The following is a 72,089-nucleotide window of genomic DNA, read 5'->3' as shown; positions in this document are numbered from 1 at the left end:
AAGGGTGTTCGGTTGTCTTGCCTACGTGCATGTGGCTAACAAGGGCACATTAACACTATTTTTAGATATAGCGTCGAGTCGGCTTCGACCGATTCGATTATTAGCTTAATTGATTCGGATTCAATTTTTGTCCACGACCGAATTGAGCAATGGGTTTGATTTTTCGGCCTCGGCCGAGTTTATCTCAACTGATTCGGTCCTTTCTTCGACTTGCGATCCTCTTCCCATCTAGAGGGACCTGTTTCTCAACAATAAAGGAAGGAACCCGATGGACCCAAATACATATAAGACCTTATGATTGGTCTTATGCTCACGAAACTATATGTTGCAGTTATGGAAGCACCCAAATAGGTTGGGGATAGACGAGCCTTCTCTACTGTTGACCATATCTTCACGCATAGATGGTTAATTGACTAGATCAAGGCTCACAAGAGAAAATTATATTGTGGTTTTATGGACTTTTGCAAAGCCTTTGACACAGTCCCTAGAGAGCAGTTGTTTGATATGTTAGGAATTGATGTTTCCCAACATGATAGGCTTAAAAGCTTGAAGATACTAGATGACATGATTTGGGGCATCTATGCTTTATATGAGCAAGTCTTTGGACGTGTACGATGTTCGAGAAAATATATAGAAACATTAAGTTTTCGAGCACCCAAACAGGTCAGGTTTAGACAAGTCTTCTCTATTATTTACCATATTTTCACACTTAGAAGAGGAAATTATATTGTTGTTTTGTGGACTTTCACAAAGCATTTGACACAATTCCTTGAGAATGGTTGTTTGATCGTCTTAAAAGCTTGGAGATACCAGATACCATGATTTGGGTAATTTATGCGTTATATGAGCAAGTCTCTAGGTGCATATAATGTCTAGGTGGCCTATTCAATTGCTTTACTAGCACCATTGGTGTAAAACAAGGGTTTCCCCTTTCATTGACACTTTTCGGGATTTACATTGATGATATTACTGATTTTATTGCTCATAAGGGAGGCAACGGAGTAGACCTAGGGTAGGGGGTACATAAGCCAAAGGACATAGTTTTACTTTCTAGGTCTGAACATGACCAACAAAGGCACCTTAATGCCTTAAATGACTTTTGCATACAAAGAGATTTGGTAGTGAATCTAAGGAAAACTAAACTTAAGTCCTTATCTTCCACACATATGCTCATGTTAGTTCCTAAATGTCTCATAACAGTCTTTCATAGACCATTTGAGGTAGTTGGATCATATATATATCTTGGAGTCACTTTCCGTGCTCACTCAAGTAAATTTTCAATGACACAAGCAACCAAAGATAGCCTAACAAGAGGATATGCATTCCTCTCACTCTTAGAGAGACAATGCCACCAAGCATACTTTCAAAAGCCATGAACTAGGGGGTGGCTTTTCAACTCATTAGTGACCCCTTCCCTCATGTATACTTTTCTCGATTTTATGACTTCGATCCTATTGGATAAACCAATGCCCAAAGACATGGATGTTTTTAATTAAGAGGATATGTATAAGCAATAGAGACGTGAGAAAATTAGGTTTTGAACCCAAGAGCTAAGGCTAGTAGTATAAGAACATACCACTGAGGCATCTTGGTAAACAAAAATAATTATATATCTTACCCAAAATGTCTGTGGATTTATTGGCCCAATTACTGAATAGTTACAAAAACAAAATTCCACTGATTATGAACCAGAGTAATAAAAAGGTGAGAAAATTAGGTTTTGAAATCAAGACCTAGTGCTAATAGTGTTATAACTTATCACTATGGTGAGAGGGAACTAACTATATAAAAATAGTGAATTGACTATGAATTTGAAAATCTAGATAATAATTCAATTTAATCCTCTACTATCAAATATGATATACGAGATACCAAAGACAATCTTTTTTTATGGTGTGTGGAGCTTCTTAAATAAGAATTGAAAATTTGAATACATTGAAAAGAGGTATAGATAGCGATATATCATGATGGATAAAAATGTGGGGAAATGAAGTTCTAGTGTTATAATTGGGGCTTCCCAACTTGGTCCAATATGTATCTTGAATCCATCTTGACCTCACATTTGTGTTGGTGAATTAGATAGATATTTATTAAATGTTGTGAATTAGAATGTGATCGTGGCATGAAAAACTAGATGTATGCTTTAGTGCTTGAGATATTTCCATCCTTCCTTTGGATGATAGAATAAACTGTAGTGGCCATTCCACAACATCTTAACAATACAGAGAAATCTTTTGATTAAGTGTACCTTGTCAACACACTTAAAATTTTTATAGCACATCAACGAGCCTTTACTTGAGTTTCCTTTCTCCATTGTATGGTTGCAAAGCATATATAGAACACCCTCTTGAGTTTTGTTCTCGAGACCATGATTGTAAAGTTAAGCATTCTTTCTAGAGAGACGAGTTATAAAGGTATGTCAAATCTTGTTTTCATTACTTGGAAGTTATAAAAGTCCTTTTGGTGTCGATCTATAGACTCCATAACATCACTTAGTATTTCTAAGGTATCACAGCTGCGTGTACAAATTTGGTATTTGAACAAATTTCAAGTCAATGTATAGACTCCATTACATGACCGAGAATTTCTAAGGTATCACACCCCCATGTACAAATTGGGTATTAGTACAAATTGTATATATTACACGGTACAAATCTTGAATCTCTGTCGATCCGAACTGTTACTATGACCCAACAATCCTGAGAGCTACCATTATTTGTGTGTACATTGCAACATATAGCCATGTGGGAAGACTCTTTGTTGGTCCATCTAAATGAGTGATACGTCCATGCTGTGTTAAGTGTACAGTACATGATGTAACACATGGAGAAAAGTCCCTCTTCCGATCCAAACCTGAGATTCGTTGATGTTGATATTATGTCCCGGAACATGGAAAAAGATTCACCCCAAGATCTAAGCTGCTACTCCTAGCCGGCAAACCGAAGAAGATCTGTTCACATCGGATGTAGCCAAAATGTCCTTGGAATGTGTTATGGACGGGGAATATGAAGCCACGTCGTGGCGACAAATCGGGCATGTGGAATGACCTAGGAACCATGAGTCGATACACTCGGCATGGAAGGCATGTCGGCAAAGCGGCAATTCTCGGACATTGGCATGGGAATCGAATGCATCGAGACACACTACGCACGTGCGTTGATCCATCCCGCAAGCACGGTTACGGTGCTCGTGGTAAGGCACGCAAGGGATGGCGCGAACGAGCTCAGGATCGAGGGGTCGAGGGCTGGATGGGTTGTGCCATGTGAGCGGGCCGCCACGGCCGTATACCTCGTCCTCGTCCTCGTCGAACTCTTCTTCTGGGCATTCTGTTTGTAGGGCGCACGAGACGATGGCGGCCGCTCCTAAGCAAGCTACGGGGAGCCATGCCGTCAATGCCAGCCAAGTGGCGGGCACGAGGAGTGCCACGAGGGCTGCCAGGGTGCCAAGTCAGCAGCAAGATGAAGAAGGTAGGGAGAAAGCAGCAAGGGGTTATTCACACCCAATTTTGGGGTTAGGGTTGGGGGTGTGGAGGGGGGGGTTGGTTGTTGATCAAAGGCTCCTCCTCTTCTTCCTCCAAGGCAAAAGAGCTTCTTACTTAAGTCATACAAAAGTCTCTCTCTCTCTCTCTCTCTTTCTCTTTATACATACATACGTATATATATATATATGTGTGTCCATTTGTCTCGACACTTTATTTATTGGGTTTTTACATGCATGTGTTTGTTTTGCTTTGAATGTGCACAACTTGCACAACAAATTAGGTGGGTCAACTTATCATGTGTGTGTGTGTGTGTGTGTGTGTATACGTGTACGTGTACATCTAGATCTACGCATGTGTGTACGTCGAGCTTCGAGGTGACTCATTCATCTTTGACATTTTCTTCCCCCTACACACATTTTCTTTTCCTTCTAGTTTAGCTGGTACAAGAAACATCAGTGCGTGTTGCACACGGAGCCCTTTGGATCATCGATTACTATAAACACCCATTTGTATTGCATGTGGATGACATATATTCCGTGGAAAGAGAACTCTTTCCACGCAAGGCCAATTGCTAATCATAATGTTTTAAGTGTTGTATTATTGTCCCTTTTTAGTAGGCATATAATTTTTGCCTTATATAAAAGCTACAAACTAAGTCGCTCTCATCTCTCACTGTCTCTCAAGTTAAAAATAAATCCATTTATTTCTGTCAACATGCACCCACTCCTTGAATGTCACACAACACACAATATTGATTGATACACTTCTAATTACATGGAATAATTTCATATCCAATCACCATCCCATACTTCTCTCTAGGCCTCACATATTTCTAACAAATTCAAGTGAAATTTCCTTCCATGCTCTTAATAATTCTACTTTTCAAAAGGTTTTCAATAATAAACCATGATTCTATCACATAGATATTTTTTCAATGAAATGGCAAATTATGTCACCATTATTTGAAGTTCGACATGCATAAAGTTCAATACAAATGCTTTACATGCTATGTAGAAAGAAACATGGAGTCTTATCATCTCAAATCTTTTCTTGTTTTTTAGTAAAATGACACATAAAAAATCAAGTTGAAATCTACACTCAATTTATCATGCGTATACAATTTGTTGCTCTTTGAATGCGCCAGTTTCAGGCTTCGTCATATTATAAAGTCAATGGAAACATTTTCAACAAATGCATGCATAAACGTGCATGTTCTATTTCAAATAATAGGAACTTAAATGAGTTTTGAATTCTTATCAATATGAGCATTCCAATATCCTTCTATGAGAATTGGAAGGCATTTCATCATTTTATGTAATTGTTCATATGATTGTGGTATTTATGCATTGTAAACTTCGAAATTGAAAAGTAGACAAATTGGACACTTGCTCTCACTTTCCTTTTTGTGGATTAGTGTAGAATCAATGTTAAAGTACTTCAATTTTCAATCATAGTATGCATAGGTGTTTTTGTAGGTGATCTTGACTCTCATGTGTTCTTGTATTGGTCAATCATTCATTTTGTCAAAGGAGCATTGAAGGTCTAAAAGTTTTAGTTTGATCACAAGACAACAATGATTTAGTTTCCATTTCCATCTATTAGGTCCCCAATTTCATATACGCCATTTGATTGCAAACATAAAGTAGGACTTGTTGAATTTTACATTGACTAACTAGTGGGGGATCTACTTGGTGATAGCTTAGTTGCTATTCGTTGATGCTCTATTTTGAGTGGTGAAGATTGCTTGAGAAAAAAATGAGCTTAATCACAATTGTCCAACTCGAAATACAACGGCGTATAAAGTTGGGATAATGAAACCTAATATAGGAGCTAACTGACAAACTAATATGTATAACTTGGTGTGGTGTGTATACATCATCTACCTAACTTTGTGATAGCTTAGTTGCTATTTGTTGATTCTCTATTTTGAGTGGTGAAGATTGCTTGAGAAAAAAATGAGCTTAATCACAATTGTCCAACTCGAAATACAATGGCATATAAAGTTGGGATAATGAAACCTAATATAGGAGCTAACTAACAAACTAATATGTATAAGTTGGTGTGGTGTGTATACATCATCTACCTAAGTGAAACATCATCATGTTTGTCTATGCTCTCAACATGATCCCTCCACTTTGCTAATAGAAACCTATAAAGCTCCCCATCTTAGAGCATACTCATGAATTCTAGTATGCTTATACTACAAGAAGAAGCTTATGTGTTTAATTTGCCAATTCCCATTTCGACTTGCATCAACTATGTTCTTGTTGATGTAAATAAAAAAAAGGAGAAAAATGAATGGGTGAAAGATTAAGAAAAAGGTGGAGAGAGAGAAGGTTGGAAGAGGAGAAGGTTCCAACTTCTCACCCAGTGGTCGGAATCACTATCTAAAAATTTGGCACAAACCTTGAAACAAATTCTTCCTCGTGGTAGTGTGACTCGGAGTTCTAAACCGAATAGTTTGGCATGCTCCTTGTTCTATTATGATTAGTTTTAGATGAAAGATTTACAAGAAATAATAGAATATAAATTTATCAAAATTACAAATTGTGCTAAAGTTCATGAATTGAGTAGATACAAGCGAGATTATCTCAACTTTGTTTTATGGACTAGTTTGAAAGTTAGGTGGATAAAGAAGATAGTAATATAAGTTTGTGGGTAGAGGCTTCAAAGGGAGATCTTCGAGATTCGGTACAATGTCCCAATAGATGACAACTTCGTTGTATCTTGACATTGTCGTTCTTAAATGCTCCTTGATCCGCAATTTTGAGGCTATTCGAAATTCTAACAACTCTTTCGCCTTTGATCCAAACTTCCATCGCAACTCTGAGGTTGTTTGAAATTTCATCAACTCTTTCGCCTTGATCTATAATTCCACTAGCAACTGTCTTTTTTAGCATGCTCCTCGCTTTTTCACCTTGCATTCCTTGCTGTCAAGCACATGGTGTGAACATAAATGTCATATCCATAACCATCCATTTGCATTCCCCTATTAATCTTAAGGACATCTGTTTGACCTCTCATATTATAGACAAGACTCAAACCTTAACCTTCTACTCCTCGTGAAAGCTTTGATGATTGAATTGTACATCTTTGTTGTGTTTTGTATTACTTAATACAAAGTGTGGCAAAACAATTATATTAAGCTTATCAATATAGACGTAGATGATAACCCATGTTTTCACAAAGAGATGAACATTACATAGGTTTGTTAGACAAGTGATGGGCATTGAATGTGAGAATCTCTAGGTACTCTAATGAATTTATACTAGTAATTGTACATATACAAATTTTATTCCCCTTTTAAAAGCCATTTTTAATTAAATGAGAGATTGTTTGGGGTAAAGGACAATGGCATGTTTACTATGGTGTTGTGAGTAGAATGGACCAATCACCACACATATATATATATGTATGGCTAATACATTACGTGCACCCCAACCAGTGTTGGGCAAAGTCTCTAGCCCATACCGGAAATTTTCCTATTGTTCATAAACCTAACTGGAATTTTAAAATTTCAGCTGGCCATGTTCCTACCAGCGACAATGTCAACCGGAACATGTTAATTTTATTTTTTTGGCCATATACCAAATCAAAAGAAAAAATCTAGTGCAATACCAAATCAAATCAATCACAAAAATTTGGATCCCAAAAACTAAAGATATATATTTACCAAAAAAACATTCTAACTTTTTAAACAAATTTCACTTTTCAAAACTTTGTAAACTAGCATTAACAACATATTAGATCTAGTATATAGAAAGTTCCAAAACAAAATTGATCAAATTTATAAAGTTTCAATCTATATCTTCTATGAAGTCCTCGATGTCATCATCATGCTCATGAGAAGTTCCTGTAAAAATATGACGATATGCCTTGCTTTCTCACCACGACAAAATGCTAGCACTAAAGTCATGTTCTTCTAGTTCAGGTCCTTCAATAGAGATTCGTATTAATGCATCAACGACATTGCTTTTTAACCTATTTCTAAACTTATTTTTACTAGATTTAGGCAACTAAAGCCTCTCTCACATGCTGTCGTAGAAGAACATTGAATTAATCCTATCAATGAAAGCTCAAGGGTTCATACACATCGCATACCCTCATGATAGCACCATGCCGACTAAGCCATCGTGTCTTCACAATCCCAAGAATATGCAAATGTGTGTATTCTAATGCATCTTGCATCTTAGTTAATTCACCTTGGCGCATTGAGCTCCTCGAGAAATGTGTAGCCACCCGATTCACAAGGGCATCTAATTGCTTGCATGTTTCTTTGACTTCAATGTTAAGAGGGAATCTAGAAGTGCTAAGACATGTACTGGAGGGGTACTTTTAGTACTAACTGTTACTTGGGCTACGAACACGTTGCTAACTTGCTTAGAGGGAATGGAACCACTAATGGGCTGCACAGATCTAGGGTTGTCCAACCAAACGACTCCTACTTTGGCTGGACTTAGTCGTATTCCTCCTACCGGATCCCTAGCTCCCTGATGAAGTCCTTCATCCAGAGTATCGCCTTGCCGGTTTCCATAGCTACCATGTACTCCGCTTCCGTTGTCGACAGTGCAACGAACTTCTGCAGCCTTGACTGCCATGATACAGCTCTGCCTGCATAAGTCATGACATATCTTGATGGAGACCGGTTGGTATCCACATCAGCCGACATATCCGAATCCGTGAACCCGTCAAGTTGGGGTTTACCGGAGCCAAACCGGAGGCACATACTCGAGGTGCCTTTCAGATACCGGAGTATCCACTTGACTGCGTTCTAGTGCTCTCTTCGTGGGTTGCTCATGAGCCGGCTGATTACACTGACAACATATGCAATATTCGGTCGGGTGCACACCATTGCATACATTAAGCTTCCGATGGCAGAGGCAAATGGTATCTTCGTCATATCCGACTTCTCTGCCTTTGTCTTCGGGCTCTGCTTTCCGGACAACTTGCAGTTTGCCGGAAGTGTCGATCGGATCGGTTTTGCCTCCGACATGTTGAACCTTTGAAGCACCTTTGTCTCGTACTTCTCCTATAACAACCACAACAGCTTCTCTGACTGGTTCCGGATTATGTGCATCCCTAATATCTGTTTTGCCGGACCCAAATCTTTCATTGAGAAAGTCTGGTTTAGGGCTTTCTTCAACATTTGTATCTTGACTTGGTCTCAAATCCTTCCGGTTGATGCATGTAGATCTCTTCTTCGAGGTCATCATGTAGGAATGTTGTCAGGAATAGTACTGAGATAGAGAAGAAATTAGTACTAAGAGAGGAATATTAGTACTAAGAGGAATAGAGGGTGTAGAACACTCGGGAGAGAGAGAGAGTGAGTGAGTGAGAGATCGAGGGAGAGAAAATGATGATGACAACGATATATTATGTGAGAAGAATATACAAGGAAGGTTAGGAGGCTTAAGACTGGCGTTGAACCGATTTGGTTCGAAATAATGCCTTGTGCCTCCTTTTATAGTGTACCCAGGAGTAGTCTTGAAGCTTCTAGAATGTTCCAGAGAAATCTGGAATATACCTTAATTTTCTATAGTAAAACTTAAATAAAAATAATATATAATATATTACAATTGATAGTGTAATGGTCAAGAAATTGACCCATGTAACATAAGGTCATGGGTTCGAGTCTTGCCATATCATGACACTATCCCCCTTTTAAATGACGAGTGTCACGAGTCGTTTTGGATTGAGGACCCGGTTTATCTGGATATTGACAATGGAAGTCTTCAGGAAGAGCACGAGCATTGGTCACATTTTCTATTGGTTCCCAAGTACGCTCGCTGGGACTATATCCTAGCCAATCGACTAAATAGTAGAGCTTGTTGCGAACATTCTTGGAATCGAGGATGGCGGCAACCTTGTACTCAGGTCCATCTTCAAGTTCGATCGGGGATGGAGGTTGTGGAATACGTCTTGAGATGGTGGTCTTGATAGGGTTCGAGGAGAGAACTATGAAACACCGAATGTATGCGAAGTTGCGGGGGTAGATCGCGACAAAAAGCGACATCATTAATCTTTCCGATAATACAGAAAGGACCTAATCGCCGATAATCCAACTTCTCGCATGGGCAAGTAGTCGTGATGTGTCGTCGTAGTAGCCATACCCGATGTCCAATGTTAAAATTGTATGGAAGCCAATGACGATCCACGTAAACCTTGTGTGTTTGTTGAGCTTGTTGTAGATGAGTAGATAAATTTGCTTGTATATTGCGTAACCGCTCCAAATGATCCTCTGCGTAAGGATTTGTGGGTAAGTATGGGGTTTCAAATACACACCACCGGGGGTGACAACCCGTATAAGCATAAAATCGCGTAACTTTAGTTGATGAGTGGACAGAGTTATAATAGGAAAATTCGGCGAAGTGGAGAATATTCGCCTAGTCATCCTGATGATAGCTTAGAAAGCACCAAAGATACTACTCTAGCGTTTGATTTGTTCGTTCTGCTTCGCCATCGGTTTGCGGGTGGTAGCCGGAGGAGAGGTTACAAGTGACCTTGAGCATTTTAAAAAGGTGCTTCTAGAATTTCGAGACGAACTGGGGTCCACGATCGCTGATGATATTATTAGGAAGGCCATGATGCCGACATACTTCATGCATGACAATTTCGGTTGTTTCTTCACTAGAGAGATTTCCTTAGTACATGGCAAGAAATGAGCCATCTTCGTATATTGATCTACTACTGTTAAAATCGCATTGAATCCCTTAGAGACTGGAAAATCTGTGATGAAATCTAGAGCAATGGATTGCCACAGCTTGCTTAGAATTGGTAATGGTTCTAATAAACCATATGGATGATGCCTTAGCATTTTTGCTCTGCAACATGTATCACAAGTCCGGACAAAATCTTCGACAAATTGTCACATATGGGGCCACCAGAATGATTGTTGTACTAAATCTAATGTCTTAGTACTACCAAAATGCCCAACTGTATATGTGTCATGACAGTTTTGGACTACTCGAAGGCGGCAAGAACAATTAGGAACATACAAGAGTTTCTTAAAGAATAGTAATCCATCATGACATTCGAATTGTCGATAGTCCGTACCTGGTTGTTGTAGCCGTGAACAAGATGTTCGAGAGGGATCAATTTGTGCTAGAATGGCTTGGGCGAAAGCATCTGTCTTCAAGTCCTCACGTATGGTATCGATAACGTGGGAATCCAAGGGCATGCCGAAGACCTGTGTTGCTTGCAGTTGTGCCGTTCCAAGATTACTTGCTTTTGGTTATTGAAAGATGGTTTGCCGGGACGCAGTGCTAGATACGAACGTCATGATAATGCATATGCCTTCCCTTGGCGCTTCCTCGGACGATATGTAATTTTGAAGTCGAAACACGTGAGGAATTGGGCCCACCGAGCTTGACGTCGATTTAACACACGAGCACTTTGAAAGTAGGCAAGGTTTTTGTGATCACTGAATACGGTGACTTGATGAGAGGATCCCTCTAGAAAATTCCTCCATTGCGTAAAAGAGTCCACTATTGCTAATAGCTCCTTATCATGAATTTCATAGTTTATTTCGACGGTGTTACACTTGCGTGAGTGGAAAGCCACAGGATGTAGCTTTTCATCATTACCTTGTTGTAACAGAATGCTACCAAATGTGAAATCGGACACGTCCGCTTCCATGATGAATGGTTTTTCCGGATCAACGTGAGCTAGAATAGGAGCTGATGTAAATTCCTCCTTAAGATTCTCAAAAGCCATGTCCGCTTCTTCAGACCAAATGAACGATTGTCCCTTCTTAGTAAGTTGTGTGAGAGGCCAAACAAGCTTTGAGCAATCCTATATAAACTTGCGGTAGAAATTGGCAAAGCCCAAAAAACATTGCACATCTCGCAACGAACGCGGATCCATGGAGATACCTTCCGAGGAGATGACATAGGCCAGAAATTCCACCTGGTTGCACCCGAACTACATTTTTGCAACTTTGCATAAAGACCATGTTCTCGAAATCGTTTTAGTACTAACAGTACATGAGAATCATGAGAATAGATGGAGGCAAGATACACCCACACAACAAGAAACATCAACATTCTATATTAAGAGTTCACAAACAAAATTACAACCAAGACCGCATAGGCCGCACCCAAAACGACTACAAGAAAACCCTAACCGGATAAATAAGCAAAGAAGCATAGAAACCCTAAAAGAAACGCAAGAAGAAAACCCTAGAAGAAACCCTAAAACCGAATAGAACCCCTCGACCTAAGTGGTATACCTCTCTCACCCAAAATAGACAAACCCCAAATGAACCCCCCTCGACCTCCTTTTATAGGAAAAAAGGAAGGGGGGGTCGCCAATTTTGTCTTTAATGCAAAAAAGGAATAAAATTCCTTAAATCACGCTACACTATAAGACTAGATTTAAACCATGCACCTCTAGCTAGAAGTCAATGTGACTATCCACTAGCCCATTAACTCTCTCTTATATAATGATTCTATCTCTGTAAATTCTTAGCTTGTCTCCCCTCTACTTTTTACCTCTCCTCTCTCTTACTTTTTTTACACGAGCTCACTACTCATTCTACTCTACAAAGTGCACATCACATTATTCCTCTATGAACTTCGTGGTGCACCTTTAGCACCTTAGATTATTACCCTTCCCACTACATTTTGTTTACTTATTCTTATTACACAAATTTACAAGTGCATGTGCAATGTTGCACATCTCCATTTTATTTGTCCCTCCCGGTTTTCTCACCGTAGCCGGAAATCTTCACGACATCTGCCCCCACCAAACCGCACATCCACTGGTACGTGCCAAGAGGGAAAAGGTGAGAGATTTTGGCGATGATGATAAACCGGTTTAGGGTTTAGGGTCCTCCGCCGTCCCGGCACCCGACCGCCTTGCCGGCTGCTTCCAATCCCGATCTGTCGGCTCCATCTGATCCACCAGGTCCACTGCTTGTCCCCGAACCACCGAATCCATCCGATCCACCATATTCGATGTTCGCGCCTTCTCTTCCTCGATCCGGCCACTCCGACTTTGTCCGCCATGTATGCCCTTCAATTGGGCCCCCGGTCACATCGGTTGTACGCCGGATTCCACGCCTTGTGTGCCGCGTATGCCCCTCCGTCGGTTCGATCGTGTCCGCGCCCCGAACACCTCCGCATGCCAACTCTCTCCGCTCCAAGCTCGCCTTTCGTAGGCTCTTCCCATGTGTTGTTATCGTTCCCCGAATGCACGCTCGTTCTTCGGTTTGCATCCTCCTCTTCGTTTCGGTCACCCGCCTTGCCGCCGCCACCGTCCGTCACTCTAGGTCTCATACCGGCTCTCGGGCCGGATGCCGGAGTCTCTAGAACCGTAGCCACCTCCATCCGGACGTCGTTGTCCGTGGCTACACCGTCTTCGATCGTAGAAGCCTCGATTACGCTTGCCGCCTCCTCTTCCTCGATCTCCTTGCCGTCGTCTTGGTTGCCCGCCTTGCCGCCGCCACCGTTAGTCACTCTAGGTCTCACACCGACTCTCGGGCGGGACACTGGAGTCTCTAGAATCGGTGTGGGTAAGGTCCTGGCACCACCGCTCATCTCCTCCCCGCTTGATGTTTCGGGCCACCGTGTCCCGAATCCTCCGCCCACTCTCGAAGTGGCGCTCCCTGCTTCGTAGTCACCGGCCTCATCCATGGCCGTCCCTTTTCCACAGGATGAGAGGGTCTCTTGCTCCGCACCCTCTCCCTCGTCGTCATTGTTGCACGCTCTTCCGGCCTATGCATCGACCCCATCGTCCACGCGTAGGGAGGCTTCTTCCTCCGCATCCTCCGATCGTCTCTGGCCCGACTCCATAATAAGCCCTTCTTTGGCTTCGAACTTCGCCTTCATGCTCTCGCACGCTTCCCATACCAACGCCTCTAGGTCGTACTCCTCCGGTTGATCGTACATCGAGCTCTCTTCTTGCGGTAGTGCATAGCCACTCACCGCCCTCTCTTCTCTGCCACTCATAGACCACATTGTTGTCGACCGCTCCCCATCGGGTTGCCGGCATACCCACTCCAGTTTCGCGTATCCATATGCCTCCAATAGAGCTCCCTCAAAGGAATCCCATGACTCGTGAGCTTCTTGAAGCTCCTTGACCTCTTTGTGCACTAATACGGCTACCACTCGACGAAAATTTTCTAGCCGCATCGCTTCGTCCACGCCCCTCTTCGTCATCTCGACATTGTACGCTTTCAAGAACCTCGGGACATTGTCCTCGTTGAATCGGCCAACTCGATCGACCACCCTCTCGACGACTTGTTGAGTCGCATCTTGCCTCGCCTTCTTCCGTCGGGCATCCATCACAATCTTCGCCATCATCTCCGCAAAGTCGAAGTCTTTGTCTTCCATCTTCGTCCTCGCTGCCTCTTCACGTCGGGTTCACCAATTTGATGTCGTGTTGTTACGCACTCGCGTATGAAGTACGGCGGGACCGCAGGGACCCTGAACCGAGGAGCGTGAGAGAGAAGAGGGAGAGAGACTCGCAGAAACACAGAGAGACAGAAACAAACGAATCAATTCCAATAACAGTATAGATTACCGAGCTTGCAATGTTACAACCGACAAGCTGGTGACATGAACACATGCACTGAAATACGCAGTGGAGCCTCTACCGAAAGCACACGGGTTTTCATGCAATAGAGGCAACCAACCTAACCCAAATCCCTGCAAAAGGAACAACGATAGTGGAGGAGAGAGCTCGGTTCCCAATCCGACAACACTTCCCTCTCAAAAATGCATGGTCCTTGTATCAGTCTTCTCCCCTCCCTTTTATCCTCGGTTACATACATTTATCCTCTGTCCCATCGGACAGAGATACACTTGGATTCCCTAGACAATTAATGTGTACTACCTAGTATATTTACATCAGCTAAATCAGATCTGGTTATGTACACCTTAATAAATAGTCTGGCCACGCGTAAGGGTCGGTTCCTGCGTCTTTTCCCCCGTTTTCTCCTATGGCCAGTTTTCTCCACGACAACGTTATTTTCCATTCATCTCTCGGATCCGTACGAGGTTATATGCTCCCCCCCGTAAGTCGATCTTCGTGAAGAACCTTGCACCATTGATCCATTCTAAAGGACTTGAGATAAGAGGAAGTGCATACCTATTTCTGATGGTGACCTTATTCAAGCAACGATAATCTACTACGAGACGAAGTGATCCATCCTTTTTCTTGACACAGAAAATGGGTGCGTCGGCTGGAGATTTCGAATGCCAAATGAAACCATTTTCCAAATTCTCCTCCATATAGGCTCAAAGGACTTCTAGCTCGGTTGTTGACAAATTGTAGATCGGTCCCCACGGTGGCTCTTTTCCCGGTTGTAAATCGATGGGGCAATCATACGGTCGATGGTGAGGAAGCGTATTAGCTTGTACTTTATCGAACACATCGGCATAATGATGATACTTCTTTGGAAGTTGAACAGTGGACTCCTCTTTAGTGGTGTCAGAGGGTTTTACTGATATTGCGAAGAGAAACATTTCTTCCTTGTGTCTTTCTTCCCGCAATTGATGTAGTGAAATGGTTGCAATCTTATGAGTAGATCCTCTAGCTTATCGATACCAGATTTCTCTTGTTCTCCAATCTATGTCTGGGTTATGTAATTCGAACCATGGTAATCCTAAAACAATGGGATGTTCTGGGATACTAGTTATATTAAATGATACTACACACGCTAGATTATCTAGGACAATATTAACGGGCTCTGACTCTTCTATGATATTTTCGGAAGCAATGGGATGACCATCAATGGCTACTACAGAGGCTGGACGCGGGAGTTTTCTGAGAGATATTTGATGAGCTTGGGCAAAATTCCTATCCATGAAGCAAGAATTAGAGATATCTAGAAGTGCTAAGAGTCACAAGTACTGGAGGGGTACTTTTAGTACTAACTGTTACTTGGGCTACGAACACATTGCTAACTTGCTTAGAGGGAATGGAACCACTAATGGGCTGCACAGATCTAGGGTTGTCCAACCAAACAATTCCTATTTTAGCTAGACTTATTCATTTAACTCTTCTTCTAACTGACTAAGTACATCAAATTTGTTCGCTAGATTTGGGCTATTAGTACTATTAGGACTATCAGATATTCCTACTGAAATAGACTCGGGTTTAGTACAATTAGAACTAGCAACTATTTGGTTTACCTGTCTTCTTGGCCTATGGGGACAATTTACTGCAATATGCCCTGGTCCATTGCAATAAAGACATAGTCGATTTGCTCGACGTCGTTGCTTTTCTTCTTCCGATAATGGTCCGCAATGACGTGTATTGTCAATCTCCATCAGAGTCGGAGTATTCACTGGAGACGCATTATATGACTCCCTCGAGGAAGGTCAAGAGTACATCCTTGACATCGTTGCGTAAACCATAACGAAATTCCTCCATCAATGCTTGATCATCCCAAGGGATATCGGATGCGAGGAGGCGGAAATCTATAGCGTATGCGGAAGCTGGACAATCACCTTGGCGTAGTCGTCGGATTTTGTTGATTGTTGTCCTTATGTTGTCAGTATCTCCAAAATAGGTTTTAAACTAACTTATAAATTCTTCAAAATTGTTTAGTAATGGAGATTCCTTTTCTAACAACGGAGCGAACCATGCCAATGTTGAGCCACTAAGTAGAGTGCCTACTAGTCCCACTCGTGATGCGTCAGTGGGATATCGAGAAGGATGCATTTGAATCATTGAACATACCTGATTCAGAAACCTCTAAATTGTGATCAGGTCCCATCAAATTTTGTAGGAAGACCGATCAAACTGTTATGTAAGAAGATAAAATGAAGAGGAGGAAAGGAGAAGACGGAAGGAGAAAAATCAGTTCAAACTGTCAGGAATAGTACCGAGATAGAGAAGAAATTAGTACTAAGAGAGGAATATTAGTACTAAGAGGAATAGAGGGTGTAGAACACTCGAGAGAAGGAGAGATAGATAGATAGATAGATAGATTATATTATCGTCTTCGGAGGTCAAATATGACCTATGAGGCCAGAAATATTACATTTCACGTGATACATGTCAAAGTGAGTAGTGACTCTAGATGTTCAAGAACTTTACCAATGAATGTTGCAATCGAGAGTACAGATTGTGGTTGTGAGAGGAATTCATGCAAAGATTGGGCTCGGTCGAAGAGATGTGGAAAGCATGGTCGAATATGATCAAAGGTAGAGCATTGTATCAAAGTGTGATACTCAGACTCGCGAACTTGTTTAGGGCAAAGTGTGCATTGCCGACCACTCTCATCACTTGTGCCCCAACGCCCTGTTTCACATCGCAATGCATGTGAGCTAAGTCGCATGGAAGCAATGGTTCGAATGGAAAATAACGGTATGGGCTCTAGCATGTATCAATGTGTACAATTTCCCTGTTTCGCAAAGAATATGGTTTTGTAGTTAGGTGCAACATGTGTAGTATAATGTGTGAAGCGCGAGCCTCCACATTTGTCCCATGTCATGATACATTGGCGTTGCAAAAAGGCTTGATTTACAGAGGAATCGAGGTAGAGAAAATGATAATGACAACGATATATTATGTGAGAAGAATATACAAGGAAGGCTAGGAGGCTTAAGACTGGCGTTGAACCGATTTGGTTTGAAATAATGCCTTGTGTCTCCTTTTATAGTGTTCTCGGGAGTAGTCCTGAAGTTTCTAGAATGTTCCAGAGAAATCTGGAATATACATTAATTTTCTATAGTAAAACTTGAATAAAAATAATATATTATGTATTACAATAGATAGTGTAATGGTGAAGAGCTCGAGCCATGTAACATAAGTTCATGGGTTCGAGTCTTGCCATATTATGACAAATGCCGTCTTGACATCCAGTTGCTCTACCTCGAGGTCCATGCTTGCGGTCCGGATGGATGTCATTTTTACTACCGGGACGAAGATCTCGTCGAAATCCACTCCTTTCTTCTGCTAGAACCCCTTCACCACGATTCGGGCTTTGTACCTTGGTGGATTTTTGGCATCTCTTGGTTTCAGCCCACTTGTTCTGGATATCTCCGTCCTTGGTTTCTGACCACCAGTTCCTCCATTTGTTCCGAATCCGAATCCAAATCCGAATCCGATTCAGCATCTTGTCCAGTTCCGGTGTCTTCTTCTTCATCATCATTTTCGGTCGGTTCGGTTTCTTGTCCATATCCGGCCAGTTCGTCGAGTGTCATCAAGTTGCCGGCCAACATCCGGTTTTCAACCGGGTAAGTCCTTGTGTCCTCAAGCCGGTTTTCATTGGATGATCCGGAGTTCATCACTTTCTTCTCCGACTCCAAGTTGGAAATGGTCTTGTCCTCCATGAAGACTATGTCCTGACTCCGGAACACCTTCTTGTCGACTAGATCCCACACCCGGTAACCGAACTCATCATCACCGTATTCGAGGAATATGCATGGCCTGGCTTTTGGATCTAGTTTTGCTCTCTTGTCGTTTGCAACATGCATATATGTCAGACACCCGAACACCTTTAGATGCCGATAAGACACGTCTTTAACGGTCCATGCTCTCTATGGTGTGTCTCCTTCCAAGGGTGCCGGGGTGACCTGTTAATCACGTACGTTGCCATCATCAGTGCCTCAGCCCAAAATGTCTTGGGCAGTGTTGCATGTGCCAACATGCTCTAGACTCTCTCCATCACGGTCTGGTTCATCCATTCGGCCAACCCGTTTAGTTCTGGCGTTTTCGGCACGGTGAATTCGAGCTAGATTCCCTTCGATCGACAATACTCTTCGAACTGCCCCCAATACTCTCCTCCATTACCTACTCGAACCGCTTTCAGCTTCCAACCAGTTTCTCTTTCCACTCTTGCGTGGAGTTCCTTGAAGACAGACAACACCTGATCCTTCGTCTTCAATGGTGAGACCCACAACTTCTGACTGTGGTCATCCTTAAACGTCACAAAGTACTGCAATCCCGCATGTGACTTCATGTCCACGTGCACACATTGGTATGTAGTAGCTCCAGTGGTGCATTCCATCTCATCAGTGTTTTTGACTGGAAGGATGTTCGGTTTTGCTTGCCGGCTAAGCAATTGGTGCATTTCTCAAGATGCACGTCTTTCATCTTCGGAATGAGGTTGTCTTTGGCAAGTCTTCTCATCCCCTTTTGGCTCATGTGACATAGTCTCTTGTGTCATAGCTCACCGGCAGTGTTGGATGCTACGTTCACTTCTTCCAAGCATATCCATGCATGCATCATGTACAACGTGTTGATCTTCCAGACTTGAGCCACGATAAAGCTTCCCTTGCTGAACTTCATGACTCTGTTCTGGATGTTACCCGTGTAGCCTTCATCATCTAGCCAACCGGCTGATATCAGGTTCAACCAAACCTCCAGAACGTGTCAAACTTCTTTCAACAACAATTTGTATCCGGTTGATGTCGTCAACAACACATCTCCTATGCCGACAATTTGGCATGTACCTTCATTCCCCATCCGGACACAACCATGATCTCTGGCTATGTAGGATGAGAAGCATTTTCGGTCCGGTGTCAAATGGAACGATGCTCCGGAATTGACAACCCACGTTGTCTCATCGCCGACAAGGTTTAACTCATTCTCCTCAATAATGAGCATAAGTTCTTCTTCACTTGTTGCGATCGCCGACGTTCCCTTCTGATTCGACCCTTTCCGGTCCGAATCGTTCCGGTGTCGAGGAAATCCTCGCGTGTTCGCGAAACTAAGCGGGATCACTGGGGTCCTAGACCGGAAGGATTCGATGTTTTTAGCAGCGTAAGCGAGAAAGTATTGAAGATAGATAGATGGATTGAGAGAGAGAGAGAGAGATGGAGATAGAGATTGAACCCTTGGCTTTAGTTTTTCGAGACAAGATACATCACCATTAGGATAACTCAAATCTTTGATTAAAAGTTTCTTTTTTACTTACATCACTTCCCCCCTTACACAAGCCCAACTATAGGCTTTTATAGGTCTCTCCATGGGCTAAACCCACGGGCTAAACCCACGGGCTAAAACCATGGGCTAAAACCACGAGCTCAAACCATGGGCTAAAACCATGGTTTTGTGCCCACGGTTTCTATATGTTTGCTTCCTACAAATTACTGAATATGAAAAGAAAATATACAAATTCTAAAGCACTCAGTAGTGGCTTTAGTGGTAAGTTAATTTATCCCGGGGACTCCACTATATATAAGATGGTTGTATCACGTGCATTCATGACATCATTTATAAACCCCTTATACGTTGTCGTGCCTTTCGGCGTCAGATCGTTACGTGAGTTGGGTGGGAACCGCTGGGTTTTGGACTAGGGGAAAGTATTGCAAGAAAGAGATATATTTGAAGGAAGATATGAAACTCATGAATCCCACGAGTATAGTGTATTAATTGATACTTAGAATGTAAGAGAGAAATAGATGGCAAAATCATGAATCCCACGAATAGTTTTATCTTATTCCAACCTTATACAAATCAACAACACCTATACATCTTTCTCTCTTCCTTATATAGTGTTGGAAGAGTCTAAGTTTATCACATGCAAGCATCATGCTTTTCCTAACTTTAGTTTTCATGCACACTGCATGTGCATGATTAGCTTCCTATCCCAACTTTTCTTTTAACTCGAGTGTGTATGCATGAATAATTTTTTGTACCATGCATATCTAGAATATTTACATGGGATAAAGTTTAGTATAACTTTACAATTCATAATATGCTAATATAGTGGTAAGGCTTAAAAATCGTTCACATGGAGGTACAGGGTTCGAATCTTGCCCTATGCATGTAACAATCTTTTCTTCTATTTACAAATTTGTCTCTTCATCTTGTGAGAGACTCTCACCGGCCTTCTTTATCCGGCTCTTGCAGGTTCTGCTTGATCCGGTTCTTACCAGGTCTCCTTATCGGTTCCTACTTGCCGATTCCATCCTTCATCCGGTTCTCATCGGTTCCATCCAGAGGGACAAAAATGTGATTTTCACGTAGTGTGCGAATTACACTACGACAACGTATGGTTTTTACTATTTTAGTGACCCTTTTGTAGAAAAAAGATTAATAAAAATACCCCTTAATACCAATATATTTTTTGATAACCACCCATTTTAAATACCCTTACATATAAAATATATATGCATACATAGTTTCCAATCCTAGAAGTGATCAATAACTGCCTTTACAATTAATGAGTCGCAAAATTATGAACTTCATATGCAATTCCTAGAAATGCTTCATCAAGTGCCACATAGATTGAAAACACAATGTGTAAAGTACAAAGTAATGCACACATAATTAGGAAACATTACCCAAAAACACTAGAGGTATAACATATATAAGCCTTATATAATGAAGGTCATTGAGCTACCTTTGGAGTGGAGATGTGCTGCCCAAGCCTTATATAGGAATGGCTCGAGTAAGGTGTTGATTGCAGGGAGGAAAGGAGCTCGAATCTTTCTAACTCGATCCATCAGGCAGGGTTGTCCTCTTGCCCCCTTTCTTTTCCTTTTTATTACTAAAGCAATGTTTGCCCTTTTTAATAGTCAAGGGGCAAATCTTCATGGTCTTTCGATCCCTAATTCAAGGAAGTCCCTGCTGGACTCGGAGTTCGCGGACGATACGATGCTATACCTCCAAGGAAATGAAGCGAATCTTGAGAGGGCACAGAGTGCTATTGAGCTCTTTTGCAAGGCATCGGGAGCGTCCATCAATTGGAAGAAGTCCAAGGGTTTTTGGATCAGCTTGGAGTCCGAGCCTGTTTGGAAGCCAAATGCTAAATTCAAATGGATTGCAAACGGGGACACCACTAGGTATCTGGGCACGTGGATTGGGGTAGACATCGACAAAGGAATTCAGTTGCAACAAATTCAAAGCAAAATCTGTGACAAAATTCGCAACTGGTCAGGGATGAACTTATCATTGGCTGGCAGGATCATAGTAGCTAACCATGTGCTCTTGTGTATGTTATGGCATGCAGTTTCAGTGTGGATGTTTGACAAGCAAGCTATTCATAATGTTAAAACGTGTATTAGGGGATTCCTTTGGGCTGGGATGAGGAAAGACAATGCGACAGCCAAAGTATCATGGTCTACGTTGGTTCTTCCCAAGAGTAAGGGGGGTTTAGGATTGATTGACCCTGGATTGCAGAGTCAAGCATTGTTATGTAAGGTATTGGTAAGGAGCTTGCTACCTGGTAATGAGTTATGGAAAACATTGATGCATAATAGGAGCATTGTCTGGAGTTCAAGACTGGGTGGACATTGGAAGTCACACAAAGCGTGGCCTTTTTGTATGGCCTTAAAGTTGAGGAAATCTAACCGGTTGGCTGATTGTACTTGTATGTCAGTGATGTAGGCGTGGAGTATGCTCTGTGGGCATCTAAGTCGGAATCGTCCAAGTACTAGTGCTGAATGGATGCGCCAACCCCTACTGTGGAACGAGATCGTACAATCGCCAGAAGGAATGATGCTTGGACAAAGCAAGCACATGCCGTGGGCTACATTGTATTGTCTAGGGATACACTCGGTGGCTGATTGGATGCGGCTATCCGGCAATAATGGTGATCAACTATATGAAGACTTGGGAAAGGTCAGAAATGGTAGAAAGATGCTTGACGTAGTCAATACAGTTGTCTCCTCGCTTCCTATTGGTAATGAGGAAGAGGGTGAATGGTCCGAACAATGTGATGATACCGGAAAAATTATCAATGTTAGGGGTCTAGGAAAGAATGGGAAGACCATCTAGATTGGATTATTAGATGGAAGTGTAGGCTGGTACCCGATTAGAATTATGGCAAGAGCCGGAAAGAAATGGAAGGTGAATCCACCAGTCGAAGAGGTTGAGGAGGATTGGCTCTTGTACGTGGTTGAAGGCAAGCCTCTCGAGCGCGTAGAATGGGATCTTGTTGAATATACGTGGAAGGGAGAACAAGATAAATCATTAGGTTTCTTCAAATACTCGACGCGGTTGGGGAGAAAGTTAGGTTCGTATCGTGAGAAGTGTGCCAACAAGTGGTCCCATGCAGCTATCGATTCAGCCTTCGTGGATAGAACAAGGAGCAGCATATGGAACTCATCCCTTCTCGAGCAGATCAAAGTGTTTTTCTGGTTAATCACCCATCAAGCTGTTCCAACGGGAGAGTGGCTTGGGAATAAAGGCGGCATGAGTGGTTGCAAGGCCTGTAGTGTGAGCTTGGAGGACATCGCTCATTGTTTGTGGTGCTACCCTCGAGTGCAAGAAATTTGGTTGAGGAGCTTAAGAATCTTGGCTCGGTTCGGTGTTGAGGTTCATGTATCGAGCGCAACAATCACTTGGTTGGCCATTGAATCGGCCTCGTGGTTTCAAGGGTGGAATGGAAACAGTCATTCTTTAAAGGTGATGCAAGGATCTGTGCAACCAGCGCAAGGAGCTTTATTCTTCTTATAGGAACGCTGCGTGGACATATGGGTATTAGTGGTTGGCCTTACAGTCTGGCAAGTGTGGGTATCTAGGTGCAAGGAGACCTTTGCAGGTAAATGAACCCCACCGGTTGAGAATCTAATGATGATCTGGTTCAATCTTATTTCTATGTTGCGAGGTGAGTTTGAAAGTCTTCAAGGGCCATCTGACGCAAGTGAAAAAGCGAGAGCTCGTTTCTTGCTGAAATGGAGCGGTTCGTCGATGCTACAGATAATGGATGGTAAAGTGAAGTGGAATTATCAACCACCACAGTGGTTGTTCCCTCCAAGTGTACCTAACATCTAGATGGGTGCTGCCATGAGGAGCGAATGGAGGACATCTATGCTGAATTTTGCTAGTATGAGGCTCATGTGGAGAATATGTGTTCGAGTAATGCTATACACATCGAATGATGTGGTGCTTTGGAGTTGTTTTTTTTGTTGTTTCATCTACACATATTGTTTTCCTTTGACATGCAAGATGTCTTATAAGATATGAGTTGTAAATTATCCTTTGTACATTGCTTAACTAACGGAAGTAGTTTTTTTTGGAAAAAAAAAACATATATAAGCTACATATAAGTTTTTATTTTATTTTATTGAGACATATGAAGAATATAGAGTGATAAAAAAACAATGTAATTTACAATAAAACAATCTTGAACTTTATATATATATCTCAAAAAGCACACGTGGAACAATCCAAAATGCATATCAATAATGAAATTACTAACAAATTAACTATTATGTTTAGTTTCATGGATAGACTCATATGAAGCCATAACCTTATTTTTTCTCTTCTTGTTTCCCATTCAAAATATTAAAATATACCATCCTCAATTATTTCCACTCGGATCTTTGCATATGTAAGAGTTCCTCACACACTTACAATGCCCAAAGGTTTATCTTCATCATCCCTCTCATGCTCAAACACTTCAATAATAGATTATTTATCCATTATCTACAAATAGAATGACCCACCCATCACTTTTCATATAAGCATACATCATATATATGTGTGTATGTGTGCATTGTGAATGTGGTATTCATGTGTGATTTGTGTGTATGTATGTTCCATACATCATATATGTTTGTATGTGGTATGCAAGTCTGTTGTTTGTTTTGTTTGTGTGTGCGTATGTATGTTTGTATGTGGTATGCATGTTTGTTGTGTGTTATGTTTGTTTGTTTGTTTGTGTGTGTGTGTGTATGTGTATGTGTATATAGGTATTGTATGGATTGAATTGCATGTGTATATAGGTATGTGTGTATGTATGTACATATTATATTGTATTGTATTTAATTGCATTTATTGTATGTATAACACGTGTGATGTGTGTTATGTTTGTGTGTGTGTATGTATCGTCTACACAGACACACACACGTGTGTGTGTACATATTGTATTGTATGTATGTGTATGTATGTAAGTGTATATAGGTATGTGTGTATGTATGTACATATTGTATTGTATTGTATTGATTTCGTTTATTGTATATATTTTATGTATGGCATGTGTGTATGATTGTATATGTTATGTGAGTGTGAGTGTGTGTGTGTGTGTGTGTGTGTGTGTGTGTTTATGTATGTATGTATGTATGTCTGTGAATGTGTGTATGTCTAATAATTTATGTGTTGGTTTATGTATGATGTTTGTACTTATGTGTACCTCTAAAATATTTGTAGAGTAGTGGTGGCAGCCCCGACAGAGAATAATGGTGAGCAAAAGCGGCACGACAAGGCAAGTGGTGGCGGCAGCGGCATCGGAAGCAAAACGAGAACAGAGGTAGCAAAACGAGAATAGAGGCGGCAAAACGAGGACAAAAGCAACAAGGGGAGAAGAGGCGACGATAGCAATGAGGAGAGAAGAGGTGGTAGAGCAAAGGAGGAGGCAAAAATCTAAATTTAAAAAAGAACATGAATGTTTGAATCTTATGTTTAGTATGAATGTATGTATGTATGTGCATGTAATGTATGCATGTATGCATGTATATATATATATATATATAATGTATGCATAAAATATGCATGCTTGCATGAATAAATTGACGGGAACTGATCGTTCCTTATGCGCAATGCTCGGCCACAACCGAGCTTGTAATGATACACAGAAAATGAGAAATAAAACAGGACAAGAAGAAGAGAAAGATACTCAGGAGGTTTACGTGGAAAACCCCAAACTAAGGGAAAAACCACAGCAGCCCACAGGCTGCAAACTGTCACTATGTAAGAATATACAACAGTGAATTCACTGAGGCACCGACCTCGTTCTCACAGATCTTTGCCACAGGCGGCGGTTACAACAGAGGCAACGACCTCTTTTTCTCTTTCTCTCTCTCTATGTACAGTTACACACACTGATCTCGTGCAAAACAGAAATGACAACAACCATAACTAAAAGTTTGCCCTAAGTCATATTTATACTAATATGACTTTTCGGCTATTTACAAATATAGCCTCGATGGACTATCAGAAACATATTTACGAATATGTCTCATCATCCGGCTCTCCGTAGCCGGGTACTCCTCATCCGGTTCATACCGGGTCTGCACAATCCGGCCCTCCGTAGCCAGGTACTCCTCATCAGGTCTTCACCGGGTCTGCATCATCCGGCTCTCCGTAGCTGGGTACTCCTCATCCGGTTCATACCGGGTCTGTATCATCCGGCTCTCCGTAGCCGAGTACTCCTCATCCGGTTCAAACCGGGTCTGTACCCTCCGGCTCTCCGTAGCCAGGTCCACCTCATACGGTTTCGGCCTCGGCCGAGTTTGTTCATTGGCACTGTTCTTCTCCCTTCCCATCCGGAGGGACCTGTCTCCCAACATAAACATGAATGAATGAATATATGAATGTACATATGTGTATATATGTAATATGTAATATGTAATGTATGTATATTTGTATGTGTATGCATATATGTGTGTGTGGATGTTTGTTTGTCATATGTATGTATGTGTATGTACTACGTATAATATATATTGTTCGTAAGCATGAGACTTCATTTAGTAGCGATGCATTCCATTTTATATCTCTTTATCTCTCTTGTAATTCATATGTCCAAGATGGCACATGGTAGCCGGGATTTTGTATTTCATTTTTATTCATGTTGTATCTCCAAACCTACACTCTATCGCATAACAGGGTGTTATATTTGTCACCGGCTTATGTACTCAACCCTTGTAAAAATCTTTATATTCTAAGCCCTACCCTTCCCCAACTTTCTCCTATTTTCAGCCCTACCCCTCCTCTACTTTCTCCTATTTCTAGCCCTACCCCTTACCCATTTTTTCCTATTCTCACTCATACCCCTCTCCCACATTTTTTTAAATTTTTTCTTTAGAATGTTTTCACTTTTATAATTTAACTTAAACATTCATACCCCTCACATATATATTTTACATACACATACATACATATTACAAACAAAGATCCACACACATATATGCATACACATACATTACATATTACATATATACACATATGTACATTCATATATCCATTCATTCATGTTTATTCATGCAAGCATACATATTTTATGCATACATTACATATATATATTCATTCATTCATACATGCATACATTACATGCACATACATACATACATACATACATACATACATACATACATACATACATACATACTAAACATAACATTCAAACATTCATGTACGAATGTACATATGTGTATGCATATATGCATATGTCATGTATGTGTATGTATGTCCATGTATGAATGTACATATGTGTATGTGTGTATGTGTGTGTGTATGCATATGTGTTAAGCGTTGGGATAACAACACAACCAGTCATGAATAAGAGTGCATCAACAAGGACGTAGTACGAAGAGGAAACAACAAGAGGAAAAGAAAGCAAAGTGACGTCCAAGTGTGAAAGGCCCATAGCCTAAACGTGAAAGCTATATAAACCACATAGTAGTGGTTTTGTGGGGGTTCTCCCATTTGTAAAGATCTCCTATTGATTAGAGCTAGAGCTTCCTCTCCTCCTTCTTGTAACCTTTGAGCTTAAGAGAGATTAGTGAGGTGTTTAGTTAGAGAACACTAATCTCTCTCCTTGTTGGTGCTAGACCACTTAGCAAAGAGGGTTAATAAACATACTCTTCCTTCTTATTGTCTATATCTATTAACCTATTGTTTATGAGTGAAAGCTTGAGAGAGTGAGAGAGATATCGTGCTTAATCATTTACTAATCGTTAAGTTTTTCCTCATTATTTCATAGTTCAATTAAGTTGATTTTCTGTTTTTCCTCACTATTTCATAGTTTAATTAAGTCGATTTTCTGTTTTTTCTCACTATTTCATAGTTTAATTAAGTCGATTTTTTGTTTATTCGTTCGGTTAACACTAAACATTGTGGAGATTGAGCCGTTACAGGGCAAGCGTAACCACTGCGAGTCTCGCGGCTTAGGATCATCCCAGGGGTCACGAAACGACCGTTGGCGCCAAAAACTTTGAATTTCCCACACAACGTTCGTCGAAAGAACATCCTTCGATGAAGATTCAACCTTCGACAAAGATTCTTCCTTTGATGAAGATTCAAACTTTGACGAAGATTCATCCTTTGACAAAGATTCAACCTTTGACGAAGATTCATCCTTCGACGAAGATTCAACCTTCGATGAAGATTCATCCTTCGACGAACCTATAAAAGCTTGACTGGAAAACATGGCCGAATCCTCATGGATAGAGATGTTCAAAACCCGCCCCGCACGCCAGGAGGAGTCCACCCAAACCAACCAAACCCACGATGCCATCCCATCTAACCCGACTCGGTACCACGGAGGGTGGCTAACTCGAGGGATGCTACCAAACATGTACCTCCCATTGAGCCCAGGAACTAAAGCACCTCTCAACACACCCCCACTACAGGAGATCTCAATGGCAGACCCACTCAGTGTAGAGCAACACATACGAGACGCAGAGCAAGAGTTACGGGTGATAGAACACGAAATAAATCTATGGACGGTACAACTTGCGAAAGGAGGACAACCGGAAAGCATCACTCGAGATATCGAAGCCGCTTTGGCAGAAAGGAAGGTTAGATTCACACGAGTGCAACAAAAACTTCACCTCCTAGAAACATCATCGCACATGCCCCGCCGAGGTCAAGAGTATAGCCCCGTAACACATTTGAGCACAACGGGCGACAGCCCGAACGAAGGCCACACACGACACCCGACACCACCACGCATGGGCACAACCCCACACCTGACCAAGCTACCCCTACACCTCCAAACGCCGAACTCGCACTAGCGCTACAATCCATCCAAACTCTTGTAGCATTGATGGAAAAAGAGCGATCACGCACAAACCATCTGAGAAACCTCATAAATGACAGTGAGAAGAGTGCTACCATTTCTAAACTAGTACCCCGTTTCCTCGGTTTCGGCGATGCCTATGTTCATGTCGAGAGGTTCAAACAGATTTGTCGCGCTTATGAACCCCTCATCAAGATCACCAAGGTAGCCGCGTTTGGACTTACACTTGATGACCAAGCCGGAATTTAGTTTCAAACCTTGAATGAAGACATCGCTGCCGATTTCGAGTATGTCATCGAAGATTTCTTGATAAACTTTGCTCGCCGAGGGAATAAATGGAACCCAATTGACCAACTTTTCACCCTCAGGCAAGAAGCGAACGAAACGGTCAGGGACTAGGTATGTTGCACGAAAAGCCTACATCATCGTTGGACCCCGAGCGACAAGATGTCGGATGACAAGTTGACGAGCCGTTTCATTAACGGGTTGTTCGATCCGACACTCCAAAATTTCTTGATTGCCAGGATGTGTCGATCGTTCGTTGAAGCCTGCACAATATTGATGACCTTTGAAGATTCAATGAGCGGGTTACAGATACCCACTCAAGCACCTACGAACAACCACGAGAAATCTTCAGAACCCACCCCTACTGTACCCACACCACCGCGAACACCCCATATAGAAAGACCCCAAGCATACGCCCAACAAAAAAATGTAAGGTGCACGGAATGCCACAGCCACCACACAGGACATGAGTGTCCCCTCCTCCATCAACGACGACCGCAATATTGTAAGTGGTGCAAAGCTTTTGTGATGCATATGCAAGAGAACTGCTGGCAAGCCCCCACTGGAAGGTACGGCCAAACGCCAATGGTGGAACACCAACGCTCACCTCCACCACTTAGCCGCCCACCACTGCCAACGATACTCCCTCAACAACCCCAACTACCGCGCATCGGCGCTTGCCTGGCCGAACTGGAATATACCACAAATAACCAAACCCAGGTCGGGGCGAGCACCCCCGAATATGAAAACTCGTACCGGGAGTATGGCATTGAAGAAGAGGTGTTGTCCCACTTCATGGACTTCGAAGGTGACCAAATACAAGTGTACGTCCTGAGAGGGGAACAACGTGGACCCTCAATGGGATACCGCAACAACAATGGTCTAAGAAGGTCAGAATTGAAATGTTTCAACTGCCAAGGCCCACATATGGTTAGTGAGTGCCCAACCAAACATGAATACTACAATCAGATGGCCCAACAACCACGACGCCTCCCACTCGACACGCACCCACAACCACCAGCGCAAGGTCTCACCCAACAGTCGCAGGACCTTATTGAATGGTTCCAAAGAGAAACATCATGCCTAGGGTGCGGTAAAGAACACTTACTACCTGATTGCCCGGAAAAGAAGAAAAGGATCGGCACAAATCTGTTGTCCATTGTACCATCCACGATCGGTGCCAATGTCATCAGACGGGCCCAATGAGTAGCGCACAATTTAAACTACCAAGATCAAGGTTTCCCCGCGACCACACGTAAGAGATGAAAATATAGAAAGAATAATTCCACGCAGACCTCAAAACAAGATCAAGAACCGGAGGGAGACATAGAAACATTACTTGTCAATCCGAATCAAGAACTACCGGCACACCTTGCGGCATACCTAGTAGCTGAGAAACAATTGGTAGAAGAATACATCAAGCTCATACGACACGAACAGTTCGAAAAATCACTTAGACTCCCAAGCTTAAACTTCGACCAACTAGAAGAATGGTTAAACCCCTCACCTCCCCACGTCGTCACACACACCGACACCCCCACTTGCCATCCTACCCTGATCAAAGAGGTGAACACAACCCTACTCCAAAAAATCTTAAATTTAAGATTGCGACTCACATTACGCGAAGTGCAGAGCTACACTGGCACCTTCGTCGCGGACAACCCCCTACTACGACCTCTACTCGCCAAGGAAATAGAGTTCACGCTCGAAGAACTACTCAAACTCGACATTCAACCATGGCATGACATCCTCCGACGCCTCAATGGTGGCCTATCGGCAGGGTATGGCAAAAGGATACACACCCACACTCCTCATACGTCCACAGTCCTCAAACAACCCGAAGGACTGCCAGTCGATGTCCACGAAGCTCACTTCGAGAGTGACGATACTAGTTTCACCTTACCAGTTTGCGTCAATGGTAAGACGTGTGACGCAATCATTGACACCAGAGCAGGGGTAAGTATCGTCAGTTACGAATGTTGGTGTAACTGGGGGAGCCCAAAAATGCTTCCTTCAGATGTCAAACTACAAATGGCAGATGGGTCCATCCAAAGGCTAGAAGGCATGATCCCTGAACATCACTTCACTATCCACGGAGTGGAGTTCAATCTCACCTTCGTCGTCACAAGATCATCCAACCATGTGGCCTACGAGTGCTTACTAGGAAGACCATTCCTACGTATAAGCCTCCTAGTAATGGATTTCGGGAATGATATAATCTATATGCGTAAAGACAACAAAACCTTCCGCATCAAAGCATACACACAAAAAGTGCATGAACAAGAAGGCAGCCCTCTCGTAAATGATTGGTCAGAAACAACCAAGTTCGAGACCAACCTCCTAGCGTGCAACCCCACAAAGACAGTTCAACTCTTGACCAGAGGCCAACCATTCCCCCAAAGACTCGCCACTTCCAAAGAGGGGAACGTACGTGAGAGAGACGGCCAATCCGTCGCTTCCGAGACGTCAGAGATGAATTGGGCACACGGTCTCGTCACTACCAACGCAATGTACCCTATCGGTACAAAGTGTTGCGGAGAGGACGGAGACACAATATCTTTCTTCAACATCACCACCCTCGGACCCCGGCAGAAAGAAGTAGACATAAAGGACGAAGAACTGGTACAACGAGTCACACGTCCAGGTGATGCCACGACCACTTAGAAGACTTCGACGGAAGTGGACTTCCCAGAGAATTTCAAACTCTATGAACAAGAGAATAGGGTCGTGGCTTGTAAAAGACCACAACGCAACCCCCCAAGGCCTAGGAGAAATCTATGATGGACCGGCAAGGGTGAAAGAAGTCAACCTCGGGAAAGGGACAGACTCCAAATCGGTATTCATAGCCGCAGATATCGAGTCCGACGAGGAGACGTCCTTGATCACTCTCCTCACGGAATTTAGCGACATGTTTGCATGGTCGTACATCGACATGAAGGGAGTCCCAGCCGAGGTCATCACCCATAGTATCCCCATGCGAGCCGATGCCCGCCCAATTCAGCAAAGGCCACGCCCAATGAACCCTAACTACGCCCAACAAGTAAAGCTGAAATCAACAAAATGTTGGCTGCAGGCATTATCTATCAGATCGAACGAACTACTTGGTTCTCCCCAATTGTAGTCGTCCTGAAGGAAAACGGCCAAATCCGCATATGTGTCGACTACCGCCAAGTTAACGAATCCACTATCAAGGACAACTGCCTAGTACCCTACATCGAGCATCTACTCGAAAGAATCACGGGAACAGAATCTTATAGCTTCATCGACGGGTTCTCCGGGTACAACCAAATCTCTGTGGTCCCTGAGGATCAACATAAGACAACCTTCACCACCGAATTTGGTACGTTCGCATATAAACAGATGCCTTCTAGACTCACGGAGTGCCTTGAGCACCTACCAAAGAGCGGCAGACCATATCTTCGCAGCAAGGTTACGACAAGGGGTGGAGTCTTATGTTGATGACTTATGCTGCCATTCAAAATGGCATGACCACCTGACACTACTCTGTTTGACATTCGAAAAATGTAGGACCTATCAACTCTCTCTCAACCCACTCAAGTGTCAATTCTAGGTCAAGCACGGATTAATATTAGAGCACGTCGTGTCCCGGCATGGGATCTCGACCGATGAGGCAAAGGTAAAACTCATCCTCGACATGCCACCCCCCACGAATGAGAAACAATTGCAAGGGTTCATAGGATACGCAGGTTACTATAGACGCTTTATTAAGAAGTTCGCAGACAAGGCTAGACTGCTCTACACCCTATTAAAGTAGTTCGCGTGGACAGAAGAATGCACACACTCCTTCAAGCTCTTGAAAGAGTGCCTAACTAAGGCCCCCATCCTCCGACCCCCAGATTGGACCAAAAAATTCCACATTCACACCGACGCTTCCGTCTTCGCGATTGGTGCAGTGGTAGCTCAACCTGGTGAAGGGGCACTCGACCTACCGGTCACCTTCGCTAGTCGCAAACTGAATGCGGCGGAACGAAATTACTCCATGACGGAACGTGAGGCTTTGGCCATGGTTTACAACGTAAAGAAATTCTGCCACTACCTTTTGGCGTCCTGGTTCTCGTTTTTTGTAGATCATCAAGCCCTACTCTACTTAGTAAACAAAACTCATGCCACCAGACGCATCTCACGATGGATCATAACGTTACTCGAGTTCGACTTCAAGGTAATGGTGAGAAAAGGAAAAGACCATGTTCAAGGTATGTACGCCGTTGTGACGAGTGCCAACGTTTCAAACACCCACTAAAAGCGGATTTCAATACGTTAAGCTCGGTGGTGGCATGGCAACCATTCGAGAAATGGGGTATCGACTTTATCGGCCCAATCAGCCCAGCTTCCAACCTCAACCGATACATAATAACCACCACCGACTACGCCACCAACTACGCTACCAAGTGGGTCGAAGCTAAAGCTTGTGTTAACGCCGACGCGCGTAGTACCACCAAATTCCTATATGGTTTGGATGTCCGCTCGAAATCATTAGTGACCAAGGCTCACATTTCCTCAATGAAGTGATAGCACATTTACTAGGAGAATTTATGGTGACACACCGCAAAATTCTCCTTATTACCCTCGATGCAACGGACAAGCGGAAAGCACGAATAAGGTGTTATGTGTAGTGCTCACAAAGATAATCACCACCTCACGGTCTGATTAGAGCACCAAACTCCAAGCAGCATTATGGGCTTTCCGTACTTCCTACAAAATCGCAACTCGCCACACACCATTCAAACTAGTGCACGGGCAAGAAGCAACATTACCCATCGAGTTCCTGGTTCCCAGCCTCAGGATTGCCGTACAAGAACGATGGGACAGGGACCCCCTCCCGTCACGTCTAGAGAGCCTAGAACGGCTGACAGAAACTCGCCTTCTCGCATTCCAGGCACTCTTGGCAGAGAAAGCCAATAGAAAGGTGTGGCACGACAATAAAGTCAAGAACAAAGACCTCGTTGAAGGCGACATGGCCCTCAAGTTCTCCTCTCAACGACACAAAAAGAAGCTTAAGTTACAGGGTGAAGGCCCGTATGTGGTTTCAGAGATTACCAAGACAAGAGCATGTCGCCTATGCACGCTCGAAGGTTTTGACATCCCCGGATTCATCAATGGGAGCAAGCTCAAACGTTACTATGGACCCCTCACACTCGAGGTTTTACTCACGGCTCCGCAACGAGAGGTAGAAGCCAAACTTAAGGCCTCCGAAGGCCGAATGGCCCGGCTCGAAACCGACCTGCGCAATACGCAAGAGAAATTGAAGGGACAAGGACACACCCATCCAATAGCCATGGCTAAGGCGGCCAAGTCTAATGACGGAACAATACAACTACGATGCTGCGTCGACGACATACCTTTGACAGCGGTAATCGACACAGGAGCATCACTAACCCTTTTCTCCATCGAAACATGGAGACGTCTAGGTTGCCCAGACCTTGAAGTGAGCAATGATAACGTCCGTGGCTTCGATGGGTCCACATCATGTTGCCTAGGAGCTTTCGTGTGTAGCATCAAGACAGAATACAACGCGCACTCAATCCTAGTTCGGGTACTCCCGCCCAAAGTGATGTACACACAATGCCTCCTTGGTTTAGATTGGTGTCGCATAAGCGAATGTCTCCTGTCACCCAACAATCACATCCTCTCCTTCCAAATAGGAGATGGACTGAAGTCTGAGGACCTCATCGCAATAACACTAGAATCACATCCCGCTAACCTTGATGATCCCCAAAGCGTGGAGTTGCCCAAACAAACAGTGTCATGATATGGCAAGACTTGAACCCATGACCTTAGGTTATATGGGTCGAGCTCTTGACCATTATTTCATCTATTGTAATACGTAAGATATTATTTTCATTTACATTTTATTATAGGAAATTAATGTATATTCCAGATTTCTCTGGAACATTCTAGAAGCTTGAGGATTACTCTTGAGAACACTATAAAAGAGGGCACTAGGCATTATGTTGAACCAAATTGGTTCAACGCCAGTCTTTAGCCTCATAGCCCTTTTTGTACTTACTCTTCTTATAATATATAATCTGTTATCATCATCTCTCGTCCTCGCTATCTCTCTCTCTCTCTCCTCTTCTCTCTTCCTCTCTCGGGAGTCTTACGTAGTCCCGTCCCCTTAGTTCTAATAGTACTTCCCTTCTCTAGTACTAATTCTCTCTCTGTTTAGTACTAATCCTATCTCTGTTTAGTACTATTCCTGATAGTTTGAACCAATTTTCCCTTCTGTCTCTCTCCCTTCATACTAATCTCTTATTTCTCTTTTCTTTTCATCCCATGGCCACAGTTAGCGCTTAGGAATATCAATCTGTTAGCTCGGAGTTTCAATGCTTGAAAGAGAAGTTCCTTGCTTTGGAACAAGAAAATCAACGGTTGCTGGGGGATCTTCAACAAATCTCATTAGAAAAGCAGCAAATGCAACAACAACATGGGGAACTTGCATTACGCATGCAACAACTCGAAGCAACCATCGTAGCGATGCAACAACAAGGGCCCGGAACACAAGGGATTCATAAGGAACCCAAGATTGGCTTTCCCATGAAGTTCGATGGAACACAATTGCAGTTTAGAGGGTTCCTTAATCAGGTATGATTAGTTATTCAAATGCATCCTTCCCGATATCCTACCGATGCATCACGAGTGGGTTTAGTAGGGACGCTGTTAAGTGGCTCAGCGTTGGCATGGTTCGCTCCACTATTGGAAAAGGAGTCTCCATTACTCAACAACTTTGAAGAGTTTATAGGTGAGTTTAAAGCATGCTTTGCGGATACTGACAGCATAAGGACCGCAATCAACAAAATCTGGCGATTACGCCAAGGAGACCGTCCAGCCTCTGCATACGCTGCAGATTTCCGTCTACTCGCCGCAGACATCCCTTGGGATGATCAAGCATTGATGGAGCAATTTCGTTATGGTTTACGTAATGATGTCAAGGATTTACTCTTGACTTTCCTTGAAGAGCCAAAGTCCTTAACAGAAGCAATCAGTCACGCGGTAAGATGTGATAACCGCCTCTTTGAGCGACGTTCAAAACGACAGCTACAGATGCCGAGGGCAAGATCAGAGCCCACCTACGCCTCAATGGTAGCAAAACCTTTACCCAAGGAGTACTATAATGTGCCTCAAGTGAATACTCTGACTCTGATGGAGATTGACACTACACGTCGTCGAGGACCATTATCCGAAGAAGAAAAGCAGCGTCGCCGAACAAATCGACTATGTCTCTACTGCGGTGGACCAGGACACATTGCAATAAATTGTCCCCATAGGCCAAGAAGGCAGGTAAACCAAATAGTTGCTAGTTCTAATTGTACTAAACCCGAGCCTATTACAGTAGGGATATTTGATAGTACTAATAGTACTAATAGCCTAGATCTAGCGAACAAATTTGATGTCCTTAGTCAGTTAGAAGAAGAGTTAAACGACTAAGTCTAGCCAAAATAGGAGCTGTTTGGTTGGACAGCCCTAGATCTGTGCAGCCCATTAGTGGTTCCATTCCCTCTAAGCAAGTTAGCAATGTGTTCGTAGCCCAAGTAATAGTTAGTACTAAAAGTACCCCTCCACTACACGTCTTAGCACTTCTAGACTCCGGAGCAAATTCTTGCTTTATGGATAGGAATTTTGCCCAAGCTCATCAGATATCTCTTAGAAAACTTCCATGTCCAACCTCTGTAGTTGTCATTGATGGTCGTCCTATTGCTTCCGGAAATATCATAGAAGAATCAGAACCCATTAATATTGTCCTAGATAACTTAGCATGTGTAGTATCATCTAACATTATTAGTATCCCAGAACATTCCACCGTTTTGGGATTACCATGGTTCGAGTTACATAACCCAGACACAGATTGGAGAACAAGAGAAAACCAGTGTCGACAAACCCGAGGATCTGCTCAGAAGATTGCCACCATTTCACTACATCAGTTGCGGGAAGAAGGACACAAGGAAGAAATGTTTCTCTTCGCAATATCACTAAAACCCTCCGACACCATTAAAGAGGAGTCCCCTGTTCAGCTTCCAAAGAAGTATCATCATTATGCCGATGTATTCGATAAAGTACGAGCCAATACACTTCCTCACCATCGACCATATGATTGCCCCATCGATTTACAATCGGGGAAAGAGCCACCATGGGAACTGATCTACAATTTGTCACCAACCGAGTTAGAAGTCCTTCGAGCTTATATAGAGGAGAATTTGGAGAATGGATTCATTCGACATTCGAAATCTCTAGCCGGCGCACCCATTTTCTTCGTCAAGAAAAAGGATGGCTCACTTCGTCTGGTGGTAGATTACCGTGGCTTGAATAAAGTTACAATCCCCAATAGGTATGCACTTCCCCTTATCTCAAGTCTTTTAGAACGGATCAATGGTGCCAGGTTCTTCACAAAGATCGACCTACGGGGGGCCTATAACCTCGTACGGATCCGACTAGGAGATGAATGGCAGACCGCGTTCCGCAGTAGATATGGGCACTTCGAGTATACGGTCATTGTCGTTCGGCCTCACTAATGCACCAGCTGTCTTCCAGCACATGGCAAATGATATATTTCGAGATCTCTTGGATGTGTGTCTGATCATCTACTTGGATGATCTACTGCTTTATTCAAAGACCGAAGAAGAGCATGATTCTCATGTATTGTTAGTACTAAAACGACTTCGAGAACATGGTCTTTATGCAAAGCTAGAAAAATGTAGTTTCGGGTGCAACCAGGTGGAATTTCTCGGCTACGTCATTTCATCAGAAGGCATCTCCATGAACCTAGCTAAGGTCATGACGGTGGTAGAATGGCAGGCACCGCGCTCGGTGTGGGATGTGCAATGCTTTTTAGGCTTTGCCAATTTTTAACGGTGTCGTGTGAATCTTCACACACTATGTAAAAAAATAATGAAATAATTATTATAGATTAGATTAGTAGCTTACTATAGAAAGATGTATATACTCAAGAGCTTCAAAATGTATTTTACTATATACAAAATGGAGAAATACATATCAAGTTATGTGAAAATAAAGTTTAAGCAGATAGGGAAATTAGAACTATCCCACATAGATAGGAAAGATAAGGCCCTGGCTATATAAGCACCTTGAGCTCCCTCACTTTTCATTTGTGCTAAGAGCACTTTGGCCACTTTGTCTTAATGGATGATGGTGGCCTAATTCCCTAAAACTGGAAACTGCCGGTAAACAAATCCGGAAACCGGCTAGTAAGCAAATTCGGAAACCGATTCAGTAAGCAAATCCGGAAATCAGCTGGTATACAAACCGGAAACTGGCCGGTAAGCAAAACCGGGATTGGAACCGGCACCGGAACCGGTCGGCAAGCAAACCGGAACCGGAAACTGGCCGGTAAGCAAAACCGGAACCGGAACCGGCAAGCAAACTAGAACCAGAACCGGCCGGCAAACAAAATCGGAACCGGAACCGGCATGCAAACCGGAAACCGGCTGATAAGCAAAACCGGAACCGGCATGCAAACCAGAACTGGAACCGGAACCTACTCGCAAGCAAAACTGGAACCGGAACCGGCCAACAAGCAAAATTGGAACCGGAACAGGCCGGCAAGCAAAATGGAACCGGCTACCGGATCAGATTGGACGCGGACGGACGAAAGATTGGATCATGCAACAAACTAAAGTAAAGTGAAGAGAACTAAAGTAAAGGAGATGTGGACGCAAGCAACTAAAGTTGGAGTGCATGCAAAAAGTAAAGGTCATGTGGACGGTCACATGCAACTAAAAGAAAAAGGCATGCAACTAAAAATAGATGCAACTAAAAGAAAAAGCTAGGCAACTAAAAGTAGAGGCCATGCAACAAAAAGTGGAAAGGCTATGATCAAGGGAGAACTCTATATATATTCCATTTTTCTTCTTACACTCATACTCTCCATATTATCTTAAGTTTTTTCCTTTTCTTTGGGAGCTCTCTTATCTTTGTTAACTCTTCGGGCCGGACAATAGCCTAACACAGGGTGTCTACGGGAGACACTTCACCAAAGGGTGTTACGGCAACCGGATTAGACTTCAACGCTTAATTCGACTTAATTAAGTTACTTATTAGGATCGTCTTTCATAACACGCGTAAGATATAACAATTAAGACAGAACGGCAATTAACACAGAGAGATAACAACGCTTAAGCTTTCATTAATTAACCGCTAACTATTACATTGTATCCGGGCCTTTAAATAGGTTTCCGGTCTGTATTACAAAACGGTGCCATCCGCACCTGTTCGGGATCGGTCCGGATCCGGAACGGCATACCGTTTCCGGTCCGTCCGTCCACACTCATAGCTTAATTACAACCACATTCCTACTACTTAATTAGCTCTCCGTTTCCCACTCTGGACTCCTTTGCTGGCTGGTAACACATGGCACGCCCGTGGGACAGTACCTTGTACATCGAATCCACAACCGACCCTTGCTATTCTTCGTCCAAAATATCCAGAATGCTTTGTTCGAGAGGCTCCAATGGTTCATCTGGAAGTGGTTGTTGTTGTTGTTGCTGTTGCTGTCTGTTGCGGCGTGTCTGTTGGTGGTTGGTGCGGCTGCTCCTCCGTTTGTGGCTCTGACACCGGCGTCTCCGTCGTTGCTCCCTGCGTCGTAGTGGTCTCCGGCTGGCCCTCAGCCGGCGACGGTTCCTCATTGCTCGTAGCTTTCAAACTGCATTTGAGCGTCCAACCTATCATCGTCCAACTGGGATACGAGCTGCCTGACCTGCGCCAGCTGTTCATCTGCCAGGACTTGGAAGTCGTCGGCTAGCTTGTCCCGTATGGCAGTGAAGTCCTCAGAAGTCAACGTATAACAATCATCTCCTTCCTTCCGCCGGTTTGCCACATCCGCCCGTAGCAACTGGACTTCCGCCGCGTTTTGTGCCCACTTTGTCCATTTTACGGAGCTTTCATCAATCAAGTGTTTTGTCTGATTCAGCCATGCCCGGAGGATGGACTGAGTCCGGCTCCTTCCTAATTGCGATTTGGTTTCCGCCGCTTGCCGTTCCTCCTTCAGTTGTTTGATGATTTTGACGTTGTCTTCCGCTTGCGCCTTGTAATGCGTCAATTGCCTTTGATATGTGCTTTGTAATTTCTGCAATACTGTTGACGCTCTCTCTTTGTCTTCCTGCTGCTGCCTCTAGAGCTCCATCCGGACCTTCTCCGCCTCGTCCAAGCGTCTTGTATTTTCTGCCCGTTCGTCGGCAATTGCCGTCGCGGCCCGATCAACTGCCTGTTGGAGCTCGGCCATCCGTTCTTTATGCTCCGTTTCCAGCCGTTTGTAGTCCCGGTGCAGGTGCTCAAAATCATCCGTCTTTTGCTTGAGTCGTGCGTTGATCTGAGGACGGGCCCGGTCCTCGCGGTCCTTCTGCTGGCGGAGCTCTTCCTTTAGCCGTTCAATCTCTGTTTCCGCCGTTTTCCGCAGCTTGTCCTTTTCTTGCAACACTTTGTCTTTCTCCTCCTTTAGCCGGTCGTACGCTTGATGGCCTTTCCGGAGGCTCTCCTCTGCCCGGCGGAGGTTCTCAGCAATCTTCTTTAATTCGGCTTCGGCCCCCGTCTTCAATTCTCGTTCACGCCTCCTTAGCGCTTCTTGTGCGGCAAGTTCCTCTCTCAATTCCGCAAGCTCTTGAGCTTGCGCCGCATCTCTCGCCGGAACGGTTTCCGTTGCCGGGGTCTTATTGCTATGTACAGGTCGTTCCGTTTCTTTATTCTGTACACTTACCGGAGTCACCGGTGATTGGATCCGTATTTTGGCCATCTCTGTCGTATTTTCAAGGCACCGGATTCTGGACCGGGCCGTCTCTAGTTGTTCGGTTGTGACGAGCAACCGTTCGCTTTGCGCTCTTTCTTCCGCCTCAATATACCCCACTGCTCCGGCTATCTGTTCACCTATCCACTGGAGCCACAGGCTACCGGTGCCTTGTTGTGCTTGCACGGAGGTTTGACAGATGGGCTCACTTGTAGAGGGGTGGTCCCGCTTGGTCGCACCGAGTTGCAGTTCCGTTTCTGCCCGTGGACCATCCTGCTGGCCTGGTTCCCCTTGCGCTTCTTCTTGGCTGACCGAGGGAGGCTGCAGTGACCTTTCCGGCTCTGGCGGGATGGGACTTGCCGGTGTTGCCGGTGGAGCCGGGGCTTCTGTTTCCGGTGCCATCTGCACCGGTTCCGGTTCCTTCCTTGGCGTGGGAGTCTTAGTATGGGGAGCCGGTGTTCCCTCCGTCTGAGGGTCCGAACATTTCCCGGCTGTCTCAACGGTCCTTGCCGACGATCGTCGTTGGAGGTGCTCCATAGGCTCCTCCTCTATTTCCTCCTCCTGAGCTCCGACATTGAGTTTTGCCGCCAAGGGGTCCGTTTCTCGATTCACCGGTCAGCGGAGTGTGACCTTTACAGGCCGTGCCAGTGGTTCCTCATGCGCCTCCGTTGGGCGCTTCCGGCTGCCGCTTCCTACTACCGCCTGTTCTGCATCCGCCGCCTTTCCCTTAGTGGCCTTAGAGGCCAACAACTGTTGTCGTTTGGAAGCCGTCCTTGGGGTGCCATCCGGCACTCTTCCTCGCTTCTTGGGCTGGACGGTATGAACGGGTGGCACCAGCAAGGTGAGCCACTGCGTTACAGCGTGTCATATCCTTCGTCTGTCTCGGCCTTCTTTGCCGTCTTTGCCTCTAACGATCTCGATCGCCGCACACAACCCGTCTGCGATCAATACCGGCCAATCCACCTTGATCCCTTCATAGGTGGCGATGATCATCCCTGCCCGGTTCTGCGGCATGACAGGGGGTCTAGGGTACACGTGGCCGTATTCCTGGAGCACACGAGCAAATTCGCGGAACAACATATCTCCGCCGCCCTGTGTCCGGTAGCCCTTGCTGGCTAGAGAGTACTCACCAAAATACCTGATGAGTTGCTCCGGGGTTGGATTGTCGATCGTGAGTATGCCTCCCTCCGGAAGGCCTGTTAACGCTCGAATCGCCTCTGCCGTTATGACCTCTGTATCGATTTCCTTGATCACTTTGTCGGCTTCTTTGTGTGGCGGTACTTCCATCATCATCAAGAAGCCCTCGAGCCCGTGTTGCTTCAGCCATGTCTTGGCGGCTTCCGATAGCGTCTGTGGGTCCATGTCTGTGTCGAGGTCGGATGGCGGTGGCGAGGTTGGAGGGTGAGGAGAGCGAGGTTGAGACAGAGAGAGTTCAGAAGGCGGGGGTTCTCTGTGCGCAGGTTCTCGTCTGATGATCTTGCAGCGTCTTGGTGCTTCTGTGCTCCTGGGTTCGCGAAAGTAGAGAGTATCTACGCGCAGTGGTTTTTGTCTGTGCATTCTGGCGCCTTTTTCGTGTGTGCATGTCGCGTACTTAAAATAGCATTATGTCCTGTGGTGGCGCTTTAAATGCCCACTACGTACCTTTTCGCTCCTCGCTCTTTCATCCATTCATTCCTCGCTTTTGCATGATTGTTTTTTTTTTTTTTTCGTTATTATTATTATTAGTGTGACGTCACTTGTTCGTTGGTCCTCTCGGACCCTTACCGGCCTAATTCTCTCCGGTTCCCGGCTTGCCGTCTCTGCCGTCTTGGTGGTTGCCGTCGGTCCTTTGCTCAAACGGGTTCTTAGGCATCGATCCTCTATATGCCTTTAACCGGAATCCGTTGACCCATTTGCCTAGCACTTCGCCGGCAAGTGTCCCTAACTGGTAGGACCCATTATACTCCCGTGTTAGCCAATACGGTCCGGTCCATCGAAACCTTAGTTTACCCGGCATCTTGCCCATCCGGGTTTGGAATACTAACACCGGTTTGCCGATTGCGAACATTTTTTCGTTACCTTTCCTGTGCCGGTCGACGAATGCTTTCCGTCGCCGTTGCTGCAATTCTAAATGTAGGATGCTGGCCAACCGTTGTTCCTCGAGCTCACACAGCGTTGTCAACCTTATTGTCTCCGACTCCTTCTCATTCAGCCGTTCTCGTAGCCGGATCCGTAAGCTAGGTACTTGGAATTCTACCGGCATGACCGCCTTGAGTCCGAACGCCAACCGGAACAGTGTTGTTCAAATGCTCGTTTTGTATGCCGTCCGGTATGCCCAAAGCGCGCTATGTAGCTTTGTGTCCCAATCCATCCGGTTCTCGTTGACGATCTTCCGAAGGATATTCTGGAGCGTCTTGTTTGTTGATTCCGCTAATCTGTTCGCCTGTGGATAGTAAGGTGTGCTTCGTTTGTGGACCACGGCATAGAAGGTCGTTAGGCTTTCCACTACTTGAAAGGTCCTACAAAGTCCAGCACCCACTTTTGGAATGGCTCGAGTGGTAGTACCGGCTGGTGTGGCATACGAGCCTGCTCCGTTGGTTGGCCCATTCTCTGGCACAGGTCACATTCTTTTGCGTACCGTACCGCATCTCTTAATGTCGTTGGCCACCATAGGCCACTTTGCCATATTTTTCTGGCCGTCGCATCTCCGGCATAGTGACCTCCGGCAACTCCGCAGTGGGCTTCCCTCAGTATCAGTTCCTTTTCATCGCTGCGCACCGCCCGTCTCCATATGCCATCCACGCCCTTGTGGTACAGTGTGTCTTGCAGTAAACAGAAATGTCGGCTTTGCACCGCCAGGCGTTTCCGTTCGTCCCGGTTCAGCTCTTCCGGAGGCGGTCCTGTGCTCAGAAATTGGTGCATATTTGTGAGCCACTTGTCTTCCTGGGCCACTGTCTCATCTGCTGCCGTTTCCGTAGTGACTCGAAACAGCTCCGCATCCGGAAACTCATCCGGTACTCCTTCACCTGTCTCTCCGGACTCCAATCGGCTTAAGTAATCCGCTACGGCATGCTGTATACCGGGTCGGTGGAATATTTTAAACTCGAACTCCTGTAACAATAAGGTCCACCGGGCCAATTTGCCGGTGAGTGACGCCTTGGACACCAGGTAAAGGATTGCCGAATGATCTACATGGAAGGAAAACTTCCTTCCCAATAAATAGTGCCGAAACTTTGTCACACTGTAGATCATTCCTAGAGCTTCCCGTTCCGTAGTAGAGTAGTTCCTTTCTGCTTGGGATAGCTTCCGGCTGACATAGTACACTGGCCGGTACCACTTTGGTTCCGTAAGCTGCATCAGTACGTTTCCGATTGCGATGTCGGAGGCGTCCACGAACACGTGAAATTCTTTACTCCAATCCGGAGGTTGTACTACCGGTGCCTGCGACAATAGTACCTTGAGGGCCTTATACGCCCTATCCTCAGTGTCAGTCCACTGGAATGGTGTCCGATGTACGGCGGCATGCAACGGTGTAGCCAGGTCGGCCAAGTATTAGAGCATCCGGCTGTGCCACCGGATCTGGCCTAAGAACCGGCTTAATGTCTTTGCCGTTGCCGGCGCTGGTGCTTCTAATATGGCTTTCACTTTGTCCGAGTCGACTGCAATACCTTCTTGGCTCACGATATGTCCTAATAAAGTTCCACTGGACACGCCAAATACACACTTTGCCGGATTCAAGCTTAGCCGGTACGCTCTACACTTTTCTAGACAAAGACGGAGGTGCTGAAAATGGTCCTCCTCCTTTTGAAAAAAATGCAAGAATTTAGCTTTTAAATCTACAAAGGTGTTGATGGTAGACGGGTCCTGCGTCTGGCGCCATCTTGCTGCCGGTCCCTCCAATGTGACGCCAAACTCTGCTATCTTAGAGCGTTCTTCTTCCTTCGGTGTCAATCGCTGGGACACATGGTTGGCTTCCCATGTCTGTTCAAAGGCGTGCACATGAGCTTCCGCGTCCGGATCATCTCTATACTTGGAGTACTGGAACGGCATGTCGTCGTCCGGTATCGGTGCGCGGGCTGGTAGTGTTGGTGCTCGTTCCGGAATTTTCTCCGGTGTCGGTGGTCTTTCCCGATTTGATTCCGGTGTCGGTTGTTTCTCTTCCTTTGGTGACGGAGGCCTCTCCTCTTCGACTTCCGGTGTCGGAGGTCGTTCTTCCTCTGCTGGTTCCGGGGGTTCCAGTATTAGCACTTCCGGTGTCGGTAAGGTATTCGATCCTTCGTCCTCCGGTCCGCCCGGGGTTTCGTTGCTGCTACGGTAGTTCGTGTGCACGCTGTATTCCCCTTCGGAGTCCGATTCATATGCTGAAAAGGCCTCTGCTTCGCCTTCTCCATCTGCCAACGCGTGGAGAAGGGATTCGGTTTCCCGGAGGCTGCTTAGGCTGCTGTCGTCGTCCGGGTGCGATGTTTGCTGTAACCAGAGGGAGTCCTCCGCTACTCTCCGGATTACGTTGGAAAACGAGCGATCCGCTCTAATTTCCTGCGCCGCTTGCTGGAAAGCCTCGCGTCTCCTTTGCCTTTCGGCAAGGCGTCGAGTTCGATCTGTAACCAGGTCGTGCGTTGATCTAGACATCCATCCGTGTCGTCGTTCGCTGCAAAAACCGGAATCGTGGTTGCCAAAAACTGTGTTAACTCTTCGGGCCGGACAATGGCCTAACACAGGGTGTCTATGAGAGACACTTCACCAAAGGGTGTTACGGCAACCGGATTAGACTTCAACGCTTAATCCGACTTAATTAAGTTACTTATTAGGATCGTCTTTCATAACACGCGTAAGATATAACAATTAAGATAGAACGGTAATTAACACACAGAGATAACAACGCTTAAGCTTTCATTAATTAACCGCTAACTATTACATTGTATCCGGGCCTTTAAATAGGTTTCCGTTCTGTATTACAAAACGGTGCCATCCGCACCTGTTCGGGATCGGTCCGAATCCGGAACAGCATACCGTTTCCGGTTCGTCCGTCCACACTCATAGCTTAATTACAACCACATTCCTACTACTTAATTAGCTCTCCGTTTCCCACTCTGGACTCCTTTGCCGGCCGGTAACAATCTTATCAAAGCCAAAAACCCTAATCTTCCTTACGGAAGCTATCTCTCAAGTAAACCATAATTTCCATACGGAAGCAATCTCTCAAAATCCAAAATTCCTTATCAAAGCCATATCACTCAAGAATCATAATCTCTTATTTCCTCTAATATATTATTCTAGTAATCTCCTTAAGATAAAACTTTTGTAATCCCAATCTTGGGATTAATTGTAATTTTTCTTTCTACTTGTTAATGAAATTTGTTAATCTTTCTCATTTCGGTTAATTCTTAGTACATAAATACACGAATTTGATATCCTCTAGTCAAAGGCCCCAGGGTCTTGCCTCAACGTTCACGTATCCTCGTCGTATTTTTGCGACACCGGAAGTTTATACAAGATTACTCAAAGCTCGTCCAGCCTCTCACACAGCTTACCAGGAAGGACAATCGTTTGTTTGGTCTGAAGAAGCAGATATGGCTTTCGAGAGTCTTAAAAAGGCATTTACATCGGCTCCAAATGTCGATCCGGAACTACCATTCATTATCGAAGCTGACGCATCGGATTTCGCATTGGGGAGCATTCTGTCACAACGGGGTCATGATGAGAAGCTTCATCCTGTGGCTTTTCACTCATGCAAGTTTGATGCCACCGAAATCAATTACGAAATTCATGATAAGGAGCTATTGGCAATAGTGGACTCGTTTATGCAATGGAGGCATTTTTTAGAGGGATCCTCTCATCAAGTGACCGTATTCAGTGACCATAAAAACCTTGCCTACTTTCAAGATGCTCGTGTGTTAAATCGACGTCAAGCTCGGTGGGCCCACTTCCTCACGCATTTCGACTTCAAAATTACATATCGTCCGGGGAAGCACCAAGGGAAGGCAGATGCATTATCACGGCGTTCGTATCTAACACCGCGTCACGGCGAGCCGACTTTCGATAACCAAAAGCAAGTAATCTTCGAACCGGCACGACTGCAAGCAACACAGGTTTTTGGCATGCCCAATGGATTCCCACGTTATCGATATCATACGTGTGGACCTGAAGACAGATGCTTTCGGCCAAGCAATACTAGCACAAATTGATCCCTCTCGAGCGTCGTGTTCACAGTCACAACCACCAGGTACGGACTATTGACAATTCAAATATCATGATGGATTACTCTTCCTTAAAGAACTTTTGTATGTTCCTAATGGTTCTTGCCGCCTTCGAGTAGTACAAAATTGTCATGACACATATACAACTGGGCATTTTGGTAGTACTAAAACATTAGATTTAGTACAACGATCATTCTGATGGCCCCGTACGCGACAATTTGTCGAAGATTTTGTTCGGACTTGTGATACATACTGCAGAGCGAAAATGCCAAGGCATCATCCCTATGGTTTATTAGAACCATTACCAATTCCAAGCAAGCCATGACAATCCATCGCTCTCGACTTCATCATAGATCTTCCAGTCTCTAAGGGGTTCACTGCGATTCTAATAGTGGTAGATCGATATACGAAGATGGCTCATTTCTTGCCATGTACTAAGGAAATCTCCAGTGAAGACACCGCTGAAATTGTCATGCGTGAAGTATGTCGGCATCATGGACTTCCCGATAGTATCATTAGCGACCGTGGACCCCAGTTCGTGTCAAAATTCTGGAAGCACCTTTTTAAAATGCTCAGGGTCACTTGTAACCTCTTGATAGGGTGTATAAGATAATAGATAGTTATACACTATATGAGGGCTTGACCAAACCGATTAGATGGAGTTGAAAATCATAATATATTATATAGCTCTAGGTAATTATGATTAGAGAGTATAACTCAAGAAACTAAGAAAAAAGATAGAGAAAGCGAGCAAGAAATAAGAATGTTCTGATATTCCAACATCAAGAGAATACAAAGGAGACAAACTCCACATTGAACTAAAACCAAAGACCTTCCTCTTCTAAGACACTTCTTCCTAACACTCCTCATCCACTCTTTTCCTTTACTCTTCCCCCCCTTCTCACTAATATTACTTCTTCTTTTATAACCTTCCTCTTCTTATCCACGTTCATGCTATTTTTAGAAGCTTTTTATCTCCCTATTTTTAGCTATGACACATCAACCTTCTAATCGTCATATCTCCCTCATCCGATATCCAAATTAAGCGATTTAAAAAGCTATAGAAAGCTCTTTTTACAAGCTTTCTAAACCATATTTAAACGTGATATTTGGATAAACAACGAGGGAGTTATGACCATTCTATTTTTACTGTTTTTTATAGTCTGCGTTTTCTCTTTTTACTTTTCTCTTGGTCTCGTACTTTTACTTTTGACTTCTTCCCTAAGGTCTTAGTTCGTGTTCTTATCCTCAAAAGGTGAATTATCTATACTTTATATTCTCCTAATGTTCAATGGCTTAGATTCTAAAAACACTTTCACACCTCTCATCCGGCTACCACCCACAAACCGACGGCCAAGCCGAACGAACAAATCAAACGTTGGAGCAATATCTGCGGTGCTTTCTCAGGTATCATCAGGATAACTGGGTAGATATTCTCCACTTCGCCGAATTTTCCTATAATAACTGTATCCACGCATCGACTAAAGTTTCGCCATTTTATGCTTATACGGGATGTCACCCTCGGTGGAGTGTACTTGAAACCCCAGAGGTGTCCACAAATCCTTGTGCGGAGGATCGTTTAGAGCAGTTACGCAAGATACAAGCAGATTTATCTACTCATCTCCAGCAAGCTCAACAAACACACAAGGTCTACGCAGATCGTCATCGGCTTCCATCTAGTTTTAACATTGGAGATCGGATGTGGCTGCTACGACGACACATCAAGACTACTCGCCCATGTGAGAAGTTGGATTATCGGCGATTAGGTCCTTTCCGTATTAGCGGGAAGATTAATGATGTCGCTTTTTGTCTCGATCTACGTCCTCAACTTCGGATACATCCGGTGTTTCATAGTTCTCTCCTCGAACCCTATCATGAGAGCACCATCCCAGGGCGTATTATACAACCTCCACCCCCGATCGAGCTTGAAGATGGACCGGAGTATGAGGTTGCTGCCATCCTTGATTCCAAGATTGTTCACAACAAGCTCTACTATCTAGCTGATTGGCTAGGCTATAGTCCCAGCGAACGTAATTGGGAACCGATCGAGAATTTGACCAATGCTTGTGCGCTTCTTGAAGACTTCCATCGGCAATATCCACACAAACCGGGTCCTCCATCCAAAACGACTCGTGACACTCGTCGTTTTAAAGGGGGGATAGTGTCATGATATGGCAAGACTCGAACCCATGCCCTTAAGTTATATGGGTCGAGCTCTTGACCATTATTTCATCTATTGTAATACGTAGGATATTATTTTCATTTACATTTTATTATAGGAAATCAATGTATATTCCAGATTTCTCTGGAACATTCTAGAAGCTTCAAGATTACTCCTGAGAACACTATAAAAGAGGGTACTAGGCATTATGTTGAACCAAATTGGTTCAACGCCAGTCTTTAGCCTCATAGCCCTTTTTGTACTTACTCTTCTTATAATATATAATCTGTTATCATCATCTCTCGTCCTCGCTATCTCTCTCTCTCTCCGCTTCTCTCTTCCTCTCTCGGGAGTCTTACGCAATCCCGTCCCCTTAGTTCTAATAGTACTTCCCTTCTCTAGTACTAATTCTCTCTCTGTTTAGTACTAATCCTATCTCTATTTAGTACTATTCCTAACAAACAGAACACCAACACCCATTGGCCGTCCATGACCATCACGACACTAACATTAGAACACGGACACCCAAACCACTGGAAAGGGTGAACATCCACGCAGTTTTCGCTGACGGCCCACGCTACGGAGAACGTGTTGTGTGGCAAGTTAGAAAAATACTCACAACCGCACAAGGTTGGCACACTGGCACCACTAGCTTTTGGGTCCCGAAACGAAACTGGCTCGCCGCTCGCGATCAGACCACCCCTGCATGGGACCTCGATGAACCCCAAGATGCGGAGTCGCTCAACCAAACAGAATGCCAACACCCACCGGCCATCCAAGACCAGCGCGACCCTAACATCAGAATGCAAACACCCAAACCACAGGAATGGGTGAGCGTTCACACAGCTATGGAGAACCTACCATTTGGCGAGTCAAAAGGACACCACAACCGCACAAGGCTGGCACAAAGGCGCCACTAGCTTTTGGGTCCCGAAACGAAGCCGACTCCCTGGTCCTGATCATACTATGCCCGCATGGGACACCTGAAAATCACACACATCAGTCTAGTATCTTGCCCAGGTTAAAGCCATAGGAATCGACAAGCCTAAAAAACTGAGAGGCCGAACACCCCATAGAAAGGCTTCACAAATCCTCCCCATCCTGTTAACAAACATGCCGCAAGTCTGGGTCCTTAAACGTCACAAGCCTGGAACCTCACACGATACCCGAGTGACACTCCCCCCACATTCGCTCCCTCAAGGTTTCCCAAAAGCTCTTAATTTCCCCAATCCCTCACCACATCCCCCGTGGGTCCTCGTTCAGCCCTCCCACCTGTATGCCAACCTTAGCCACCTCGCAGTTTCTTAATTATCGTCGGTATCCGAATCTTTTTCGTCGATTACTCCTTGCCCTCACGGCCTCACATTCCCTTCAGTTGTCCCCTCGTTGCCATGGTTTATTTTTTATTTTTAATATTTTTATTTATTTATTTATTTATTTATTTATTTTCTTATTTTTAATGTCTATTATTATTATTATTATTTCTATTTATTTTTTGTTATTTTTTATTCTTTATGATTTTTATTATTTTATTTTCTATTATTATTATTATTATTATTTATTATTATTTATTATTATTTAGTTATTTTTTACGTTTTAGTTTTTATTTTTTCCTTCTTCTTCTTCTTCTTTCTTCTTCTTCCTCACCTACACTTCGCTCCTCTACGACGGCTATGGCCGCCGCAACATTGCTGCCTCCCCTCTTCCTGTCACCAACCCATCATAGGCCACACAACCTCGTCGTTTTCATTTCCCCCCGCCGTGGCGGCCATAGCCGCTGCCACGTCAATACCCCCCCTCCTCCTGTCATCTGCCCATCACGGGCCACACAACCACATCATTTTCCATTCCCCCCCGTGGTGGCCATAGCCGCCACCACATCGCTGCCTACCCTCCTCATGGCGCTGCCCATTAATGAGGCCACACAGTCTCGTTGTTTTTCGTTCCCCCCGAGGCGGCCATGATGGCAACCCCGTCGTTTTCACTCCCCCACGTCGTTGGCCGTTAACAGAACACTCCGCCTCGTCATTTCGCGTTCCACGGTGTTCGAGGAGCCCAACTCCTCGAACCACACATGTGCGAGGAGCCTAACTCCTCGAACCACAAATTGTTCGAGGAGCCTAACTCCTTGAACCACACACGTGCGAGGAGCCCAACTCCTCGAACCACACACGTGCGAGGAGCCCAACTCCTCGAACCACACATTGTTCGAGGAGCACTAACTCCTCGAACCACACACGTTGAGGAGCCAAACTCCTCGAACCACACATTGTTCGAGTAGCCAAACTCCTCAAACCACACACGTTCGAGGAGCCAAACTCCTTGAACCACACATTGTTTGAGGAGCCTAACGCCTCGAGCCACACACGTCGAGGAGCCAAACTCCTCGACCCACACATTGTTCGAGGAGCCAAACTCCTCGAACCCCACACGTTTGAGGAGCCAAACTCCTTGAACCACACATTGTTTGAGGAGCCTAACGCCTCGAACCACACATTGTTCGAGGAGGTAGGATAATTGGACATAATAATTAAATAGATAGCGCCTCAAAACAGACATTCATATCTTCCCTCCCAAAAACGGGGAAACAAGGGAAAATCACATTTCGATTAATTTGTATGTACCAGTTTGACAAAAAGTAAAGTAAATAAAATACAAATAAATTAAACAACAGGAATTGAAGGAAAATATTAAATAAAACACATTATTCGAGGAGCCTAACTCCTCGAACCGCACAGGTCCATGGAGCCCACCTCCTCGACCCACACATTGTCCGCGGAGCCCACCTCCTCGAACCGCACATTGTCTGAAGAGCCCAACTCCTCGAACCACACATCTTCTGAGGAGCCTACCCGAGCTGGTCAACTGCTTCCTCACTAGGTACAATCCTGACATCGGCCACGTCGACATGAAGGCTTTCGCGATCCCCCCCCCCCCCCCCCCTATCGCATTCTAGTTCACCGCGGCCGACGTTTGCGCTACGTTGCATTTACCACTTGATGGCGCCCCCTTCCGCACCACGAGGATCCCTAGGGTTGTCCCCAGCATCATTCCTGCCGCCTACGCCGAATATTTTGGACGCGAAGGTTGGCATTACACCGAAATCCCTCTCCATCTCCACGACCGTTGTAGCGCAATTGCCCAAATCGGCGACACCGCATCTACCGATGCCACCGCCCGTATCACCGGTGAGTACCTCAAGTGGGCACATGATCCGCAACCGGTCCAGTGGGCTCATGAGCTTGTCCGCCGGGTCCGAGAATGGCACACACGGCCCAAATCGACAGTCAATTTCGCGTGGTTCCTCACTAGCTACTTGTGCGCAAAGTTCAGCATCGGACCCGCCGCCCCTCCCTTCATATGCTGCTAGGAACACTTTCGCAAAATAATTGTCCCAGGCCAACCCTAGCTCCTACGCCTCCCCGAACGCTACTTCTTAGGATAGGTACACCAAGGCGAACAGGAATGGCCATCGGCACACAAACAACCCCCAATCACCCACGTGTCAATCGAAGCTAACCTCGACACCCTTGAGGATACCACAAATCGTGTCAAGGAATTCCAGACACACGAGTTCACCACCAACGAAATCCAGGCCTTGTCCACTACCTTCCACTATGTGTCACATCAGAACACAACCACGACCCCATGTACCCGCAACTACACAACCAAGTCAATCGTGCGTGACCAACGGAACCCGCCAGCTCCGCCTCCCCCCACCTGTCAGGAATAGTACTAAAGCAGAGATGGAATTAGTACTAAGAAGAGCAGTACTATTAGTACTAAGAGGATGGGACTACGTAAGATTCCCGAGAGAGAGGAAGTGAGAAGAGAGGAGAGAGATAGCGAAGATGAGAGAGAGAAAGATGATGACAGCAACTAATATATTATGTGAAAAAGATAAGTACAAGCGGCTAAAAGACTGGTGTTGAACCAATTTGGTTCAACATAATTCCTAGTGCCTTCTTTTATAGTGTTGTCAGGAGTAATCTTGAAACTTCTAGAATGTTCCAGAGAAATCTGGAATATACATTACTTTCTTATAATAAAACATAAATGAAAATAATATCCTATGAATTACAATAGATGGTGTGATGGTTAAGAGCTCGATCCATATACCATAAGGTCATGGGTTCAAGTTTTGCCATACCATGACACTATCTCCCCCTTAAAGACGACGAGTGGAACGAGTTGGCGCTGATTGCGGACCGGGTTTGTCCGGATACTTTCGGTGGAAATCAGCAAGCAGATCTTGAGCATTGGCAACATGCTCGATGGGTTCCCAAGTGCGTTCGCTCGGACTATAACCAAGCGAATCGACTAAATAATAAAGTTTGTTGCGAATAAGTTTGGAATCGAGGATGGCAGCAACTTCATACTCCGGGCCGGCGTCCAACTCCAGCGGGGGCGGCGGTGGTGTAACACGATCGGGAATGGTGTTTGCTTTATAAGGTTCAAGAAGAGAACAATGGAAAACTGGATGTATCTAAAGCTGCGGAGGGAGATCAAGGTGGAATGTGACATCATTAACCTTACCCGTAATACGGAAAGGACCGAGTCGTCGATAATCCAACTTGTTGCACGGTCGAGTAGTCTTGATGTGAGGACGTAAGAGCCATACTCGATCTCCGATGGCAAAAGAGGAGGGAAGCCGATGACGATCCGCGTAAGTCTTCTGTGTCTGTTGAGCATGACGAAGATGAGTCGAGAGATCTGTCTGGATCTTGCGTAGTCTCTCCAAATGATCCTCGGCACGAGGATTGGTAGGTAGCTCTGGGGTGTCGATCACCGACCAGCGAGGATGAGAACCGGTATAAGTGTAGAATGGGGAGACTCGAGTCGAGGAGTGAACAATATTATTATACGCAAACTCCGCAAAGTGGAGAATTTCGGCCCAATCGTCCTGTTGATAACTCAGGAAACACCGGAGATATTGCTCCAGCGTTTGGTTTGTTCGTTCTGCCTGCCCATCGGTCTGAGGATGGTAGCCGGAGGAGAGGTTGCAAGAGACCTTGAGCATCTTGAAGAGATGCTACCAAAATTTGGAGACAAATTGCGGTCCTCGGTCACTGATGATATTGTTTGGGAGGCCATGATGCCGAAATACCTCACGCATGACTAGGGCGGCGGTTTCCTCGCTAGTGATGGCCTTAGTACACGGAACAAAATGTGCCATCTTCGTATATCGATCGAAGACGGTTAAGATAGCATCGAACCCCTGCGAGACCGGCAGATCTGTGATAAAATCAAGACAAATAGACTGTCACGGCTTACTTGGAATCGTTAAGGGTTCCAACAAGCCATATGGATGGTGTCGTGGCATCTTTGCTAGACAACAAGCATCACAGGTCCGAACGTAGTCGTCGACAAAACGGCGCATGTGGGGTCACCAAAAAGATCGATGCACTAGCTCCAACGTCTTAGTACTACCGAAATGTCCCGCCGTATGGGTGTCGTGACAATGCTGGACGATTTGAAGGCGACAAGAGCAATCGGGGACATATACGCGCTTTTTAAAGAATAACAAACCATCATTCTATTCGAATTGTCGGTAGTCAATACCTGGTTGTTGAGACTGAGAACAGGATGCCTGAGAAGTATCAATGTGCGCCAGGATGTCTTGAGCAAAACTATCTGTCTTCAAGTTTGCACGTATGTCATCGGTAATCCGTGAATCCATCGGGGTGTGAAAAATCCGTGTCGTGTGCAATCGTGTTGGTCCCAATATTACTTGCTTTTGATTATCAAATGTTGGATCACCAGGACGAGGTGCAAGATATGAACATCGTGATAGTGCATCTACTTTTCCTTGCTGCTTCCCCAGTCAATATATGATTTTGAAGTCGAAACGCGTGAGGAATTGCGCCCACCGAGCTTGCCGTCAATTTAGTACACGAGCGTTCTGGAAATAAGCAAGATTTTTATGATCACTAAAGACAATGACCTGATGTGGAGAGCCCTCTAAGAAATGCCGCCATTGCACAAATGAATCCACGATGGCTAATAACTCCTTGTCATGTATTTCGTAGTTGAATTCCGCGACATCGAATTTGCGCGAGTGGAAAGCCACCGGATGCAACTCTTCCTGATCTCCTTGTTGAGAAAGGATGCTACCGAGGGCGAAATCTGAAGGGTCGGCCTCCATGATGAATGGTTTGCTAGTATCCACATGAGCTAGAATCGGTGCTGATGTAAAGGCTTTCTTAAGATGCCGAAAAGCCATATCTGCTTTAATGGACCAAAGAAATGTTTGGCCCTTCTTCGTAAGTTGTGTGAGGGGTAAAATAATCTTCGAGTAATCCTGTATAAACTTACGGTAGAAGTTAGCAAAACCTAGAAAACATTGTACATCTCGTACCGACCGTGGAATTTGCCATTCTAGTACAGTTTGGACTTTAGCTGGATCCATGGCGATGCCCTTTGAGGAGATGACGTAGCCTAGAAATTCCACTTGCTTGCAGTCAAAACTACATTTTTCTAGCTTGGCATAAAGACCATTCTTGCGGAGTCGCTTTAGTACTAATAGTACATGAGAATCGTGCTCTTGCTGGGTCTTCGAATAAATCAATAGATCATCCAGATAGATGATCAAACAAATATCCAAGAGGTCTCTGAATATATCATTTGCCATGTGTTGGAAGACTACGGGTGCATTGGTTACGCCGAACGGCATAACAGTATACTCGAAATGCCCATACCGCATGCGAAAGGCGGTCTTCCATTCATCTCTCGGTCGTACCCGCACGAGGTTATACGCTCCTCGTAGATCAATTTTGGTAAAAAACTTGGCACCATTAACTCGCTCTAAAAGACTTGATATAAGAGGAAGTGCATACCTATTCCGGATGGTGACTTTATTCAATCCGCGGTAATCAATGACGAGACAAAGTGAGCCATCTTTCTTCTTGACAAAGAAGATGGGTGCACCGGCCGGAGATTTCGAATGACGGATGAACCCGCTTGCCAAGTTCTCCTCTATGTAGGCTCGAAGGACTTCTAACTCGGTGGGTGAAAAGTTGTAAATTGGTCCCCATGGTGGCTCGGTTCCTGGTTGTAAATCGATGGGACAGTCATAGGGACGGTGATGAGGAAGGGTACCGGCTTTTACCTTGTCAAATACATCGGCATAAGGATGATATTTTGTCGGAAGTTGTACTGAGGAGTCATTCTTAATAGTGCTGGAAGGATGTACTGATATTGCAAATAGGAACATTGCCTCCTTGTGTCCTTCTTCGCGTAATTGATGGAGTGAAATGGTCGAAACTCGGTGAGTAGATTCTTGGGGTGGTCGATATCGGACTTCTCTTGTTCTCCAATCTATGGCTGGATTATGTAATTCAAACCAAGGTAATCCTAGGACAATGGGATGCTCTGAACTACTAATTATATTAAATGATATTACACACACAAAACTTCCTAGGACAACTTGAATGGGTTCTGATTCTTCTACAATATTCCTGGAAGCAATGGGACGACCATCAATGACTACTACAGATGCGGGACAAGGAAGTTTTCTTAGGGATATCTGAGAAGCTTGGGCAAAATTTCGATCCATGAAACAGGAATTAGCTCCAGAATCTAAGAGTGCTAGGACAGGTACTGGGGGAGTACTTTTAGTACTAACAATGACTTGGGCTAGGAACACATTGCTAACTTGCTTGGAAGGAATGGAACCACTAATGGGTTGTACAGATCTAGGGCTGTTGTCCAACCAAACGGCTCCTATTTTGGCTGGACTCAATCGTTTAACTCTTCATCTAATTGACTAAGGATTTCAAATTTGTTTGAGATACTTGGGCTATTAGTACTATGAATACTATCTGACACTCTATTAGTACTATTAATACTATCAGACACTCCGAAGGGAAGAATTGACTCGGGTTTAGTACAGGCGACGATTTGATTTACCTGTCTTCTAGGCCTATGGGGACAATTGATGGCGATATGTCCTGGTCCACCGTAATAAAGACATAATCGATTGGCACGTCGTCGTTGCTTTTCTTCTTCCGATAACGGGCCGCGTCGACGCATGGTGTCGATCTCCATCGGGGTCGGAATATTGGCTTGAGGTACATCGCGTGCAAACGGTCTAGCCGTGATTGAGGTGTATGTGGGTTCCGGCTGAGAGCATGGTATTTGTAATTGACGTTCCGAACACCGTTCGAAAAGGCAGTTGTCGCATAGGACCGCTCGATTGATTGCCTCCGTAAAAGACTTTGGTTCTTCGGGGAAGGTTAAAAGCAAATCTTTGACATCATTGTGCAAGCCGTAGCAAAGCTGCTCCATGAGGGCTTGATCATCCCAGGGGATACCTGAGGCGAGTAGACGGAAATCCGCCGCGTAGGCAGAGGCTGGACGATCGCCTTGACGCAATCTTCGGATCTTCTTGATCGTCGTCCTGATGTTGTCGGTATCTCCAAAGCAGGCTTTAAACTCACCAATAAAATGTTCAAAGTTATTAAGCAAGGGTGATTGTTTTTCTAGAAGCGGAGCGAACCATGCCAAGGCTGAGCCGCTAAGTAACGTGCCTATTAGGCCGACTCGAGATGCATCAGTGGGATATCGGGAAGGATGCATCTGGATGACTAAGCGTACCTGATTAAGGAATCCCCAGAATTGCGATCGTGTTCCATCAAATTTCACAGGAAGTTCAATCTTGGGCTCTTTATGAAATCCTTAGGGACTTGATCCTTGTTGTTGCAACGTTGTCGCGTTGTTACGCGCGTGCGTGGAGAAAGGCGGGACCACGGGGGTCTTGGACTAGGGAGTGATGGAGCGTGGGAAGTCGTGTTTCATTGTTTCTGGGGCATCCTAGAAACACACACCGGAAGCAACCGAAGAGAGAGAGGGAGAGAGAGATTAACACCGACCCACGCACACACACGCATACACACGCACACACACCCTTATGTATAGGAAATGCAGGAAGGGGGAAGCACCCGACGCCAACAATGACGCGAATATACACAGACAGACGCAAATGTATATATATAAAAAAAGAATACATTCCCGGCTTCGATCCGGACTGAGGTAGGTTACAGTAGTCTTCTACTGCCAAGCCGCCGTCGGGGAGCTCTCGGCTCGTCGCGCCGAGCGGGGTCTTGCACAAGAGGCCGCCAAAGCAAACCCTAGGCAGAACACGAACGGGGAGAAGAAGAAGAAGAAGAAGAAAGTAACCCTAAACCTAACGGTATACCCTCTAATGCAAAATTGGCAACCCTTACACAAAGGGCATTCCCTTCCTTTTATAGAACAAGGAAAGGGATGCGTACAATGTGGGACAAATCCCGACTTACATGGGATCGTCTGTCCCGACTTGACTACTCTCTGGCGCCATAAAGGCGCCCTCGATATTCACACTAAATGTACACGGGTGCGTACACACGCTGCACCCCGCCGATGTAGCCAATGTTTCCTGGTTTCCGCCTCTGGCCGAAATTCTTCACGACATCCGGCCCCACCTAACTACACGTCCACCGGTACGTGCCAAATCTGGTTGAAGGGTGAGAGATTTCGACCGGTGAGAAACCGGTCTCCCGTGATCCGCATCTCGGCTCGCTGCCGAATTGATCCGTCGGCTTCGAGTCTTCCTTTGCGCTCGCCTCCCTGTAGGCTCGTTCGACCCGTCGATGGGTCCTCTACCGCGATCTCCGTAGTACGCGTACTTCCGTTGGCCCTTGTTCAGCCGTATGAACGCCCCGCTTCCCGTCGTATGCCCAATGTCCTCCGCTTGAGGCATGCCCGTAGTGGCCCGCTTGGCCTTCGTTGTCCAATCGTGATGTCCTGGTTGTCGTCCCATGTTGTTTCGCGTGGCCACTGCCCTCTCGCCGCCAGCTTCCTTCTCCATGGTCTCACATTGCCGTGTTGGCTCGAACCGCCATGGTCTCCGGAACGGTGTGGAGGATCCTTTTTCGGCCCTCTCCGCGCTCGCCTTTCCGCCCCGGCACCTCCGTGTGCCACATACCCTCGTCCGCTGTTTGGCACCGCCTGTGCCGTACTCCGGTTCATTGCACGCCTTGTCGGCCCTTTTCCGACCAGATCGTGCATCGCCGCTCACCCGCATACCGGTGTCCTTTACATCCGAGGAACACCCCATAGTAGCCCGCTTGGCCCTTCCCGTCTTCGTGCTGCTGCAACAGGTCTTGAGTCTTCCGCTAGCCGTCGTCCCCTCGCCCCCATCAGCTTGTCATCCCGGCTTGCCGTGTCAGTCTTCGTTACTTTGACGGAGCTACCGAGATCTACGAAGCGAGTGTGGAGGATCCTCCTCCGGCCTCTCTTGCCATCCCCTGACTCCGACCCTGTGTAGTCCACTAGGCACTTGTCACCTCGTTCCCGGCACCTCTCTTGTGCCGTCTTTCGCTTCCTTCATTCGGCACTGCCCGTGCCGAATACTGTCCCGTAGTCACGCTTTGATCCGGCCCACAATGGCCACTTGCGAGACTCTTATCCCGTCCCAGGTGTGCGTTTCCGGCCCGACACACCTCCCCGTGTTTGCCCCTACTGGCTCCTTCCGAAACCTCGTGTCGTCGGGTCCCGTTCCCTGCCGCCATCGTCCTTCTCCCTCGGTCTCACGTTGCCACGTTGGCCGAACTGCCGGAGTCTCCGGATCAGTGTGAGGGTCCCATAGGACCGGACTCCATTTCTATACTTGCCGAAATTCGGGTGTCTTTTGTTTGAGTCACTCCTGGACTCTCCTCGTGTCTTTCGCGTAGCCGGGTCCCGTTTCCCGCCACCACCTTCCTTCTCCCTCGGTCTTACGTTGCCACGTTGGCCGAACAGCCGGAGTCTCTGGTTAAGTGTGGGAATCCCGTAGGACCGGACTTCCTTACGCCCATTGCCTTCGTCACCTCGCCGCCACCATCAGTATCTTGGTCTAACGTCGACCGCGTTGCCGACTGCCGAAGTCTCTAGAACCGGTGTGAAGGATCCTCTGTAGACCGCCGATCCGTAGCCCTTGCCTTCGTCACCTCGCCGCCACCGTCAGTATCTTGGTCTTACGTAGACCGCGTTGCCAACTGCCGAAGTCTCTAGAACCGGTGTGAAGGATCCTCCTTGGGCGTTCGTCGCCTTCTTGACCCTGTCCCGGGTCGTCCTTTTCCGCATGCCATTCCCGGACTCTCCACGTGTCTTTCGCGTAGCCGGGTCCCGTTTCCCGCCGCCACCTTCCTTCTCCCTCGGTCTTACGTTGCCACGTTGGCCGAACAGCCGGAGTCTCTGGTTAAGTGTGGGAATCCCGTAGGACCGGACTTCCTTACGCCCATTGCCTTCGTCACCTCGCCGCCACCATCAGTATCTTGGTCTAACGTCGACCGCGTTGCCGACTGCCGAAGTCTCTAGAACCGGTGTGAAGGATCCTCTGTAGACCGCCGATCCGTAGCCCTTGCCTTCGTCACCTCGCCGCCACCGTCAGTATCTTGGTCTTACGTAGACCGCGTTGCCAACTGCCGAAGTCTCTAGAACCGGTGTGAAGGATCCTCCTTGGGCGTTCGTCGCCTTCTTGACCCTGTCCCGGGTCGTCCTTTTCCGCATGCCATTCCCGGACTCTCCACGTGTCTTTCGCGTAGCCGGGTCCCGTTTCCCGCCGCCACCTTCCTTCTCCCTCGGTCTTACGTTGCCACGTTGGCCGAACAGCCGGAGTCTCTGGTTAAGTGTGGGAATCCCGTAGGACCGGACTTCCTTATGCCCATTGCCTTCGTCACCTCGCCGCCACCATCAGTATCTTGGTCTAACGTCGACCGCGTTGCCGACTGCCGAAGTCTCTAGAACCGGTGTGAAGGATCCTCTGTAGACCGCCGATCCGTAGCCCTTGCCTTCGTCACCTCGCCGCCACCGTCAGTATCTTGGTCTTACGTAGACCGCGTTGCCAACTGCCGAAGTCTCTAGAACCGGTGTGAAGGATCCTCCTTGGGCGTTCGTCGCCTTCTTGACCCTGTCCCGGGTCGTCCTTTTCCGCATGCCGAGACAGCATTTTGTTCCGCACCCTCTCCCGTGGTACCGACGTACCGCCTCCTCGGCCTCTTCGTAGGCCTTGTTCTCTTCCTCCCTCCCGGAATGGTCATCCGGGAGTCCGCTCCGCCCGGTTCTCACTCGGGTCCGTTCGTCTTTCTCCGGATTGCCGAGTCCCGTTCTCCTGTCACCACCGATCTCTCTCGTAGGACTTACGCCGGTACTCGGTCTTGCAGTCGGATCGGTGTAAGGAATCCCATAGGACTGGCTTTCATTCTCGTTCCTACTCTCGACCTTCGCCCGGTCGGTCTTTCTCCCCATGTAAAACAGGGTGGCTCGTCCCGCACCCTCTCCCGTATCGGCACCTTTATGCCGAGTCCGGCCCCGATCGAACAATCCACGACCAGATTCTGCTCCATCCGCATCGGAATGCCGATCTCCTCGTGCCGTGTCCGTCCTCGGCCTCCTCGCAAGCCGTTTCCCGTCCGTCTTCGCTGGCATCGTGCTAGGACTCCTCGGTACCGCCATCCATCTCCTCGGTCTTACATGGGCATACGGGCCCGAATGCCGAGTTCTCCGGAATCGGGTCCGTGGGCTTTCGTCCACTCCTTCCCTGTATCGTCTCGCCGGTGATTCTTGGCCTTTCGTCGCCGCCTTCCTCCGCTTGGGACTCACGTGGGCACTCGGGCCCGACTGCCATCGTCTCGGAAGCAAGTGTGGGAAGACACAAAGAATCGCCCGTCCGTTTTACGCCCTTGTCCGTAGCCACCGACTCTTCGTGGTCGGCGGTCGTCTTCTTACCGATCGCACAAGCCCCATCTGGGCTTGCTTCTCCAATGGCCGGGATCTCGGGCTGACACGCCCGAAACTGCTGGTCCCAATGATCCGGTTCCGCGATCTGTATCTCGGCCTTGTCCTTGGCCGTTCTATCTCCGCAAGTCGAGAGGGCGTTTTGTTCCGCACCCTCTCCCGTGGTACCGTCGTACCGATCTTCCGTCATCGCGTGGGGCAAGTCCGTCTCCTCGGTCTCGGCTCCCGGCCTCGATCTTCCCTCTTCCTCGAGCATCGCTTTGAGAGCTGCGTACGCCTCCGCAATCCTGGCCCCAACGCCGACCCTTGCCGACTCTCTTTGCCGTTCGGCCTCTTCCCGTTGTGATGGCACGTCGTCGCGTACCTTCCTCTTAGCCTTCTCGGCTCATTCGTTGTCTAGCCGTTGGCACACCTTTCCGACCTTCGACCAGTCCTCCGTAAGCCCATTCGCCCCATCATCGTCTTCGAGCTCAATCCCGATGGCCTCCCGTTCCGCTCGGTCGATCGATTGGACGAACAATAGGACCTTGTCTGCCCCCACCAAACCTTGTTCCCGCTCTGGGAGCCAAGCAAGCTGTCGCTCGAACTCCCGGAATGCCTTCGTCGCGCCCCGGTGGGTCTTTGCCGATGCTACCCACTGGTCGAAGTCGTGTCGTCCCCGGCTCTTCGGCCGTCCTCCGTATGCCTTGAGGAGCGCCTCTTCGAAGGCCTCCCACGAACTATGAGCCTCACTGAGCTCCTTTATTTCCGCATGCATCCGGACAGCCACGACCCGACAGAAGAACTCCAGACTCAACACCTCTTCTACGCCACGCTCCTCCATTTCCGCGTTGTAGGCTCCCAAGTAAGGTGGGACTTTGTCCCCCTTGAAACGGCCGACTCTTTCGACCACTCACTCAACCGCTTGTTGCGCTGCTTCTCGCCTCATCACCACTCGTGCCGACTCCAACACCACTTCGACCACCATCTCCGCAAGGTCGTCATCTTCCGACTCCATCCTCCCTTGCCGCCTTTCACGTCGGGTTCACCAGATATGTCGCGTTGTTACGCGCGTGCATGGAGAAAGGCGAGACCACGGGGGTCTTGGACTAGGGAGTGATGGAGCGTGGGAAGTCGTGTTTCACTGTTTCTGGGGCATCCCAGAAACACACTGGAAGCAACCGAAGAGAGAGAGCGAGAGAGAGATTAACACCGACCCACGCACACACACGCACACACACGCACACACACCCTTATGTACAGGAAATGCAGGAAGGGGTAAGCACCCGACGCCAACAACGACGCGAATATACACAGACAGACGCAAATGTATATATATAAAAAAAGAATACATTCCCGGCTTCGATCCGGACTGAGGTAGGTTACAGTAGTCGTCTGCTGCCAAGCCGCCGTCGGGGAGCTCTCGGCTCGTCACGCCGAGCGGGGTCTTGCACAGGAAGCCGCCAAAGCAAACCCTAAGCAGAACACGAAGGGGGAGAAGAAGAAGAAGAAGAAGAAGAAAGTAACCCTAAACCTAACGGTATACCCTCTAATGCAAAATGGGCAACCCTTACACAAAGGGTGTTCCCTTCCTTTTATAGAACAAGGAAAGGGATGCGTACAATGTGGGACAAATCCCGACTTACATGGGATCGTCTGTCCCGACTTGACTACTCTCCGGCGCCAGAAAGACGCCCTCGATATTCACACTAAATATACACGGGTGCGTACACACACTGCACCCCGCCGATGTAGCCAATGTTTCCCGGTTTCCGCCTCTGGCCGAAATTCTTCACGACAACGTTGCCTCAAGTTGTTGTACCCGTAATGCTAACTCCCCATGTTGTTGTTGCGTTTGTTGTTTTTCGAGAGCGATTTGTTGCAGACCCCCTATCAACTGTTGGTTTTCTTGTTCCAGGGCAACAAACTTTTCTTTTAGGCACTATAACTCGGAGAAAACGGATTGATATTCTTGGGCACTAACAGTAGCCATAGTAGTGGGAAAAGGGTAGGAGGATGAGGGAGAACGAGAAGTAAGCTGGAGGAAAGAGAAAATTGGTTCAAACTGTCACGAATAGTACTAAAGCAGAGATGGAATTAGTACTAAGAAGAGCAGTACTATTAGTACTAAGAGGACGGGACTGCGTAAGATTCCTGAGAGAGAGGAAGTGAGAAGAGAGGAGAGAGATAGCGAAGATGAGAGAGAGAAAGATGATGACAGCAGCTAATATATTATGTGAAAAAGATAAGTACAAGCAGCTAAGAGGCTTAAGACTGGTGTTGAACCAATTTGGTTCAACATAATGCCTAGTGCCTTCTTTTATAGTGTTGTCAGGAGTAATCCTGAAACTTCTAGAATGTTCCAGAGAAATCTGGAATATACATTACTTTCTTATAATAAAACATAAATGAAAATAATATATTATGAATTACAATAGATGGTGTGATGGTTACGAGCTCGACCCATATACCATAAGGTCATGGGTTCGAGTCTTGCCATACCATGACACCACCTTGCCAACCCCTCTACCTTGCGAACCCTCACCCCCCACCTCGGCCGCAACTACCCGGCCCTTCCCACCCACCACCACCGATGACACCCCGCAACCTCGACGCCATAAACTCGCCCGCCGCAACGATCCCAACACCGAAATCCCCGACCGTTCCCTTTCAACCCACCATCGCTCTCACCCAAATGACAACCCCGCCACCACTGTTGAGAAGCAAGCTCAACATGGTATGTGATGCTTATTGGGAAATAAGCTATAGTAGTTATTTAGCTACTTGTGAACATAAAGGAGAAACAGCTAATTAGCTACTGACAGCTATTTAGCGACTGACATCTAATTAGCTACAGGCAGCTAGCTAATTAGCTGCATATGTAAGTAACTTATTACTTAGGTAAAAAGTAAGAGAGTAGGCAAGTAAGAAATATACATGAAGTAGAACTCTGAGAGTGAGAGAGTGAAGATAGAGAGGTAGAACTCAGAGAGTGAGAGTAGAAGAGAGAAATAGACGAGAGCAAGTAGAGCTCTGCGTGTAATGAAATAGAAGAAGTTTTTGGCTGCTACAGAGGTAAGTCTCCTTCCCCCTTCCCTTTTGTGTTTGAGCACCAAATGATCCAACACACCACGATCCGCTACACACATAAGAAGAGCCCGAGTGCTTTCTTCACATTTTCTTAACATGGTATCAGAGCAAGTTGCTCATAAAGAAGAGTACAGAAGTGCATAGATCTGAGAAAGGTATTTCTCTATTTGCTGATCTGAATCAGAAAGTTACTTGTTGAAGTAATCGTAGCAGAAACTGTCGTTTGGAAGAGATAATGGCTGCAGAGAATGCGGGCCAAATATTTACAAAGAAACTAGATAAAAACAATTTCCCGGCATGGAAATTTAGAATGACAAATTTCCTGATGGGGAAAGGATACTAGGATTACATTGAAGGAGACCTAGAAGAGGCTCCGGAGATCCCAGAAGAAAATGCCACAGCAGCACAGGCATTCAAAGATTGGAATCAAGGGGCAAGGAAGGTAATGTATTGTCTCTCACTTAGCATCTCAGATTCAATGCTTGGGCACATACAGGATGTTATGCTCCCAAAAGAAGCTTGGGACAGTTTGGTAAAACTGTTTGCAGTAAACACAAAAGCTAGAAAGCTACAGTTGAAGACTGAGCTAAATACCTTAGAAAAAGGTAAGATATCAATAAATGAGTATGCTTTGAAAATAAAGAGCATATGTGAATCACTTGCTTCTATCAATGTAAAGATAGAAGATGATGATAAGGTAGAAATATGCTTGAGAGGCTTAGGACCTCAATACAAAAGCTTTAAGACCTCTATGCTTACAAGGGATAGTATCCCAAGTTTTCTAGATCTGGTTTCAATTCTTGTAGTAGAAGAAAGAAATTAGATGGATGATGTAAATAAAGGAAATCTTGAGAATGAGGGGCAAGCCCTATATAATAGTGCTGGAAGAGGCCGAGGAAGAGGCCATGGAAGATTTGGCTCAGCAAGAACCAACAATAATGGTTATCAAGGAAGAGGACAACAAACCATTAGAGGAAGAAACAACAACAGAGGCAGGGGGAGCAACCAAGGTAGAGGTAAGCAAACATATGTAAATGATGATGGCTGTTGGTATTGTGGATAACCAGGCCACACACAGGTTGAATGTTACAAGAAGCAAAATGATGAGCAAAGAGGAAAGAGACAGCAGAATAACTATGCCCAAACTAGTGAAGATGGTGAAAAAGATGGTGCATTTGTGGTACAACATGAGATAGCAGCAGTGGCTGAAAGCTCACAGAAATGTAATGAAGAGTTTACATGGTATGTAGACTCGGGGGCATCTAACCATATGACTGGACATGCAAACTGGTTTGAAAGGTTAAGAGAACTAGAGATTCCTAGCTATGTACAGACGGGTGATAATAGTACTCACCAAATAGAACACGTTGGAGATATCCCATTGTGGGAAGAAAAAGGAAAGACTAAGTATATGTTGAATGTAATGCATGTTCCAAATCTTGCTAAGAATCTGATTTTTGTTGGACAGATAGTAGAGCAAGGTATGCAAGTAAAGTTTAAGCAAAGTGGATGCTATATAGAAAAGAATGGGAAGCTCATTGCAAAAGGAAAACGACAAGGAAGAATGTTTATTTTGGATGTTGACATGCCTAGATAGATTTCAGCTATGTTTGCAAATGGAATGAGTGTAGTCTCAGATGTGGAAATTGTTATTCTCTTAGCCGGACAAGGCCTAACACAAGGTGTCCCGGAGACACTTCACCAAAGGGTGATTACGGCATAGGATTAAGATTCAACGATTACACCGACTTACGTAGGTTTCACGATTAGATTGCTTTGGTTAATTACACGCGTAAGATATAACAGTAATTACAGAACGGAAATCAAGACAGAAGTATAAACATCAGAATCTCTATTAATTATCCGCTGTCATTACAATGGGGTCCGGGCCTTTAAATAGGTTTCCGGCCCGTAGTACAAAACGGTGCCTCTCGCACCTATTCGGGATCCGTCCGGATCTGGAACGGCATACCGTTTCCAGTCCGTCCGTCCACACTATGCTCATCTACAACCATATCTAATTAATTCCTTCACTCCGTAATTTGGACTCCTTGCCGGCCGGTAACACATGGCACGCCCGTGGGACAGTACCTTGTACGTCGAACCCTTCTCGGCCCCTTCATTGTTCACCCAAATTGTCCAAATTACTTTGTTCAAGAATTTCCACTTGTTCTTCCGGTTGTGGTTGTTGCGGCTGTGCTTGCTGCTTCTGCTGTGGTTGCGGTTGGGACTGAGGTTGCTCCGGCTGCTCTGCTTGCTGCTGCTGCTCCGTTTGCTTCGCTGACTCCGGCTGCTCCGTTTGTCTCTCTGGCTCCGGCATCTCCGTTTGACTGCTTCCGGTCCGGTCTCCTTCCAGTAACGGTTCCTCATCACTAAGGTTGACCGTAACTGGTTCTCGTTCTTTCTCTCCCCGGATCCGGGACCTCTCGTAGCTTTCAAACTGGATCTGCGCCTCCAGCCTGTCGTCGTCCAGCTGAGCTACAAGTTGCCGGACTTGCTCTAGTTGGTCCTCTGCCAAGGCTTGAAAGTCTTCGGCAAGCTCATCCCTTATGCCGGTGAAGTCTTCGGAAGTCAGCATATAGCAATCATCTCCCTCCTTCCGCCGGTTCTCTACGTCGGCCCGGAGCAATTGGAGTTCCGCCGCGTTCGTGGCCCACTTGGTCCACCATTTGACGGAACCGTTGTCAATCAAGCTCTTGGTCTGGTTCAACCAGGCCCGCATTATATCCTGGATGCGACTTGCTCCCATTTGTGCTCTGCTTTCCACCACTTGTCGCTCCTCCTTCAACTGCTTGATGAGATTTGCCGTATCCTCCGCCTGCTCCCTGTAGCGCGTCAGCTGCCCTTGATATGTCGTTTGCAGCCTCTGCAGTACCTCCGCCGCTCTTTCTTTTTCCGCCTGCTGTTGCCTGAGGAGCTCTGTCCGAACCTTCTCCGCCTCTTCCAACCGTCTTCTGTTTTCCGCTTGTTCCTTGGCGAATGCGGTTGCGTTCCGATCAACTGCTTGCCGGAGCTCATCCGTCCGTTCCTTGTGCTCCGTTTGCAACCGTTTATACTCCCGGTGCAATTGCTCAAATTCCTCCGTTTTTTGTTTGAGCTTGCCGTTGATCTGGCGATGGTTCCGGTCCTCCCGGTCCTTTACCTGCCGGAGTTCCTCTTTCAGGCGTTCTACTTCTGTTTCGGCGTTCCTCCGGTGCTTGTCCTTCTCTTGCAGCATTTTCTCCTTTTCCTCCTTGAGCCGGTTGTACGCTTGGTGGCCTTTCCGTAAGCTCTCCTCGGCCCGGCGTAGATTCTCAGCAGCCTTTTTGAGTTCTGCCTCCGCTGCCGTCTTCAATTCTCTTTCGCGGCTCCTCAGCGCTTCTTGGGCAGCAAGCTCATCCTTTAAATCCGCAAGCTCTTGGGCTTGTGCCGCATTTCTCTCCGGAACGGTTTCTGTTGCCGGGGTCTGATTGCTATGTACAGATTGATCTGCCGCTTTATTCTGTACATTGCCCGGAGTCACCGGTGCTTGGACTTGTGTTTCCCTTGTGACCCTGTCCAAGTCTTGTTCAAGGCTCCGGATTCTGGACCGGGCCGTCTCTAGATCTACGGTTGTGACGAGCAACCGTTCCTGGTGCGCTCTCTCTTCCGCCTCTATATACTCGACCACTCCGGCGATTTGCTCGCCTACCCACCGTAGCCACATGCTACTGGTGCCCTGTTGCTGTACTGGTCGGGTCGGCTCATTCACTGTGGAATTGTCTGGCCTGATTGCCTGCATATGCCGTTCTGGTTCTACTCCTTGGCCGCCGTGTGCTCTGGCTGGGCTCGCCGGCTGTTGAGTTCCGGTTCTCGCCGTCTCCGGAGCCGTTGGACTGACCTCTTCTATAGAAGTCGACAAGACCGGTTCCCTACGCACCGGTTCCGGTTCTTCCCTTGTGGTTTGCTCAGGTTGAGTTGGGGGCGTTTCTGCCTCTCGCGGGTACGACCGCTCCCCTCCTGTCTCGGCGGTCCTACTTCTTGACCGTCGTTGGAGGTGCTCTTCTGGCTCCTCCGTTTCCTCTTCCTGTGTCACGGCATGTTTCTGTGCCGTCAAGGGTTCCGGTTCCTTCTGTCCTGGTCTCCGTAAGGTTATCTTGACGGGTCGGACCGGTGACACCTCCTCCGGTTCTGGGGCCCGTTTCTTCCCTTTCGTCGCCTTCGACGCCAGCAGCTGCTGTCGTTTGGATGCCGGCTTCGAGGTGCTTCCTTCCGATACTCTTGGCCGCTTCTTTGGCTGGACGGTCTCGACCGGCGGCACGAGCAATGTTATCCATTGAGCTACGGCGTGCCACAGCTTCCGGCCCTCCTTGCCGTCCTTCCCTCGTACCATGTCGATTGCCATGCACAACCCGTCTGCAATCAACACCGGCCAGTCCACCTTGACCCCTTCATAGGTGGCTATGATCATCCCTGCCCGATTTTTTGGCATGACAGGGGGTCGGGGGTACACGTGACCGTACTCATGGAGCACTCGAGCTATCTCCCTGAATAGCGGATCTTCGCCGCCCTGCGTCCGATAGCCTTTGCCGGCAACAGAGTACTCACCGAAATATCGGTTGAGTTGCTCCGAGGTTGGGTTATCGATCTGAAAGATTCCTCCCTCCGGAAGGCCTGTTAGCGCACGGATTGCTTCCTCGGTGATGACCTCTGTGGCGAACTCCTTGATGACCCGGTCGGCTTCTCTGTGCGGCGGTGCCTCCATGATGGCCAAGAACCCCTCCAGTCCGTTTTGCCTGAACCATTTTCTGGCCGCTTCCGACAGCGTTTGTGGTTCCATGTCTGCTTCAAGGTCGAGGGAAGATGGCGAGGTAGAGTGGTGATGAGAGTGAGAGCGAGAGAGAGAGCGTTCTGAGCGTGGGGGTTCTCTGTGTGCAGGTTCGCGTTTGCTCAGCTTCCACTGTCTTGGTGCTTCTGTGCTTCTTGGCTCGCGAAATGAAAAGGTCTCCATGCGTTCTGCTTCTTCTTTGTGCGTTTTGGCGCCTTTTTCGAGCATGCACACGTCGTGTACCAATTTAGTATTAAGTAGCGTGGCGTCTCTTAAATGCCCACTACGTACCTTTTCGCGCCTCGCTTTCACACCCGTTCATACCTCGATTATTAATGATTTTATTTTATTTTTATTTTTATTTTTATTTTTTTTAATTTTTAATGACGGTGTGTGACCTTACACATCCGTAGGTCCCTTCTGACCCTGACCGTTTTCCTTACGGGTTGCCGTGTCTTCCTTCGTCTCTACTACGGGTTCCCCGTCGTCTTTTTCTTCCGGATTGATCCGTACCGATCCCGGACAGGTTCCTGGTATAGTGCCGGTGAGCTGCATAAACGGGTTCTTTGGCATCGGTCCTTTATAGGGCTTTAGTCGAAATCCATTCACCCACTTGCCTAGTACTTCCCCGGCAAGTGTCCCTATCTGATAGGACCCGTTGTATTCCCGTGTCAGCCAATACGGGCCTGTCCATCTGAACCGGAGTTTACCCGGCATCTTGCCCATCCTCGTTTGGAATACTAGCACCGGCTTTCCGATTTCGAACATCTTCTCATTACCTTTCCGGTGACGGTCAACGAACGCTTTCCGTCGTCGTTGCTCCAGTTCCATGTGTAGGATGCTGGCCAGCCGTTGCTCCTCCAGTTCGCATAGTGCTGCTAGCCGTATTTCCTCCGACTTCTTTTCATTCAGCCGTTCCCGTAGTTGGATCCGTAAGCTTGGTACCTGAAACTCGACCGGCATGACCGCTTCTAAGCCGAATGCTAACCGGAACGGCGTTGTCCGGATACTCGTTTTGTATGCCGTTCTGTACGCCCATAGCGCACTATGGAGCTTTGTGTCCCAGTCCGTCCGGTTTTCATTGACAATTTTGCGGAGAATGTTCTGCAGCGTTTTGTTGGTGGACTCTGCTAACCCGTTCGCCTGTGGGTAATACGGTGTGCTTCTTTTATGGACTACGGCATAGAACGTTGTTAAGCTTTCCACTACCTGGCCGAGGAAATGCCCTCCTTGGTCGCTGATCAGTTCAATCGGACATCCATATCGGCACCAAATGTTCTCGTACAGGAATTTTGCTGTGGATGACGCGGTGTTGTCACGATGACATAACGATTACCCGTTCTCATTGCCGGTGGCTTGAACGGTCCGACAAAATCCAACCCCCACTTCTGGAATGGCTCTAGTGGAAGTACCGGTTGGTGTGGCATCCGTGCTTGCTCCGTAGGCTGGCCCATTCGTTGGCATAGGTCACATTCCTTAGCATATTTGACGGCGTCCTTTAGCGTCGTGGGCCACCATAAGCCGCTCTGCCATACCTTTCTTGCCGTCGCTTCCCCGGCATAGTGTCCTCCGGCAACCCCACAGTGTGCTTCCCGTAAGATTACTTCTCTCTCGTCACTACGGACTGCCCGTCTCCATATTCCATCTGCTCCTTTGTGGTAGAGAGTGTCCCGTAACAGACAGAAATTGCGGCTCTGCACCGCCAGTCGTTTCCTCTCGTCCCGGTTCATTTCCTCCGGTGGCAGGCCCGTGCTTAGGAACTGGTGCATGTTTGTCAGCCATTTATCTTCTGATGCCACCGTGTCGTCCGCTGCCGTTTCCGGGGTGATACGGAATAACTCCGCGTCCGGGAATTCATCCGCTACTCCGTCGCCTGGTTCTCCGGACTCTAACCGGCTCAGGTAGTCTGCTACGGCATGCTGGATACCGGGCCGGTGGAAAATCTCGAACTCGAACTCCTGCAACAACAAGGTCCAACGGGCCAACTTACCGGTTAGGGACGCCTTGGACACTAAGTACAGAAGCGCCGAGTGATCCACATGAAAGGAGAACTTCCTTCCCAATAGGTAGTGCCGAAACTTCGTGACACTGTAGATCATGCCGAGGGCCTCCCGTTCCGTCGTTGAATAGTTCTTCTCCGCTTGGGACAGCTTCCGGCTGGCGTAATATACCGGCCGGTACCATTTGGGCTCCGTAAGCTGCATTAAGGCGCTGCCAATCGCGATGTCGGACGCGTCCACGAACACGTGAAATTCCTTGCTCCAATCCGGAGGCTGCACGACGGGTGCTTGCGATAAAAGTACCTTCAGGGCATTGTATGCCTTATCCTCCGTATCCGTCCATTGGAACGGTGTCCGATGTACCGCGGTGTGTAATGGTGTCGCCAAGTCCGCCAAGTGACGGAGCATCCGGCTGTGCCACCGGATTTGTCCTAGGAATCGGCTTAGTGCTTTGGCCGTTTTCGGCGCCGGTGCCCCTAGTATGGCGTTTACTTTGTCCGGGTCGACCGCAATGCCCTCCTTACTTACGATGTGTCCCAGCAATATTCCACTTGAAACCCCAAAGATGCATTTTGCTGGGTTTAAGCTTAGCCGGTATAACCTACACTTTTCAAGGCATAACCGTAGGTGCTGCAAATGGTCTTTTCCCCGGCTATAAACTGCAAAATCATCCAGGAAAACTTGCATGAAGGCAGGAATGTATTCGCCGAAGATCTCCATGATGATTCGCTGGAACGTTGCTGGTGCCGTTTTTAGGCCGAACATCATGACTTCGGCCACAAACACCCCCCATTCGGTGACGAACGCTGTCTTTTCCTGGTCGTCCGGGTGCATCCGGATTTGATTGTACCCGCTGAACCCGTCTAAAAAGCTATAAACTTCATGACCGGCGACGGCATCCAGTACTCCGTCCGTAAACGGAAGAGGGAAGGCATCCGTAATTGTGGCGGCATTTAGTTTCCTGTAATCAACACACACACGGA

Source organism: Azolla caroliniana, unplaced genomic scaffold (genome assembly GCF_043228905.1).
Source record: "Azolla caroliniana isolate FFs.n. ecotype wild unplaced genomic scaffold, voAzoCaro1.0.p SCAF_22, whole genome shotgun sequence".
NCBI lineage: Eukaryota > Viridiplantae > Streptophyta > Polypodiopsida > Salviniales > Salviniaceae > Azolla > Azolla caroliniana.
This window is presented reverse-complemented; position numbering follows the sequence as displayed.